Source organism: Chanodichthys erythropterus, unplaced genomic scaffold (assembly GCF_024489055.1).
Source record: "Chanodichthys erythropterus isolate Z2021 unplaced genomic scaffold, ASM2448905v1 ctg000170_np12, whole genome shotgun sequence".
Classification (NCBI taxonomy): Eukaryota; Metazoa; Chordata; class Actinopteri; order Cypriniformes; family Xenocyprididae; genus Chanodichthys; species Chanodichthys erythropterus.
In genome coordinates this window covers 1-72,089 of record NW_027125654.1, presented here as the reverse complement: position 1 = coordinate 72,089, position 72,089 = coordinate 1, and the positions used below count along the sequence as shown (strand labels likewise).

Here is a 72,089-nt window from a genome sequence, read left to right as displayed (position 1 = left end):
TACTGTGTGCTCATACTGTGGTCACTGTGTGCTCATACTGTGTGCTCATACTGTGATCACTGTGTGCTCATACTGTGTGCTCATACTGTGGTCACTGTGTGCTCATACTGTGTGCTCATACTGTGGTCACTGTGTGCTCATACTGTGTGCTCATACTGTGGTCACTGTGTGCTCATACTGTGTGCTCATACTGTGATCACTGTGTGCTCATACTGTGGTCACTGTGTGCTCATACTGTGTGCTCATACTGTGGTCACTGTGTGCTCATACTGTGGTCACTGTGTGCTCATACTGTGGTCACTGTGTGCTCATACTGTGATCACAGTGATGTCACTGCGCACTCACTGTGTGCTCATACTGTGGTAACTGTGATGTCACTGCGCACTCACTGTGTGCTCATACTGTGGTCACTGTGTGCTCATACTGTGGTCACTGTGTGCTCATACTGTGTGCTCATACTGTGTGCTCATACTGTGTGCTCATACTGTGGTCACTGTGTGCTCATACTGTGTGCTCATACTGTGTGCTCATACTGTGGTCACTGTGTGCTCATACTGTGTGCTCATACTGTGATCACTGTGTGCTCATACTGTGTGCTCATACTGTGGTCACTGTGTGCTCATACTGTGGTCACTGTGTGCTCATACTGTGTGCTCATACTGTGGTCACTGTGTGCTCATACTGTGTGCTCATACTGTGGTCACTGTGTGCTCATACTGTGTGCTCATACTGTGGTCACTGTGTGCTCATACTGTGTGCTCATACTGTGGTCACTGTGTGCTCATACTGTGGTCACTGTGTGCTCATACTGTGGTCACTGTGTGCTCATACTGTGATCACTGTGTGCTCATACTGTGGTCACTGTGTGCTCATACTGTGGTCACTGTGTGCTCATACTGTGGTCACTGTGTGCTCATACTGTGATCACTGTGTGCTCATACTGTGGTCACTGTGTGCTCATACTGTGTGCTCATACTGTGATCACTGTGTGCTCATACTGTGATCACTGTGTGCTCATACTGTGGTCACTGTGTGCTCATACTGTGGTCATTGTGTGCTCATACTGTGATCACTGTGTGCTCATACTGTGATCACTGTGTGCTCATACTGTGATTACTGTGTGCTCATACTGTGATCACTGTGATGTCACTGCGCACTCACTGTGTGCTCATACTGTGGTCACTGTGTACTCATACTGTGTGCTCATACTGTGGTCACTGTGTGCTCATACTGTGTGCTCATACTGTGGTCACTGTGTGCTCATACTGTGGTCACTGTGTGCTCATACTGTGATCACTGTGTGCTCATACTGTGATCACTGTGTGCTCATACTGTGGTCACTGTGTGCTCATACTGTGGTCACTGTGTGCTCATACTGTGTGCTCATACTGTGGTCACTGTGTGCTCATACTGTGTGCTCATACTGTGGTCACTGTGTGCTCATACTGTGATCACTGTGTGCTCATACTGTGGTCACTGTGTGCTCATACTGTGGTCACTGTGTATACTGTGATCACTGTGTGCTCATACTGTGATCACTGTGTGCTCATACTGTGGTCACTGTGTGCTCATACTGTGTGCTCATACTGTGATCACTGTGTGCTCACTGTGGTCACTGTTTGCTCATACTGTGATCACTGTGTGCTCATACTGTGGTCACTGTGTGCTCATACTGTGGTAACTGTGTGCTCATACTGTGGTCACTGTTTGCTCATACTGTGATCACTGTGTATACTGTGATCACTGTGTGCTCATACTGTGTGCTCATACTGTGGTCACTGTGTGCTCATACTGTGGTCACTGTGTGCTCATACTGTGTGCTCATACTGTGGTCACTGTGTGCTCATACTGTGTGCTCATACTGTGGTCACTGTGTGCTCATACTGTGGTCACTGTGTGCTCATACTGTGGTCACTGTGTGCTCATACTGTGATCACTGTGTGCTCATACTGTGGTCACTGTGTGCTCATACTGTGGTCACTGTGTGCTCATACTGTGGTCACTGTGTGCTCATACTGTGGTCACTGTGTGCTCATACTGTGTGCTCATACTGTGGTCACTGTGTGCTCATACTGTGTGCTCATACTGTGGTCACTGTGTGCTCATACTGTGGTCACTGTGTGCTCATACTGTGTGCTCATACTGTGGTCACTGTGTGCTCATACTGTGTGCTCATACTGTGGTCACTGTGTGCTCATACTGTGGTCACTGTGTGCTCATACTGTGATCACTGTGTGCTCATACTGTGGTCACTGTGTGCTCATACTGTGGTCACTGTGTGCTCATACTGTGATCACTGTGTGCTCATACTGTGATCACTGTGTGCTCATACTGTGGTCACTGTGTGCTCATACTGTGGTCACTGTGTGCTCATACTGTGATCACTGTGTGCTCATACTGTGGTCACTGTGTGCTCATACTGTGATCACTGTGTGCTCATACTGTGGTCACTGTGTGCTCATACTGTGGTCACTGTGTGCTCATACTGTGGTCACTGTGTGCTCATACTGTGGTCACTGTGTGCTCATACTGTGATCACTGTGTGCTCATACTGTGGTCACTGTGTGCTCATACTGTGGTCACTGTGTGCTCATACTGTGATCACTGTGTGCTCATACTGTGGTCACTGTGTGCTCATACTGTGGTCACTGTGTGCTCATACTGTGGTCACTGTGTGCTCATACTGTGATCACTGTGTGCTCATACTGTGGTCACTGTGTGCTCATACTGTGGTCACTGTGTGCTCATACTGTGATCACTGTGTGCTCATACTGTGGTCACTGTGTGCTCATACTGTGATCACTGTGTGCTCATACTGTGGTCACTGTGTGCTCATACTGTGGTCACTGTGTGCTCATACTGTGATCACTGTGTGCTCATACTGTGGTCACTGTGTGCTCATACTGTGATCACTGTGTGCTCATACTGTGATCACTGTGTGCTCATACTGTGGTCACTGTGTGCTCATACTGTGATCACTGTGTGCTCATACTGTGGTTACTGTGTGCTCATACTGTGATCACTGTGTGCTCATACTGTGATCACTGTGTGCTCATACTGTGGTCACTGTGTGCTCATACTGTGTGCTCATACTGTGGTCACTGTGTGCTCATACTGTGTGCTCATACTGTGATCACTGTGTGCTCATACTGTGTGCTCATAGGCAAGGCAAGGCAATTTTATTTGTATAGCACATTTCATACACAATGGTAATTCAAAGTGCTTTACATAAAAAAGAATAATAAAAATAGAACATAAGGAATAGAAATAACAGTAAAAACAGAGAATTTTGCTATCTGGATGGAAGAGCTAGGAAGTCTCAGGGAGTTTGTTGTTGTTGTCGTCCATCAGAGTTGGATCTAAACTACTCCACACCAAAGGGGTATTTTTATAATTCTTTAATTATAATTATTCAGCCAGTTTTATTAATTTATCAACCGGAATATTCCCATCAACACTTTATTTTCCGTCAGAGCGGATCTAAACGGATATCCGTCAGAGCGGATCTGCACGGATCTTCCTCGCACCGGAGGGATTACCAAAATATTTGCCAGGTAGCTGTGCGTTTAAACAGTACCCTTCCAGACAAATCTTCCTGGACTAACTCTTAGAGCTGCATCCAAGGATAACATGGGATGAGTTCAATCAATCCTACCACCACAGGAAATTATTAAAAAACAACTTACCTGTGATGAAGGATGACCACTTAATTTGATTTTTAATTTGCTTTTGACCCATCCTTCACTTAATTTGATTTTTAATTTGCCACACCACACCAAAGGGGTCTTTTTATAATTCTTTAATTATAATTATTCAGCCAATTTTATTAATTTATCAACCGGAATATTCCCATCAACACTTTATTTTCCGTCAGAGCGGATCTAAACGGATATCCGTCAGAGCGGATCTGCACGGATCTTCCTCGCACCGGAGGGATTACCAAAATATTTGCCAGGTAGCTGTGCGTTTAAACAGTACCCTTCCAGACAAATCTTCCTGGACTAACTCTTTAGAGCTGCATCCAAGGATAACATGGGATGAGTTCAATCAATCCTACCACCACAGGAAATTATTAAAAAACAACTTACCTGTGATGAAGGATGACCTCTCAGTCCCCCAGTCCCGTGTTTCTTGGGAATATCCTGGACGAGCCAGTGATCAGTTAAGAAACAGGCCTAATCAATTTCTTCCTAATTCTCCCAGCTCTTTCAACCAGACAGCAATAATGCATTAAAAGTCAGAATAACAAGATGATACATAAAAGATATAAAATACATTAAAAATGAAATAAAAACAGGAAAAGGAATTAAAAGAATAAAAAGATAATACGTATACAATAAAGTGCAAACAGTTCGGACATAGCACAGTGCTCAATCAGCAAATGCATAGATAAAAAGATGTGTTTTGAGTCTGGATTTGAATGTGGCTACTGTTGGAGCACACCTGATCTTTTCTGGAAGCTGGTTCCAGCTGTGGCTGGCATAACAGCTAAAAGCAGACTCTCCTTGCTTTGAGTGAACCCTGGGTATTTCTAAATGACTTGATCCTGATGATCTGAGTGATCTGTTAGGTTTATATTCTATGAGCATATCTGCAATGTATTGAGGTCCTAGGCCATTGAGTGATTTATAAACAAGTAACAGTACTTTAAAATCAATTCTAAATGCAACTGGAAGCCAGTGCAAGGACCTGAGGACTGGTGTGATGTGTTCATGTTTTCGGGTTCTGCTCAGAATCCTAACAGCAGCGTTCTGTACGAGCTGCAGCTGTCTTATGGTCTTTTTGGGAAGACCAGTGAGGAGCCCATTACAATAATCCACCCGGCTGGTGATGAAAGCATGAACAAGTTTCTCTAAGTCTTGACTGGAGACAAAGCATCTAATTCTTGCAATATTTTTGAGATGATAATACGCTGATTTAGTTATTGTCTTTACATGGCTACTGAAACTCAGGTCTGACTCCAAGATCACACCAAGATTCCTGACTTGATTTTTAGTTGTTTGACCCTTAGAGTGAAGGTACATATTCACTTTGAAAACTTCATCTTTGTTTCCAAACGCAATGACTTCAGTTTTGTCTTTGTTTAACTGAAGGAAGTTTATACACATCCAATTTTTAATTTCATCAATGCACTGGCACAGGGAGTCAATGGGGCTGTAGTCGTTAGGTGATAATGCGAGGTAAATCTGGGTGTCATCTGCATAGCTGTGATATGCAATTTGGTTCTTTCTCATTATTTGGCTCAGTGGCAGCATATATAGGTTGAACAGGATGGGTGCAAGTATTGAACCTTGAGGGACTCCGCATATCATGGATGTCCACTCAGACTTATGGTCACCGATACTCACATAATAACCTCTCCCTTCTAAGTATGACCTGAACCATTTTAGGACCATCCCAGAAAGCCCAACACAGTTTTCCAGCCTGTCAAGAAGAATGTTGTGATTGACAGTGTCAAACGCAGCACTGAGGTCAAGTAGAACCAGCACTGTTAATTTACCTGTATCTGTGTTAAGGCGAATATCATTTATTATCTTTATGAGTGCTGTCTCTGTGCTGTAATGCGGTCGGAAACCAGATTGAAAGTTATCAAAGTATCCATTCAAGCTTAAGAACTTGTTCAGCTGATTGAAAACAACTTTTTCAATGATCTTGCCTATGAAAGGAAGATTTGAGATTGGCCTGTAGTTGCTCAATATGGTGTTATCCAGATTGCTCTTTTTCAGGAGGGGCTTAACAACTGCAGTTTTCAGGGATTTTGGAAAAGTCCCAGAGAGAAGTGAGGCATTTACCACTTCTAGGAGATCTGCTTCTAAACAGTTTAACACTCTTTTGAAAAAAGATGTGGGAAGTGTGTCAAGGGCGCAGGTTGATGTTTTAAGGTGCTGTACTGTTTCTTCCAAAATTTTACCATCAATTGCTTCGAAATCAGACATAATAGCTACTTTCTGAGGTTGTGATCTGATCTGTTTTACCCCAGTGCAGCTCAAGGATGTGCTGATCGCCTTTCTGATATTATTAATTTTCTCAGAGAAGAAGGAAGCAAACTCACAGCATTTGCTGTCTGAGAGCATTTCACTGGGAATCTGACTTGGGGGGGTTTGTTAGTCTCTCTACTGTAGCAAAAAGAGTGCGGGTGTTGTTTAAGTTTCTGTTTATAATATTTGAGAAGAAGGTCTGTCTAGCCTTGCCTAATTCCACATTGAAAGCATGAAGAATATCTTTATAGATGTTATAATGGATTTCAAATTTTGTCTTTCGCCACATGCGCTCAGCTTTTCTGCATTGTCTTTTCATATTTTGCACTGCTGTTGAGTTTCTCCATGGTGCTTTTTGTCTGCTTTTTTTCCTGACTTTCACAGGAGCAATGTTATCAATAACATTCTGTACTTTTGAGTTAAACCCAGTCAACACGTGAGATCATGCGATGATCACAGTGACATCACACAATCCTCATACTGTGATCCTCAGCATGTGTGTAAAGCGTGAGCTCAACGTGAGTTCATCTGATCCTCATACTGTGTAAAGCGTGAGCTCAACGTGAGTTCATCTGATCCTCATACTGTGATCCTCAGCATGTGTGTAAAGCGTGAGCTCAACGTGAGTTCATCTGATCCTCATACTGTGATCCTCAGCATGTGTGTAAAGCGTGAGCTCAACGTGAGTTCATCTGTTCCTCATACTGTGATCCTCAGCATGTGTGTAAAGTGTGAGCTCAACGTGAGTTCATTTGATCCTCATACTGTGATCCTCAGCATGTGTCTAAAGCGTGAGCTCATTGTGAGTTCATCTGATCCTCATACTGTGATCCTCAACATGTGTGTAAAGCGTGAGCTCAATGTGATTTCATCTGATCCTCATACTGTGATCCTCAGCATGTGTGTAAAGCGTGAGCTCAACGTGAGTTCATCTGATCCTCATACTGTGATCCTCAGCATGTGTGTAAAGCGTGAGCTCAACGTGAGTTCATCTGTTCCTCGTACTGTGATCCTCAGCATGTGTGTAAAGCGTGAGCTCAACGTGAGTTCATCTGTTCCTCACACTGTGATCCTCAGCATGTGTGTAAAGCGTGAGCTCAACGTGAGTTCATCTGTTCCTCGTACTGTGATCCTCAGCATGTGTGTAAAGCGTGAGCTCAACGTGAGTTCATCTGTTCCTCACACTGTGATCCTCAGCATGTGTGTAAAACGTGAGCTCAACATGAGTTCATCTGATCCTCATACTGTGATCCTCAACATGTGTGTAAAGCGTGAGCTCATTGTGAATGCTTCACACTCCGGTCCAGTTGGTGGTGGTAAATGCACCATCTAAGCTGGTCTTCCAACCACCATAAAACATGTAAAGAAGAAGAAAAAGTTGTGCATGGTATTGTTACACCGCAGAAATGGTGAGTGGCCTATTTACATACTTTTAGATGTGCAATGTGGTCTGGTCTTTTTTTTTGTTTAGCAGAGTACTGCTCACACATGCTACATGGGCACCAGCCATTTTACCTTCAGTAATCACACCAAATTTGCTAGCTGCAGCTAGTTTGCATATCAGTATTTGTGAATTGTTAGGCCTGTTATGTCAGATCATTACAACATTACTAACTTTATATTTCAATATATTATTTTTTTTTATTTATACTTATATTTCAATAATTAACAAGCGCTGTAAAACAACAGTAAGCAAGAATGCTGCACTGGTGGAATAGCGTAAACTATCATTGCACTTTGGATAAAAAGATGAAGTACGCCTACTCTTAGACACTCATATTAAAGATAAAAAGCCTTATTTCACCACGCTATAAGACTAGTTTTTTAACAACAACTTCTATCTGCGGAACTGTAGCTGTTTTATGTTAAAAGCTTCAACGTCACTTACCAAAACTCAAAGTGACTGACATTCATCCTCTTATTAACATAACAAGCAACTTTACCCAGACATCAGATGCAACACTACATCATTAAGAATGTAAAGTGTAGATCTACAAAAGTGCAGTTTAAAGTACTTTATGATACACACTTTTAGGATACACAACGATTGTCCAAAGAAGACTTCTTAAACAATTATCAAATACAGTAATCAGTGAGAGTGGCAAAGGTTTATGTGTTTCATATAATGTTTTACTAATACAGAAGTTCTTTTTGGCATGTTAGGATTTGGAAACAAAAATTAAGGCATTGAAAAGACATCAACAAAAAGCTCGTAGAAAATCAAAAAATATCATTTTAGCTCTTCAGAAAAAAATGAAAACACTTCTGATAGTGAACACTCCTCCAGAGAACTTGAATCAGACTACTCATCAGACGACTCAGGAAATATGCTGAATGTTGTAATAATACTGTCTATATAAATTTAGCGTTTATTTTTTACAACAAAGCCACAGTTTTATTTTTTTATTTTTTTGCAGCAGATACCATGTAAAAGAAATGTTGAAGCCTGGTATATTTTAATCATGACAATATTATGTATGTTTTTGTCAGGTACACTATCTCATCCATACTCACGGCAGCTCCAATATAGGTGAGATGGTGAGACAGGCTTTAAAAAGCATAGCGTCAGACAATGTTCTCTGTCTGTATAACAGAACGGGGAAAGATGGGAAGAAGGTGTTGCCACCTGTGCTCCTGACATGTTTGAAAAGTAAGTGTTTAAGTTTTGGTTTGTGCATCTGGATGCTGCTATAAAAATTGTAATGTTAACACCTTGCTCTTTGTGTTTTTAGAATGTGTCAGGTCTTTTCACAAACAAAATGAAATAGAGGTGAAGAAGCTAAAAGTAACCACCAGAACAACACCAGACGCGGAATGTATTCGCCAAGTAGAAATTGTTTTGTCCAACGCCAGCACCAGGCTGAAAAGGAAACCAAGGAAAAAGCTGACTTTTTGTTTGATTGTTTTTATTGATGGAAATAAAGAATGTGGGTGTAAAAGTTTGAGTTAACTGTATCATTTTAGATAACAGTGAACTAACACAATTATTGTGGTGTTATATGGTGATCTTACAGTATGAGCACACAGTGACCACAGTATGAGCACACAGTGAGTGCGCAGTGACATCAGTCACCACAGTATGAGCACACAGTGACCACAGTATGAGCACACAGTGAGTGCGCAGTGACATCAGTCACCACAGTATGAGCACACAGTGACCACAGTATGAGCACACAGTGAGTGCGCAGTGACATCACAGTGACCACAGTATGAGCACACAGTGACCACAGTATGAGCACACAGTGACCACAGTATGAGCACACAGTATGAGCACACAGTGACCACAGTATGAGCATACAGTGAGTGCGCAGTGACATCACAGTGACCACAGTATGAGCACACAGTGAGTGTGATGTGACCTCATATTTCCACCACAGTATGAGTGCACTGTGATTGTGCAGTGACCTCATGTTGTGAACAAAGTATGAGCACACAGTGAGAGCTCTGTGTGGTTACACTTTTAGTTCACTGTGACACTCACATTATGACCGCACCATGAGAATATTGTGAGCTCATAGTGACATCATTGTGAGATCAAATTGTTGACTGGGAAAGAATCAAGGAGAAAATCAACAGAGTCTGCAGATATGCTTGGTGTTAAACATATAGCCTTCATAAACAGTGCACTAGTGTTCTCATTTAAGCATCGCTTTTTGACCGAGACAGATCTAGCTTCAACAGTCGGACAGAACAATATTTCAAAGAAAATACAGAAATGATCAGATAGCGCTACATCCTTAATGACAATGGATGAAATGTTTAGACCCTTACTAATAATTAAATCTAGAGTGTGTCCACGATTGTGTGTGGGTCCATGTACATGCTGAGTCAGATCAAAAGTATTCAAAACAGTTATGATTTCTTTTGCCATATTGGATTCTGCATTTTCTATGTGGATGTTAAAGTCCCCAGTAATAGCAAAACAGTCAAACTCTGAGGAAATTGCTGATAACAGTTCTGTAAAGTCCTCCAAAAAGGCTGAAGAGTATTTTGGAGGCCTGTAGATAACTATAAGTAGAATGCGAGGAGCACCTTTTAATACAATACCCAAGTATTCGAAAGACAAGTAATCACCAAATGACACTTGCTTGCATTGATAGACATCTTTAAATACAGCAGCTACACCTCCACCTCTCCTAACAGCTCTGCAGACACTCATAAAAGTAAAGTTAGGAGGGGCTGTTTCATTCAGGATTGTTGCACTGCAGCTGTCTTCAAGCCATGTTTCATTTAGAAGCATAAAATCTAGGTTGTTTGTGGTTAAGTCATTGACTAGAAGTGATTTATTTTTAAGTGAGCGGATGTTTAGAAGTGCTAACTTAACAGTCTTACTTTCTGTCTCTACAGTAATCTTAGTTTGACGTGTAATAGGTAGCAGATTAAATGGGTTTGCCAAACGGTTTGAAAAGGCCTTAGGCTTTCTATAACGTAATAAAACAGAAATAGAGAAAGCTGCAGGCACACTGGGTTCCGTAAAAAATGTTCTGTAAACATTTGATAAAGTCACTGTTATCATAGCGGGGACCCGACACACATCACTGAGAGCTGTTATGGGTTGTTTTTAATTCACCTAGAACAGTTGAAGGAGGGTGAGGGCGCTGGCGTTGTGGCAGGGGCCGAAGAGCTCTCGCAGGAGGAGGGGGAGGGCGAGGTCGAGCTGGGCCCACAGGCTTTGGTGGTTTCGGGGCTTGACGCTTTTTTGTTGATATCTGGGGGCTCACAGCAAAAGAGTGGGAGAGTTTGGTTCCAGCGTACACCAGTTCCTCCATTTTCTCTGAGAAGCACAGAAGAGGGGATGCTGGAGAGAGGGATAACGTGTCCAGTGAGAGGGGCTGTTGCTCTGGTGTTACCGGAGGCTGTAATATGTTGTCCTGGCTTCCCTGGCTGTTTTCCCGAAAGTCGTCCTTGGGCGCTGAATTTTGGAGCAGTTCTAATACGTCACTGTCTCTCGGTGAGCTCTGTGGGCAGGGCTCAGTCAAGATTGTGTCCGTGAGCAGTGGTTGTTGTGGCAGTGTGGTGTTATCATTGACCTTGTGGGATGTGTCAACTGCATGTCCATTCAGGTGCTGAAATGAAGTCCTGTGGTCAGTTGTACTCTGTCCAGGTGTGTTTGTGCCATTCAGGTTAAATGGATTTGCACACACTGCTGAAGGATGATGGAGGCAGAAGTAGATATTGTCCTTTAGCACTCTTGAGCCCAGTTTGTTTGGGTGCAGGCCATCATGAGTGAACAGTTGTCTCTGACTCCAGAACAGATACTGTGTGCTCATACTGTGTGCTCATACTGTGTGCTCATACTGTGGTCACTGTGTGCTCATACTGTGTGCTCATACTGTGATCACTGTGTGCTCATACTGTGGTCACTGTGTGCTCATACTGTGTGCTCATACTGTGTGCTCATACTGTGATCACTGTGTGCTCATACTGTGGTCACTGTGTGCTCATACTGTGATCACTGTGTGCTCATACTGTGGTCACTGTGTGCTCATACTGTGTGCTCATACTGTGATCACTGTGTGCTCATACTGTGGTCACTGTGTGCTCATACTGTGATCACTGTGTGCTCATACTGTGGTCACTGTGTGCTCATACTGTGATCACTGTGTGCTCATACTGTGATCACTGTGTGCTCATACTGTGGTCACTGTGTGCTCATACTGTGATCACTGTGTGCTCATACTGTGATCACTGTGTGCTCATACTGTGGTCAATGTGTGCTCATACTGTGATCACTGTGTGCTCATACTGTGATCACTGTGTGCTCATACTGTGTGCTCATACTGTGGTCACTGTGTGCTCATACTGTGGTCACTGTGTGCTCATACTGTGGTCACTGTGTGCTCATACTGTGATCACTGTGTGCTCATACTGTGATCACTGTGTGCTCATACTGTGTGCTCATACTGTGGTCACTGTGTGCTCATACTGTGGTCACTGTGTGCTCATACTGTGGTCACTGTGTGCTCATACTGTGATCACTGTGTGCTCATACTGTGATCACTGTGTGCTCATACTGTGATCACTGTGTGCTCATACTGTGATCACTGTGTGCTCATACTGTGATCACTGTGTGCTCATACTGTGATCACTGTGTGCTCATACTGTGTGCTCATACTGTGGTCACTGTGTGCTCATACTGTGGTCACTGTGTGCTCATACTGTGGTCACTGTGTGCTCATACTGTGTGCTCATACTGTGGTCACTGTGTGCTCATACTGTGATCACTGTGTGCTCATACTGTGGTCACTGTGTGCTCATACTGTGATCACTGTGATGTCACTGCGCACTCACTGTGTGCTCATACTGTGATCACTGTGTGCTCATACTGTGGTCAGTGTGTGCTCATACTGTGATCACTGTGATGTCACTGCGCACTCACTGTGTGCTCATACAGTAAGATCACCATATAACTCCACAATAATTGTGTTAGTTCAGTTATCTAAAATGATTCAGTTAACTCAAACTTTTACACCCACATTCTTTATTTCCATCAATAAAAACAATCAAACAAAAAGTCAGCTTTTTCCTTGGTTTCCTTTTCAGCCTGGTGCTGGCGTTGGACAAAAAAAATTCTACTTGGCGAATACATTCCGCGTCTGGTGTTGTTCTGGTGGTTACTTTTAGCTTCTTCACCTCTATTTCATTTTGTTTGTGAAAAGACCTGACACATTCTAAAAACACAAAGGGCAAGGTGTTAACATTACAATTTCTATAGCAGCATCCAGATGCACAAACCAAAACTTAAACACTTACTTTTCAAACATGTCAGGAGCACAGGTGGCAACACCTTCTTCCCATCTTTCCCAGTTCTGTTATACAGACAGAGAACATTGTCTGACGCTATAAGAAGTCTTCTTTGGACAATTGTTGTGTATCCTAAAGAAAGTGTGTATCATAAAGTACTTTAAACTACACTTTTGTAGTTCTACACTTTACATTCTTAATGATGTAGTGTTGCATCTAATGTCTGGGTAAAGTTGCTTTTTATGTTAATAAGAGGATGAATGTCAGTCACTTTGAGTTTTGGTAAATGGGAAGTGACGTTGAAGCTTTTAACATAAAACAGCTACAGTTCCACAGATAGAAGTTGTTGTTAAAAAAATAGTCATATAGCGTGGTGAAATAAGGCTTTTTATCTTTAATATGAGTGTCTAAGAGTAGGCGTACTTCATCTTTTTATCCAAAGAGCAATGATAGTTTACGCTATTCCACCAGTGCAGCATTCTTGCTTACTATTGTTTTACAGCACTTGTTAATTATTGAAATATAAGTATAAATAAAAAAAAATTATATATTGAAATATAAAGTTAGTAATGTTGTAATGATCTAACATAACAGGCCTAACAATTCACAAATACTGATATGCAAACTAGCTGCAGCTAGCAATTTTGGTGTGATTACTGAAGGTAAAATGGCTGGTGCACATGTAGCATGTGTGAGCAGTACTCTGCTAAACAAAAAAAAAGACCAGACCACATTGCACATCTAAAAGTGTGTAAATAGGCCACTCACCATTTCTGCGGTGTAACATTACCATGCACAACTTTTTCTTCTTCTTTACATGTTTTATGGTGGTTGGAAGACCAGCTTAGATGGTGCATTTACCACCGCCAACTGGACCGGAGTGTGAAGCATTCACAATGAGCTCACACTTTACACACATGTTGAGGATCACAGTATGAGGATCAGATGAACTCACGTTGAGCTCACGCTTTACACACATGTTGAGGATCACAGTATGAGGATCAGATGAACTCACGTTGAGCTCACGCTTTACACACATGCTGAGGATCACAGTATGAGGATCAGATGAACTCATGTTGAGCTCACGCTTTACACACGTTGAGGATCACAGTATGAGGATCAGATGAACTCACGTTGAGCTTCACGCTTTACACACATGTTGAGGATCACAGTATGAGGATCAGATGAACTCACGTTGAGCTCACGCTTTACACACATGTTGAGGATCACAGTATGAGGATCCGATGAACTCACGTTGAGCTCACGCTTTACACACATGCTGAGGATCACAGTATGAGGATCAGATGAACTCACGTTGAGCTTCACGCTTTACACACGTTGAGGATCACAGTATGAGGATCAGATGAACTCACATTGAGCTCACGCTTTACACACATGTTGAGGATCACAGTATGAGGATCAGATGAACTCACGTTGAGCTTCACGCTTTACACATATGTTGAGGATCACAGTATGAGGATCAGATGAACTCACGTTGAGCTCACGCTTTACACACATGTTGAGGATCACAGTATGAGGATCAGATGAACTCACGTTGAGCTCACGCTTTACACACATGTTGAGGATCACAGTATGAGGATCAGATGAACTCACGTTGAGCTCACGCTTTACACACATGCTGAGGATCACAGTATGAGGATCAGATGAACTCACGTTGAGCTTCACGCTTTACACACGTTGAGGATCACAGTATGAGGATCAGATGAACTCACGTTGAGCTCACGCTTTACACACGTTGAGGATCACAGTATGAGGATCAGATGAACTCACGTTGAGCTCACGCTTTACACACGTTGAGGATCACAGTATGAGGATCAGATGAACTCACGTTGAGCTTCACGCTTTACACATGTTGAGGATCACAGTATGAGGATCAGATGAACTCATGTTGAGCTCACGCTTTACACACATGCTGAGGATCACAGTATGAGGATCAGATGAACTCATGTTGAGCTCACGCTTTACACACATGCTGAGGATCACAGTATGAAGATTGTGTGATGTCACTGTGATCATCGCATGATCTCACGTGTTGCCTGGGAAGGTTAAAGGCCGGTTATTATGATGACGTTGTTTTTTTGATCAGAGAGATCAATGCGAACCTTCCAACAAACGTGAGATTGGGTTTTGATCATGTTAAAAACAAGGTGTTTCTGAAAGGGAGCCCGAAGACGTCGTTGACGTTTTATGGGAAGCTGGCTGTTATTTTAGGATTAAAACCGGGGGTGGCTATAGAAACTAATAACCAAAGTGATGAAGACCGTAGTGTTGTGTTCACACCTGTGACGTATGCGCCCTATCAAGCTGATATACATGCTGGATTCTACACCATCTATATATATACGGATATAATGGAATATCAATCAGTTGGAGACCATCACGTCCCACTATTAAGGTGTGTACATATAGATGGTGAGAATAACAAGATCATTAGTGTTAGATACGACAGACCGCATTACGTGCCGGTTCATAAATCATCCATCACCGATATAAGCATACAAGTGAAAGACGACCGAAATCAAGACGTACGATTTAGTTACGGGAAGGTGTGTGTTAAACTTCACTTCAGACCTGTGAAACATTGTATTTTTTAATACACGGTTAGAAAAAAATGGTTTATCACAGTAATCTTAATGCAGACCCCATGCGGTACGTAGCATACTATCAGAATCAGGCAGGCAGTGGCCTACCCGGCTACGCCGGGGGCGGAGTCATGTATGGTTCTGGGTTGGGCGGACTTTTTCAGGGTTTTTTTAGAATGGCAATACCGCTGCTAAAACGTGGATTTAGTATAGCCAAACCGCATCTTAAATCAGCTGCGAGAAATATATTAAGCGATGTTGTTAGCAATACAATATCAAGATCTTTTAACAACCACGACACTCAAAATGGGTCCGGTCTAATGGTGATGACTCGCAAAAGAGCTTCTAGGCCGCCAGGGGTGCGGAGGAGTGGCCACACACAGAAGAAAACAAAACGCGCTCAGAAGAAAACGCCAGTTGTAAAACGCAAGCGCAAGGAGACAGCAAAACACACTGCATCAAAAAGAGCAAAGAGATCTGTTAATACAATATTTTAGAACATGTCTCTTATTCACAACATGTCAGAAGAATGTTTAAAAACAGAGCTGGATCTGTTTACAATCCCAACAACCCAAACTTCGATCGAAAGAAATACTTATATTGAAGTGCCGCCATTATCAGCAATATCTGACTCAACACCTTTGGAGTTTTTTATTGCGGGGGCTGGTGAGGATTACGTAGACCTAAACAATACACTTCTGTTTTTGCGGCTCAAAATTACCAATCCTGATGGGACTGATATCGCAGATGGGGACCCGGTCGGTCTTATCAATTACCCTGGGGCTACAATATTTACACAAGTGGATGTGTCACTTGGTGATCGCCTTATATCACAGAGTTCTAGCACATATCCTTATCGTTGCATAATAGATTGTCTTACCAATTATGGCAAAGACACCCTTGAAACAAATTTCTCAGCAGGGCTCTTTTACAAAGACACTGCGGGGCATATGGACGTAGCAGACCCTGCTGGGGAAAATCGTGGCCTGACAAAGAGATCAGCATTTACTAATGCTAGTAATGTGGTTGAACTGCCTTCTCCTATCCATAGTGATATATTCTTTCAATCCAAACTTCTAATACATTCTTTGGACATCCGAGTTCGTTTGACCAGAGGTAAAGATGAGTTCTGTTTAATGAGGAACAATGCCACAGCTTATAAATTAAACATTCTGTCTGCATCGCTGTTTGTGAAAAAAGTGTCCGTGTCGCCAGCTGTGAGATTGGGTCACGCACAAGCGCTGCTTACAACAACCGCCAAATATCCGATTGAACGCGTCTGTATGAAGACGTTCTCAGTACCGACAGGATCACGTGTCTGCAATCAAGAAAATCTGTTCTTAGGGATGCTACCAAAATCTATGGTTATAGCGATGGTTGATAATGATGCATTTACAGGATCATATAATAAAAATCCATTTACATTTAAAAACTATGATTTAGAATTTCTAGCTGTTTATGTGGATGGTCAACAGTACCCTGCAAAACCTTTGCAACCTGAATATGAAAACGGTTCTGCAGTGCGCGAGTTCTACCAGTTAGCATTGGCTTCCGGAAGACATCTTAAAAACCAGCCTCTGTCTTTTGATAGGGAGGAATTTTTGCATGGTTATACACTGTACGCATTTAACTTTACACCGGACGAGGAGTGCAGTCAGCATGTATCACTTATCAAGAGTGGAAATATTAGACTAGAAGCCCGTTTTAGACTACCTCTACCCCGTACCGTCACATTATTAATTTATTCTGTCTTTGACAGTCTAATTGAAGTTTCAAATCGGCGACAGGTTCTGGTTGATTATTATTAGCACATAAGTAATGAACACTGTGCAACTCACTTCTATCATGGATAAACTTTCCTGCAATGTTCATTTTCTTGGCGTGATCCCATGTGATTATCTACCAAAAACGGCTCTAAGGAAACTACCAGCATCAGTTATTATAAACACAGATATATCTGGACTTCCGGGCCAGCATTGGCTAGCCATCTACATCAACGAAGATGGCGTTGGATGTTTTTTTGACAGCTTTGGCAACAAGCCGGAGCATCCTCTTTTTCCATCATTTATCAAAAAATTTTTAACTTGGAATTCTAAGGAGGTCCAACACTCGACTGTCCAAGTCCAAGATTACTCATCAGATACATGTGGACAGCATTGTGTATTCTTCCTCTACAACATGGCGAAAGGGTTTGATTATGATTATGTGTTGAAATTGTATACTGGTGATTGTATTAAAAACGACAAAATGGTGTCAGCATTTGTGAAAAAAATAAAGCAAACCCCATGTAATGAAAATGCATTAAAATGTGTTCAGTGTGTAGAAACAGGTGATATGTTTATGTCCCATGCTTGATTTCTTTTAATAAAACAAACAATTTTAAAAATTCATGCATAGACTCTTTTATTATTGTACTTTTTAACACGACATCACACATAATAAATATCATGTTAAAATAACGATAATGATAATAACAATAATAATAATAATAATAATAAAGATAATAATAATAATAAACGATTATACACGTGTTCAGGACTCATATTAAACATATTTAAAAACTTAACCACTTTCCATGTTCAAGTTTGGGTGTTCTGAAAACTTGATCTTCAGAATGATTTGAAGGAGTTGATGGTGTACTCGTATGCACTTTCTGTTTTTTACTCTTCTTAGATGAAACAGTCACAGTCTGTGCCGTTTTGGTTTTGAAAGAGTTAATTGCACGTCTGACCTGTTGATTTGGTACCATAGAGTGTGGTAAATTTAAACCGGCAAAAGCTTCCAAAAACTCATTCCACCCATCCGGTCTCCGCTCATCAGCAATCTTATGTGGTGTTATAATGCTTTTAATTAAATCAAGCATATGGGAACCAGGGATTGTTACTCCTTTAAATACAAACTCACCAGTGTCAGTCCATGAAGAAACACCTTTAGATTTAGAAATTTTTTCAAAAAGTAGCGAATATTTTTCACACGCCTCTGTGGTACATTTTTTAAAATCTCTTCTGAAACATTATCTAAAACACCAAACGGTTCACTAACTGTTGTTGGTGGGTCTTCTTTTTCATCATGTTCGGGCTGTGGAAAACTCAGCGTTAATGCTACAGACTCCCTATCCCCTTGTTTAGCTACTGTTAAAAATCTTTGCAAAACAACTGTGTACATTTTAGCTTTTTCATAGGGATTCAGATCGGACCTTTGCAGAATGTTTTTTATAGTAATGTCCAAATCATTTTCCACAAACTGACGTATAGACTCACGTGTGTTAGAGGGTTTCAACATATCCAGCTGGTGTTGTGGAACTAAAAACATCTTCTCAGCATAATCCATTGTCAGATCTTATTTAGAGGTAACCAAGCTTGTTATGAAGGGGATCGCGATGCTTAAAAGTGATAATAAAAATCCCCCTTTTTGGTTGATTAACCGTCTTTTCCTTTTAACACCAACCTTCTTATCTGCAACAATTTTAATATCAGATCTTCTTCTCTTCAGTCTCTGATATTGTTGTGGTGTGAGCGGAATATTGTCGTGAAGAACATTAAGAGCAACCTCACACAATGCCACTACGAGCTCGTCTGCAGCGGACTCTAAAATAACCCGTCTTTGTTTAGGTGTTGCTTTTAATAACAGCTTTAAAAGCGGAAGGTTCCTTAAAAGTCTTGCAGACATTTTTTTATTTTTTATTTTTATTTTTAACAAACAGCAGGGTCAGTGCTTTTTTTTCTTTTTCTGAATGTATACAACAGGATGTTTTGAGAGTAAACTCGTTCTGAGACGATACTGGTCTGGGGTTGCTGCTTTAAAGTCAACCAAAAGGTATCCGTAAGGAACACTGGTAGCATCGTGATAACAATCCATAAAAAATTGGGTGTTTCTGGGATACATCTGCCGTGCTAACACATTAATTTGGGTATTGTCTCTGGGGTTTTTAAACAACACCAAATAACTTGTGTTTAAATTGATGGTTCTACTGGATTTTCCTTTACAAAAGAGATTCTGAATTAAGTACAAGCAACTCATATTTCTGTGATGCACATAATTTGTGAATAAACGTTCAATCTCGACGTTGTTACATGCATCATTCATAACATCATCAAGGATTAAAAGGGCAGCTTTATTGGGAGGGAACAGCTGATCATCGTTCAAGCTCTGTGGTATTCCTTCAATAAATTTGATATCATACAACCTTGATAATTCATCATACAATGGCTGCCAACAGTCGTATATTATCACAATATTCTCAATCTTTCTAGAAATCACACTGTTAGCATTTTCTAATAACATTTTTACAAAAAACGTTTTGCCAGAGTTGGAAGGTCCACATAATACACAAGCAAATGGAAATTGTAATCTGAAATCAAAACCATCGGTGTCTCGCACACCATGGTGACCAAAAACGTTGTCAGTAGCCATATGGTAGAGTGGTGAAGTCTGGACACGGTACGCGTTTGTTGTAAACTACCTTGAATTTCTTGCCAACGATACTTGTTTTGAAGAGTGAATTTCTTTTTGTTCCTTACAATACCATCAGCTCGTGCAAGAATATAGTTATCACGCCCCACCCCCGAACATACTGTTCGACAAGTCCGATCAAAGAGTCTAGCCTAATGACCTCGGAGTTTACAGCGTTTAGTGTGATGCCTTTGGATTTCATACACACCTTACCCTTAGCTGTGCTATATCCATAACTTTTCGGGCCGCTTGAACAGAATTCCACTATGTGATCGTTATCACCAACCTCGTCAGTAAGATTGCCAAGGTACGGCCCTAGCGGAGGTTCATATTCACCATCTTTAGATGTGAATATCACAGAATCAGTGTCGCAATAAAGCACCCTATCACCCAGCCTATCCATAAGATCATAAAGTTCTAACCGTGCATGGGCTGTTGTAAAAGCCCCAAGAAAGACATTGATGTCACGGGTCTGACATCCTTTCCCATCTGCTTAAGCCCACTGAACAAGTGCAACAGTGTCTGACACAAATGAGAAATGTTTGATGTCATATTCTGTGTTAAACATGTGTCGGGCGAACTGTTCAGGGTCTGTAATTAATTCAGATGTCGGAAGAGATTCTTTCATTGAGAAGCCATCCCAAAGCGAGTTCAGCAGGAGTTTCATTATTGATCTGCGTGCCGCGTTAAACTCGATTTTGTCCGGATTCAATTTAACGTCCTCTTTCTCAAAGTAGTCTCTCATGTAAGACTCCTTGTCTGCATCGGTAACGACGTCTTTTGAATACCCTGAACTCTCCTGTTTGAACTGTAAAAATGTCTTAACATAATCGCAAAATAACGTGTCAGATCGTTGCGGGAAATGCCAGACCTCTTGAATTTGAGATACCACATACCCCTTCTCGACAGCTTTTAAAAGCTCGATACTAACCCAGCAACCGTGAATGGCTCTTTCTTCATCACTGTGAACACATGGCTGAGTCTGGTTCTGCTGTTCAGCACACGTTCTACAGAGAGGAAAAAGGAGCTTTCCGGAGCTTCTGAACGGTAGTACGGGGTGAAGCAATTTTCTCGGCGGGATGACGGTAGCTTTTATTAGCCCATAATAATCTTCAAGGTTTTGAAAATCCTTGTGGATTATTTGTGGATGGCCTACGGGGTAGGTTTTTCGTGCCTGCACATAGGGATATAACGACGTAAAATCAAAATAACGAATAAATTCGCCATCTGCAGCTTTGTGGTATAGCTTTAACGCATTCGTTCGACCACCATACAGAGCATCGCGGGGTTTCAATCTTTCAGGGCGGTTGTATGTGGACATGAATTCTATAACAGCGTCGTCACTCTGTTTAGCGAACTCCCATTCACACTGCCAAATCCGTTCGGTCTGAAGATTGTATGCGCACTCTAAAATTTCAAACTTGTCGTCACACTGCCTTCGGAGTACGGAATAAGGCAATTTTGTCAAACGGTTTATATCGGCGGGGTTATGACAGCGTTCGCATCCATGAAAAAAACAACCGAAAAATTCGAATGCTTTTTTCGTGGTACCATCATCATGAAATCCGTCCACATAGTATTTTCCAATCGAAACTTCACCACCATTTAGTGCGTGTTGGATATCTATGGAACGTGATTTTTGGATGTATTCAAGCCATTCAATTGAGACATTTGAATACGTCTTGTTCTGATTGGTATACGCATCGTTTCGGGTCAGAGCTACCGTGTCTTTTGGGATGTAATGTGTCTTATACACAGCCATACATGTCGACGCAAACATCTCTGTTCCAGTGGTGGCGCTCCTTGATTCAGGGTCAGCCGGAAACTTCATCTCAGGCACCCTCTGTAAACAACTCAACCTCAAGATCTCTCCTTCACCGACGAGCTATCAAATTCACTCCATCACGGGCAAACCCCTAAGCCGCAAACACATCCGTCATTGCGTGGGTCCACTTCAACTCAGCATCGGAATCCTGCACACTGAACACATCCATTTGCTGGTTCTGGAGGAATCCACCGCTGACGTGGTTCTAGGGCACCCGTGGCTGGAACAACATAACCCCAACATCTCCTGGCGCACGGGCGAAGTCCTGAAGTGGGGCGATCACTGCTTCCCAGACTGCTTCCCAGCGCTTCCTGTTCCGAAATCTCCACTCCCCAAGTCTCTACTCGTGAACGCCATGTCCATCGAGAGCCCTGTTGAGAAGCGCTCCGTGGATGTTTCCCCGGACTACGCCCCCTTCAGTGACGTGTTCTGCCCGCAACGCGCCTCCAAGCTTCCTCCCCACCGGCCATGGGACTGCGCCATCGATCTGCTGCCGGGTGAACCAGTGCCCAGGGGACGCATATACCCCCTGTCCATACCGGAGGAGAAGGCCATGGAAGAATACATCAAAGAGGCACTCGAACAAGGTTACATCCGCCCGTCTACTTCCCCTGCTGCTTCAAGCTTCTTCTTCGTGGCAAAGAAGGATGGAGGCTTGAGGCCCTGCATCGATTACCGTGCCCTCAATAAGATCACCGTAAAATTCCGCTATCCACTTCCCCTCGTCCCAGCGGCCCTGGAACATCTCCGCGGTGCCACTGTGTTCACCAAGTTGGACCTCCGCAGCGCGTACAACCTCATCCGGATACGTGAGGGGGACGAGTGGAAGACCGCCTTTGTCACGCCCACAGGACACTACGAATACCTCGTGATGCCGTATGGCCTGGTCAACGCCCTCCGTATTCCAGGATTTCATCCACGAGGTGCTCCGGGAGTTTCTCCATAAGTCCGTTCTGGTTTATATTGATGACATCCTCATCTACTCCCGGAGCTTGGCCGAACATCGCCACCACGTTGCGGAGGTCCTCCAGCGCTTACGGCAGTTCCATCTCTTCCTCAAGGCTGAAAAATGCTCGTTTCATCAACCCTCCGTCCAGTTCCTGGGGTACGTGATTGATCACAGTGGCATCCGGATGGACGAGGGGAAGGTCTCCGCCATACAGTCCTGGCCCACTCCTACTACTATCAAAGAACTCCAAAGATTCCTAGGCTTCTCCAACTTCTACCGCCGGTTTATCAAGAATTACAGCACTATCGTCAGTCCACTCACCAACCTACTCCGTCACCAGCCCAAGTCTCTGTCCTGGTCTCCACTAGCCACCAATGCCTTCGAGACCCTGAAGAAAGCCTTCACCACCGCTCCCCTCCTCGTCCACCCTAACCCGGACCTCCCGTTCATCGTGGAGGTGGACGCATCTACCACCGGAGTGGGAGCGGTCCTTTCACAGCAGCAGGGGACACCAAGTAGACTCCATCCATGCGCCTTCTCCCGCAAGCTCAACCCGGCGGAGGTCAACTACGACATCGGTGACCGCGAACTCCTGGCTGTCAAGCTTGCCCTTGAGGAGTGGAGGCATTGGTTGGAGGGAGCTACTCACCCGTTTCAAGTTCTCACTGATCACAAAAACCTCGAATATCTGAAGGCCGCTAAGAGACTCAACCCTCGCCAAGCTCGCTGGGCTATGTTCTTCTCTAGATTCAACTTCTCCATCTCCTACCGTCCTGGTTCTAAGAATACTAAAGCTGACGCCCTATCTCGCCTCTATGCTCCTGAGGAAAAGCCCGAAGAGCATTCTAATCACCGCCACCTGCATCTCATTCACTCTGCAATCACCAGCACTTCAAAGCCACCACACTCACACACACTCACTGTCCGGTCTCGTTTGCACTACTACACGTATATGCTTACCTTAAGGACTCCCCATCGACATACTTACCTGCTCCAGCGATCTCCTTCATCTCCTTCGTCTCCTGGTCCCTTCGTGTGCTTACCCTTCTGTGTGTGTGAGTGTCTCCAACGTCTCCCTCCATCTCATCTCAGCTCCTGGATCTACAAACCAAACAAGGACAGTATCACTTTATATTCATCTCTCAAGAACCTGATAACAGCCATTTTCACTCTGTGTTCCACGCATTGTTCAATAAAGCTCACCTGGATTGCTTTTATCTCTGCCTCCGTGTCTATATCATAACACAAGTGTGTTGTGTAAAAACACAGTGTAGTCTGCTAAATCTGTAGAAGATATTTCCCTCAGATTTAGTAGTCTATGGATCTCCAAACCATTGAAGCGTCTGCGCGGTAGCACACTGTACCCATCCACATTACCACCCTCTCTTATCAAAGTTTGTATAATGTCATGTGATAGACCCATGTTGGGTGCGTCAAGATTAAGAGTGCGTTGTGACTGGGTACCAGTGTTACCACCTGACTGGTGTGGAAATTGTGCGATTTCAACATCTGGGTCATTTTGATCAAATTGTACAAAATCAGAATTTGGTTCTGGATCAGTTTGTTCAAATCCAATATCTGGGTAATTTTGTTCAAATTGTACAAGATCATAATTTGGTTCTGGTACAAATTGTTGTGGGGGTGTTTCTGCCAACCCACCAATACGCAGGAAGTTTTCAAATTGTTCAAAATTACAGTCTGGTTCTTGTTCTCTATGTGGTGTTGTGTGGTTTAATAACTCCTGCAACCTATCTGTTGTATATACAGGTCTATTAGCCTCCTCCTCAATAGCCCGAAATAAATAATGCAAAGCAACTGTGTCATAGTACAGTTCGACGGGGTCCATACGACCATCGTCTTGTCTAAACCGTCCTACCACACCTCGACCACAATCATCTGGCTCCCGACAACGTTTTGGCATTTTAAACAATTTTTTTCTTTTTTATTTATTTAAAAAAATAAAATAAAAAATAAAAACATCGTTTGTACACTTAAAACACAACGGTCCTAAACAACCACTCTAAATTACACACTGTTTTTGACATTAATCGTTTTAAAAGAAACAAAAACAAAATTACACATCAATGTAAAAAGTAATTACAACTCACCCTTAACGCTTTTTAAGAGTGATGACAACCTGCCTCAACACATCTGTTGTCAGGCCTTGATCACGGGCCACTTGACGGACCACGTCGTTGTTTAAGCGATGCTCTGCTATGGATTGTTTAATCCAAATACCTTGCTCTTGTTGTCGCTGTGAAAGGGCTGTAAAGTGTCTTTCGAAAGAAAGAAGTTCAGTCCTGATTTTGTCCTGTATAATTTTCCTGCGCTGTTCCTCCAAGGCAAGAAGTTCAGTCCTGATTGTGTCCTGTATAATTTTCCTGCGCTGTTCCTCCAAGGCAAGCAATACAGACTTGACTGTATCCTGTATTATTTTCGTACGCTGCTCCTCCAAGGTAAGCAATACAGACTTGACAGTGTCCTGTATAAGGGTGTTTATGAATTGAGTGTCTATATTCAGATGTGACTCCCGTATGAAAGCCTCCTGATTTGAAGGTAGTTCCTCAGGGTCTGATTCCACCACGACTGCCACGTTTCCATCAGATGGAACATGCGGTTGTGTTTCTTTAGGCAACACAGTGAATTCACAGGCATCCCACGATTCTAACAGACCATCACCCCAGTTCTGGACATCATCTACATCTGGGACCACGTTGTCATCAGCATTCACTGTTAAGAAGAAGAAGAAAGTATATTATTTATTATATTGTGTGTGTGTGTGTGTGTGTGTAATACTAACAAGCATCGATAGATAGGGTCGATGTTTAGAAACTATTTGCTCATACTAAACACACATACAGGTTACCATTACAAACAGTTTAAACAGAAAATCAACACAGCATTGTTTTATTCATATACTTGACTATCTAACGATTTCACACACTTACCAACTATTGCTCCAAATGATTGTCCTGGTCTCTTACGATCCGGCGTCTGTGGAATACACTCGTTGTCTCTCTCACAATCAACCGGAGGTTTTGCTTTTGTCCAGTTACCCATGACGTTTTTTACGTTTGAGGCGGTTTTTCAACGTTATCCCACTGCAGCCGGGTTTCTCTGTATCACCCCTACACTGCAGTGTATCGATACTTTTTACAAGGTTCGATAATCCTTCTGGAATACATATAATAAAAAGCTGTTAAAACAAAAACAAAAAACATAACGTATATAGTAGATAACGAAATATTACAACACTTACTGAGTGTCTGGATGCACACACGTTTTGATGACGTACTCGCAGAATTCGTTCCTCCTGATAACAAATTTGAAAAAAAAAAAAAATCACATTATACATTTGCACCATCGCTAAACAACATACAAGTGTCTAGATATAAGAGCAAACACGCATTGTTCAGGCAGAATGTAAATTCACCAAAGACATTTTATATGACTTATGGTTTACAAACACTCACCCAGCTCCGGGTTGTTTGTGCTGCCTCGCGATGGCGGCTGATTTGTCGAGGAGCTAGTTTCAGGTTTAGGATCTCCTGTTAACAACGTTAAAAATATTCACATTATATAAAATACGATACAGCATGTATACGATTCGTGTGAATTTAAGAACAACAAGCGTTCGTTCAGACAGAATGTAAATCCACCAAAGGCATTTTATGTGGCGTATGGTTTACAAACACTCACCCAGCTCCGGATTGTTCGACCTGCCTCGCGAAGGCGGCTGATTTGTTGTAGATCTGAGTCCGTTTTTCGGCCCTCCTGGTAAAATAATTAAATATATAAATAAAAAATAAAAGACGAATGCATGAATAAATAAAACATATTGTATAACGACGATTACACTAGACATGCGGTGTTCTGCATGTAACGTAAAATTATACATACCACTGGCTTGATTGAGAAATTGAATTTGTTCAACAAGATCATCAAGATTTCCACACGCATTGTCCGCATCACCTGAAAGCGTAGAGATCCTGTTTAAGTAACGTAATAGTTCCGTGACTCACGGACACAAATAAACTTTTTTTTTTTTTTTCTTAATAATAATAATAATAATAATAACAACGATAAGCATACTCACTGTTGAATAAAGCAGCCATCTTCACAGTAAAACACTCGAACGTCTCGATAACAGCCGTGGTGTGAATGAAATAGTTTGTTTGAGATCGAAGATTGTCTGACACACACGATGCTTGGATACATACTGACGAAAAACTGGCCGGCTTTATACAGAGACCTCAAAACGTGAATAGCCGGTACAGCCCACAACATCATTAACATATATAAAACTTCACCCAATCACCCCAATAAATGGGTCGTCACCCTCAGGCGTCACGTAGACTACGCATAATCACCCAGTATGATAGACCCCCTACCCCACCCTATCGACCATTAATGTCCCATACAGGCTTCTAAAACACCAGGCCACTTATTTTAATGGTCATACCTTTTGTTTTGTTGGGATGATTGTCTACCTGAATGTCACGATCCAAATATTTTGACTCAATTAACATATACTGTATTGAACCCCATTACTGTTCCTGGTGAGGTGTCAGCATAACACAAACTAGGCTTGAGTATCTTTTAAGGCAACCCGCAATCAAAGAAATGAACGATCGCAGACATCACACCTTTGCCCATCAGACTGGAAGGAGCCAGGAGACAAGGAAGGAATAAACCATAAAATATCATTGCTGGGTGGGAGAAGTCAAAAGTCTCCCCCTGTTTTGATCTGTTTTTAACACGTACAGACAACAGCTTGGGAAGTCATACAGCCACTGGTATAGGAAGTCACATAGCCACGTCACAATGTAACACCATGGGGCATATATTACCTGACACATGTCCTGACATCTGACAACTGTCAGTCTGAGAATTATGAGGATGTAATAAATCATGTGCATAAGTCATAAATCATTCAAAAGTGACACAAGTTATATGTTAACACTACTCACATGCAGGACATGGACAGTCGCTGAAGACTGCATGTTAAACACAGGGGCGGTTTCTTCATTAGGGCAATTGGGCGACGCACCACCAAAAGTGAGAAAGGGACGGATTTTTTCAATCACATTCAACCACAGAGTTACGCTTGTCACTGCTAGGCTGTTTGTTCTGCCTCTGGATGTAGTCCAATCAGCGTCGAGTCACGCTCTGTGGAGTACCGCCTCTTTTTGGGCATTTCAGTCTGGCGGAGATTTGCCCCGAGTGCTCCCATAGACTTCCATTCAAAGAACTTTTTTTTCGAACTGCAGGCACTGCAATGCATTCTCTATGGGTTCCGGGAGGGCTCGCACTAACGTGCTTTCGTCATCATACGTAAACTTCACTTGTGCAGCGATTGGTGGAAACAAATATACCTCTAATAATATTTAGCCATAAGCTGAAGTGACATCCAATAATTTCCACAGTGCATAACTTACATTTCACAGACATATTCTCCATCTGTAAATATTAGAAAGACGAGAAAATATTTCCATTTTGCAGTCAGGCGTGGACGAGCTTCAGCAAGCACAAACTTCCGTGAACGAGCGCCGCCGCGCGCATGCGCCAAACATACGGAGTTCAATCTGAGTAAAATACATTTTGTTAAAAATATTTGTTGTTGAAATTTTTTATTTTTTTTGGCGAACATAATAATTATGACATATGTAGAATTTCAAACCTACAACTAAGTGTATTTGTATGATAGCAGTAACTGTGTAAAGTGACTGTTGTAGAGTAATCAAAATAGCCTAATAATTAGTCTGTTCTTTTGTTTTTATTTAATTTCATTTAGAATATAGCCTAGGCCTAATGTGATTTGACCCATTTTTTGCACATAATATAGCATATAGTACACGGTTTGTTTTTATAGCCTTCAATATGAACATTGTTTCAAGGACAATATTGGGCAGGATGTGAAATAACAGTTTTTTTAATTAAATAAAATTTTTTTTAGATCCCAGCCCTATGGCATGCTTTAAATACTGAATTTTCCCTGTTTTAGATAAGCAGTAATGATACATTATTATATCACTTGTTAAATGGTTATTCAACAATTACCCTATTCATTCCTGCATTTCTAAATTTATTTTATTTTATTTTTTGCGCTCCTCCAATAATTTTTTGCACCAGCCGCCACTGGTTAAACAACAAAAGCACGCGTCCAAAATATGTGTCGTTCTGAAAAACAATCCACTGCACAACTGTGGTGCGAACAAGACTGGTGTTTCAACACAAAGGAGAGAGCGAGCGCTGCTATTGAAGCTACTTTTGAGCCGTTTCTCGATGACGATCAAACACGAGCCTCGTTCTGTGTTTCTGTATGGGGAAATATAATGATTCAGAAATGACTGTAAGGAAGCATCACGTGTTTGATTTCTAGGTGGCGCTGGTGTTTCCTCAGCAAGGGTCGTGGATCGCTGTGTGCACTGGGACTCTTTCTGGGCATGTGCTGGAGAAATCAACACATCATTCATTTACCAAAGCAGAATTTACCTGTTTGACATCAGCTGCTTCTTGTTCCACACATCTGATCAGAAAATTGGGAATGGACACGTTCTGCGGGAGATTGGGAGCTGCCATGTTTTTACACATATTTTGTGCATGTTCATAAACAATTATCATTTTGTTCATGTTTTCAGTTCAGTTTATCATGTTCTTATTGCTCACTGTCATATTGTTGATCTTTTCCTGATTGTTTTTTATGCTTTATTGCCTTTTCTGTGTAATTTAGAAAAGATTCATCTCATTTTAAAGTGGTTTTGTTGAATTTGCTTTGCATTTGGCCAGCAGCGGCCCTGTTAAAGGCCCACTGAAGAGTGTTGGAACGCGCAGCACTATTCAATGTGTTGATGTAATGTAAAATAAATAAATATTCTATTTTATATATATATATATATATATATATATATATATATATATATATATATATATATATATATATATATAATCAAACAGCTCCGCCCCTTTTTTTAAAATAGCCAATAGCGTTTCATTTGTTGCAGCTTGGCCAGAGCCATTATACCTCAGTTTCCTTCTAATCTCCAAGCGTTTCTCCTCGTAATGTCCTTTATATCACTTAAATATGTTATCTTTCTTTCCAGTCATGTGAATGCTTCACTGTGTATGTCAGAATGTTTGAACCCTGATCATTACAGGTATATGAAGCCCATTTACTAACATTTTAAATATACAGTATAAGCCTGTAGACTATATGAAAGTATAAACAGTATAAAAATAATAAAATAACAGCACAATTTACTTGCCTTAAACAACTCAGTAGGTATTATTATTAGTATTATAATTATAGTTGTTGAATTTATTGCCACACTTTCATATGCAAATTATATTAACAGAAAACGAAACACATTTTTAGCGTCATCAGGCTTTTATTTGTGCTTAAAGGTGCAGTTCACCCAAAAATGAAAATTCTGTCAATCATTTAATCACCCTCACCACTTTGGGCCACCATTGATTTCCATAGTATTTTGTTTTACCTGCTATGGGAGTCAATGGTGCCTCAAAGCAGCCTGGTTACAAACTTTCTTCAAAATCTCTTTGTTCAACAGAACAACTTGAGGGTGAATAAATGACAGACTTTTCATTTCTGGGTGAACTATGAAACAACGGCGCTGTAAATTTGCCCTGCCACAAGATGGCATTCTTTTAAACCTTTCTCGAAACATTTAGAGAAAAAGCTTCAAAAATTTAAGAGGCTTCATTTTGTTTTTTTGCAAATGTTTCAGTTAAATTTAGCTGTTTTGGAGAGTGTTTACTTAATTTAAGCCCGTTTTAAAATGTGGACTATCTTTAATGTCGTTGTTCATGTGTGGAAACAAAGTGACTAAACGAAACTAGCCCGTCAGATTTCTTCTCATCGTTTGGGATCGTGTGCGATTAAATCAAATTCTCTCATTACAAGTTACAATAATCTAGTGTTGAGAAACAATGACTATGTGTAAAAAAAAATAAATAAATAATAATAATGAAAGAGAGATGTCAGGTTTTGTTTACAGGTGTGGTGATGCTGATTTTGTTTTATTTCATTTATTTGATTAAAAATACAAAATCGTATCATATTGCTGAATGCTGAAAATTCAGCTTTGGTCACAGGAATAAATTAATCTTTACTATATATTCACATAGAAAACAGCTGATGAAATTTTTTATAGTTTTTTTTTTTTTTTTTATCAAATAAATGCAGCTTTGGTGAGCAGAAGAGACTTCTTTTAAAAACAGTAAAAATCATACCAATACCAAACGTTTTAATGGCAATGTAGGTTTAAACATTACAATTGGTAGAATTATACTGAACTACTACTGCTGCTTGTTACGGTATGCTGGTGTAGAGATGAGGCAGATCACGGATTTCCACAAATAGACAATACTTTAATGAACATAGGCAAGGAGACATCAAACATACGCTTAACACAACAGAGAACGGACAAGGAGTGAAGGGAGTGAGTGCAATATATAGGAGTGCTAACAATAGAGTCCAGGTGCAGGTGATCCGTGATGATGAGGAACTGACGAGGGAAGTGTGTGCAGGTGAGGAGAACAGGAGGATTCTGGGAAATGGAGTCCAGGGAAACAAGGGATCTGTAACAGTACCTCCCCCTCCCGGTAGGCGCGTCCTCGCGCCGTAGATGGCGCCCTGGAGACCTCAAACCGGAGCAGGGGGAGGAGTAGACTGGAGTGGAGGTCTCCAGGGCAGGTCCAAAAACCATGGCGGGTCAGGAGCCGTGGGCAGCCATGGTGGATCAGGAGCCGAAGGCGGCCATGGAGGGTCAGGGGCCGAAGGTGACCCTGGCGGGTCAGGAGCCGTGGGCAGCCATGGCGGGTCAGGTGCAGCGGGCAGCCATGGCGGGTCAGGTGCAGCGGGCAGACATGCAGCGGGCAGACATGGCGGGTCAGGTGCAGCGGGCAGACATGGCGGGTCAGGTGCAGCGGGCCGCCATGGCGGGTCAGGAGCTGACGTCCTCACGCCGTCAAGCCCAGTCGGCGCAGAAGGACCGGCGGGAGATGGCGGAATCCATGGCTCCGCCGACCGAAGCGCAGCCGGGGCTCCAGAAGGCCGCAGTTGAACACAGACGACAGACAACAAAGTGAACACCAGGGGGAGTGAGGAAGCCAACTGGAAACGAGGGATGGAGGGACGGAGCGGAGACGGAGGAGTGCAGTCCAGAGGGGAGGGCAGGCTGACGAGGGACCAAGGTGTGAACGGGGGCAGGATGGAGACTTGTGAGGCTGGAGGACTGATGGGCAACGGTGGAGCAGAGGGAGGTTGGAGCCAGGGTGTAGGTAATCGCCCAGAGGTCCGAGGTGGAGATCTGGGCGAGGGGGCTTGAGGTGGAGGTTCAGTACAAACACAAATGGATGGAGGTGGGAGAGGGAGGCAGGGAGGGTAAACAGTCTTAGGGCTGTATGTTGTTTCAACCACAAAGTTCATAATAGGGGCTGGCTCGGCGGCGGCTGGAGCTGAGGGCTCGGCGGCGGCTGAGACTGGAGCTGAGGTCTCGGCGGCGGCTGAGACTGGAGATGCTGCTTGCTCGGCGGCTGAGACTGGCGCTGCTTGCTCGGAGGCGGAGACTGGCGCTGCTTGCTCGGAGGCGGAGACTGGCGCTGCTTGCTCGGAGGCGGAGACTGGCGCTGCTTGCTCGGAGGCGGAGACTGGCGCTGCTTGCTCGGAGGCGGAGACTGGCGCTGCTTGCTCGGAGGCGGAGACTGGCGCTGCTTGCTCGGAGGCGGAGACTGGCGCTGCTTGCTCGGAGGCGGAGACTGGCGCTGCTTGCTCGGAGGCGGAGACTGGCGCTGCTTGCTCGGAGGCGGAGACTGGCGCTGCTTGCTCGGAGGCGGAGACTGGCGCTGCTTGCTCGGAGGCGGAGACTGGCGCTGCTTGCTCGGAGGCGGAGACTGGCGCTGCTTGCTCGGAGGCGGAGACTGGCGCTGCTTGCTCGGAGGAGGAGACTGGAGAACTTGGCGAGGAGGAGACTGGAGAACTTGGCGAGGAGGAGACTGGAGAACTTGGCGAGGAGGAGACTGGAGAACTTTGCTCGGCGGAGACTGGGGAACTTGACTCGGCGGAGACTGGAGAACTTGGCTCGGAGGAGACTGGGGTTGAGGGCCATTTCATCCCCTCAAATACAATTAAAATCCCCACAGGCACTGGAGCTGGCTCTGTGGGGACTGGAGCTGGCTCTGGAGATACTGGAGCGGGCTCTGGAGACACTGGAGCGGGCTCTGGAGACACTGGAGCGGGCTCTGGAGACACTGGAGCGGGCTCTGGAGACACTGGAGCGGGCTCTGGAGACACTGGAGCGGGCTCTGGAGACACTGGAGCGGGCTCTGGAGACACTGGAGCGGGCTCTGGAGACACTGGAGCGGGCTCTGGAGACATTGGGGCCGCTTTCTTCCTCCTCCTCCGCTTACTGGGCCCAGTAGAGGAATATGGGTCCAGCCTGGGGCAGGCAGGGAGTTCGCTGGAAAGGTGTGCGGAGGAAGCCGGAGGTTGACTGACTGGCCCGGCCAACCGTGTTTCTGGATGGACCGGACGACAACACTGATCCTGAACCTCTTCCACAAAGAATTTGGAGCCATTTAACCACAAAATTAAATTGATAGTTTCGCTTAAGGAGAAACAAAAAACAGGTTCATCAAAACGGATAGTGTCGTCATCCAATCCATCCAAAAACAGGGAGATCAAAACTGCTTCAGGCCAGTCAGACAAATAAGCAAGCTCAACGAACTCCTCCACATACCTCTCCAGCGAACGTCCTACCTGCAGGAGCCCGATAAGGCGATCGCTGGCTGTCAGGGTGAGAGGCGTTGGAGGAGCTGGATCCAGGGAGCTGGGGAAAGTCTCCATTTTTTTTTTCCTGTGAAAATCCAACGTTTCTGGTCCGTTCTTCTGTTACGGTATGCTGGTGTAGAGATGAGGCAGATCACGGATTTCCACAAATAGACAATACTTTAATGAACATAGGCAAGGAGACATCAAACATACGCTTAACACAACAGAGAACGGACAAGGAGTGAAGGGAGTGAGTGCAATATATAGGAGTGCTAACAATAGAGTCCAGGTGCAGGTGATCCGTGATGATGAGGAACTGACGAGGGAAGTGTGTGCAGGTGAGGAGAACAGGAGGATTCTGGGAAATGGAGTCCAGGGAAACAAGGGATCTGTAACACTGCTACTACCACCATTTTTAGAAAACACAGATGGACAAGAAGTCCATCGCCAGGATGAATCTGATGATGAGCATAACTCTGAAATGAACACAAACGGTTTGGATTTGAAGTCAGAAAGGTCCAAAACATTTCAGTATTGCAATAAAATTGGAGAGTTGGGAAATAACAAATCCTCTTCACCTGAATGCCACCGGTAGTGTCAGACCAAGAGAGTCTCTTCTATGCTCTTATGTTGACAGGAATGGGAAAAACAAGCCATCACTTCCTGTGAGTGTGAGCTCATAACAAATCAGCACTCAATTCATACCTTGACATATTGGCTATCGGAAACATTAAGGGCCCTTCATCAAATAACATCAAGTGGAGACTGACTTCAGCTGGACTAATGCAAGTGTTCTTCTGGCATTTAATCATCTCTGTCTCTACAGAGAGCACAGCAAACACAGCAAACAGTGCTGATCGTCCATTCACAGTCCTGCTTCTTTGCTCTTCACACATTATACAGACCGTGTGCCAGGCATTTTCCAGAAAGACGGACAACAAGGCTTTAAGAGTACACCACCTGCTGCTGCACCTTGCTGTTGAACAGCACACATCTAGAGGAGGCAACGGCTGTATGGGAAGATATGTGTGTGCTGTTAACATCGTCAGAGGAAACTGATGTGCTGAATGCAGCCAAAGCTTCCCTGGACCTCAAATTAATGAAGACCTCCATAAACATCAGTGAGTCAGAAACAATGACACACCACAAACTGCAACCTGTGTGTGGAAAATCACCATTCACAGCAGTGTTTAGTGCGGTTTAGGAAAGGGCCAAGAGCCTAAACCTCAGTAGCAGCACAGGGGGATAAAATATCTTATTTTATATATCTTAATGATCCATATCCTAACCAACAGCAACATGAGTATTTTCCCCTTACTTCTAGGGATCTTAGCTGGTTTTCCGAAATCAGCACAGCTGCATCCAGCCAACAATCCAAAACCAGGGAAACAAACACAGCATCACAAACGAAGGACAGCATACTTTGACCCAGCTCATGTACTGCTACAGCCATCACGTCCAGAGGGCTTTTACAGAAAAGACACAGGAAAAGTGAGGATTAAACTCCAAAACCTGACTTGAGTTAATCTAACAAATGAGTTGGGGCTAAAGCGCTTTCATAAAAGGTAATTTAAGTTCATACAGTCCCACTTAATTGATCCAGTTTTACCTAGTCAAGATAATTGTGTGTGCACTTTGGATCATGGATCAAATAGATCAAACATGGCAAAAATCAAAGAGAGAGTAGTGATGTTCAGCGCTACAGAGCACACTATAAAAATCACATTTGTTTTTTCTGTAGTATTTACTTCACCATAAAATCATTTTTACAGTGCAGCGTCTGTTATTAGAAACCTACAAAGAGGTGAAACGTGTAATAAATGAAAAAGGCAATATTGCAGCAATAAATAAAACAAGAGAGAAAGGCTATAAGTATATAGGCTATATAACTGCTTAAACATATCTGGTTTGATGCCATAAATGTCTGATTTCATGATGTTTATTAGATGCAGCTCCAGAAAGAAGAGTGATGTTGCTGGATCTGGGGAAGGGCCACCACCAGCACCCTTCACTCCTGCAGAGGAGCTGGACCTGATCAAGAGGAGACCATGCCGTCATCGAGGGAACAGAAGGGGGACATCTTCCAAATCCATGCCACCTATTAGAAGGTTGATATACAGTATGTTTTAGCATATTCTTGATCAAATCAAACATGTTTTGTCATAGTGATGCCAAATTCTGTGTGCTTGTTGGAGTCTTGTTGAACCCTGTGAGTATGAGAGACGTTAAAGCACTGATTGACTGTCTAATACCCCTTTTCCTCCAAGGCCGTTTGAGTGCTGGTTCGGAGCCAGAGCCTAGTTTCAAATCAATTCTTTGTCTTTCGACACACAAAGCACCAGCTCCAGGAAAAGTGGTTCGTAAGTAGCACCAACACATTGCTGGGCTAGAAGAACCGCTTGCGTCTTACTTCTAAATGCGCTGTACAAATAAAACTGAAAATGAAATTGAAAATTGAAATTAAAATTTGTCTACATAAATTTAATTCAATATTTAAATATAGATTTTTTTCTAATTTTAACTTTTTAATTAAAATGTACCTTAAATATGAAACTAAATTGCCAGTAGGTGGCAGCAAGTCACTGTCTTAATGAGTGAGTGAGTGAGTCATTCATTCAACCGATTTGTTCAAATGATTCATTCGTTCAGGAGTGTTTATTGAATGGACATTTAATCATTGATTAAACCGATTTGTTCTAAACGCGGATTCAGTCAGTATAACAAAAACATTTCTGTCTGTTGCACAGCACTCTTGATCATGTGATATTGTACATCATATCATATAATATAAGTTAATGACAAAAACACATTGGGGAAAAAAATGCCTGTGTATCTTGAATTTTGAGGGCATATAACTGCATGCATAGCTACATCACACTGAGTAAGACGAGTAAAGAAAATGTGCTACTTATTAAAAGAATCACCCTTTATTTAAATAGATGAACACAGAAAATCCCTGTTAACAGGTTAACATTTCCCATTCCATGACTAGTAATATAACTTACTCTCTGCAAAATGTCGTAATCTGCAGGGTGATGGACACGGAGGTGGGTAAAAAGGGTCGGTGGTGTTGCCACTCTTCGTGCTGATGTAGCCAGGCAAATTAACACGATATCGATATTTCATGCTTCATATTGCGACTCTATTCGAGATGCATTGGAGCAGTGCGGACCAATTTAGCGGGTGACATTGGAGTGTCACAGGAGCGTTTGTAGAGCATGCGACTCCTTGTGCTTTTGTTCTTGCGGTGCTTTGATATCATGCGCCGATCGAAACCAATGCATCTCGAACAAGCTCTGTGTGTTTGTGTTTAGTGCTGCTGCGCTAGCTTTGCTGTGAAAAATGAGACGTATACAGTGATGTAAGACCTGGCTCTGTGCTGCTCTCTAGCCCGTGGAAAGGCAAACCGGTTCTCAGAAGACTCGTCAGTTGAACCAACTCTGGCACTAGCACTAGCTCTGAACTAGCACCTGATTTGTGCTGGTGGAAAGGGGGTAAAAGAGGTCTAAGTGGTGATTATTAACCACAGTTTGATTGTTGGTTTCAGGATGAAACTCTTGAGGAGGATGAGGAGACTGTGTCTGTATGTTCAGGGAGGCCTGAGGTAAGCACTGATTGCACATTATATAGCTACTTAAAGACGACTTGTGTGGTGAGGGGCTAATAGTGTGTATACAGCCTGTCAGCATCATACGCCTCATCTGGCGCCTTCTTCCGGTTCAACGCTGCTCAACGCTGCTGCCTGTCTGCTGTCTGACCTACGCTCGGAGCTTCGTGGAGTTTATCCTAAATCCTTCTCTTTATTCCTATTCACATAATATAACTTTCTTATTTTCACTAGATTACTTAACCTATTGCATAGTATTACTAAACGGAACGATTTATTACTAGCAATCCACCAGCGTAATCACCTAGTGTTAGCCATAGCCCGCTAGCCTGTTAGCTACCGTCTACTTTCTTTTTTCCTTTAAACCAAACCTTCCTTGTCGATTGAATGGCGGATTTATCCGATGTATGTTATTCTGATCTGTCCTCGCCAGATCGGGAAGCTGTGGAGACGTTGCTGCCCGGCATTCATCGATCCACCGTGAGGCACAGCGTCCCGCACATCACCCTCGCCCCAGGCACCGGCAAGCGACCGAGACATCCAGCCAGCGAGTCCCGTGTGCGTTGCAGTTTTTCGGACGGTGTTCAAACACACGGTCAGTCATGTCCGACGATTATCATGTGTAGTAAATGCAACATGTACAGCTTAGCTCTTTCTGTCAGCAGGGAGACTTACACACGTGATAAATGCAGGGATATTGTCAGGCTGACAGAGAGAATCTCAGAATTAGAGACACGCATCCAAACTTTAATTAAGGATAGTGAGACTGAAAGGGCCTTAGATACTGCTTTGGATGCGACTAGCCTAGTAAACACTGCACATTCGGTTCCGGTTGTAGAAGCCACGCAGCAGGCTAACTGGGTGACTGTGAGGCGGCATAATGGCAAGAACAAACACCACTCTTCCGTTCCGATTAGAACATCAAACAGGTTCTCCCCACTCAGTGACGCACCCACTGAGAATCCTGTTGAAAGTGCCCTAGTAATTGCCGATTCTATTACACGGAACGTGAAAATAGAGACACCAGCCACCATAGTCACATGTTTGCCGGGAGCCAGAGCACCTGACATCAAAGCAAATTTAAAAGTGCTGGCTAATGCTAAACGTAAATATTCTAAAATCATTATCCACGTCGGCACAAATGATGTTCGACTTCGCCAGTCGGAGATCACTAAAATTAACATTAAAGAGGTGTGTGAACTCGCAAATTCAATGTCAGCAAAAGTAATTTGTTCTGGCCCTCTTCCTGTTCGTCGGAGTGATGAGATAGTTAGCAGGTTATCATCACTCAATGGCTGGCTGTCTAAGTGGTGTGCGCAGAATAATATAGGTTTCATAGACAATTGGAAAAGCTTTTGGGGCAGACCTGATCTGTTGAAAAGAGATGGTATTCATCCCTCCCAGGATGGTGCTGCTCTTCTCTCTAGAAATTTGGCAAATAGTCTTAGAGCTGAAACATGACAAACCAGCGCCCAGATCAGGACGCAGACAAACTGGCTAAACCGACCGTCTGCTAGCCGCCTCACGTCACAGAACTCAGATAATTCACAGCACATAGAAACTCTTTCACCTAGATATTATCACATAGAGACTGTGTCTGTACCTCGAACTAGTAAATACAAAAAAACTTCCGAAACCTTTTAAGAGTAAAAATTTAATTGATCAAAAAAATCACAGATAAATCAGATAAACAAATGATAAAGCTTGGGTTACTGAATATTAGATCTATTTCTTCAAAAGCACTTATTGTAAATGAAATTATCACAGACAATAAACTAGACTTGCTGTGTTTGACAGAAACCTGGCTAAAACCAGACGATTACATTACTTTAAATGAGTCTAGTCCTCAAGGTTATGATTATCGACACAATCCTCGACAGAAAGGCAAAGGGGGAGGTGTTGCTGTAATTTATAGTAATATATTCAGAATCACTCAAAAGAATTTCAAATATAATTCCTTTGAAGTGATGGTGCTTTATGTAACATTATGTAAGTTGACATTTGTGCTGGCTACTGGCCACCAGGGCACCATACTGACTTTATCAAAGAATTTGCTGATTTCCTATCAGAGTTAGTACTGGCTGCGGATAAAGTCCTTGTTGTTGGTGATTTTAATATCCATGTAGATAATAATAAAGACGCATTTGGATTGGCATTTGCAGACATTTTAAACTCTATTGGAGTTAGACAACACGTGTCAGGACCCACTCATTGTCGTAATCATACCCTAGATCTAATACTGTCGCATGGAATTGATATTGATGCTGTTGAAATTCTACAGCAGAGCGATGATATATCAGATCATTATCTAGTCTCGTGTATAATACAATTAGCCAAGGCTGCAAAACCACCACCCAGCCATAAATATTGTAGAACCATCACGTCTACCACTAAAGATTGCTTTATAAATAATCTCCCCGAGCAGTTTCATCGCCTTAGTATACCTGACCACTTAGAAGAACTCGATGCTGCTCGATGAAAACTATTGGCTCTCTCTTTTCCAGCACATTAGATGCAGTCGCTCCTTTACGTCTAAAGAAGATTAAGGAAACTAATCCAATGCCGTGGTATGATGAGCACACTCGGGCTCTAAAACGAGCTGTTAGAAAAGCTGAACGTAGTTGGAAGAAAACAAAACTAGAAGTTTTTCGCCTTGCGTGGAAAGAAAAAATGATTGAGTACAGAACGGCTATAAGAAATGCTAGATCTACTTATTTTTCAAATCTCTTAATAGAAAACAAACATAATCCTAGGTATTTATTTGACACAGTGGCTAAATTAACTAGAAACAGAGATTCAACTGCTGACGTTTCCATAGAGCACAGCAGTAATGACTTTATGAACTTCTTTACTTGCAAGATTGATAATATTAGAGAGAAAATTAAAAACATGCAACCGTCTACAGTTTCGCTTCAGACAGTGCACTGTAGTGTCCCTGAGGTAAAACTAGAATCATTCGCCGCTATAGGAGAGGAAGAATTATCTAAACTTATCAAATCATCAAAATCAACATCATGTATGTTAGACCCAATGCCGACTAAACTACTGAAAGAAATGCTTCCAGAGGTCGTAGGTCCACTTCTTGATATAATTAATTCATCCTTAACACTAGGATACGTGCCAAAAACCTTTAAGCAGGCTATTATTAAACCTCTTATTAAAAAACCTCAACTAGATCCGAGAGATTTAGTAAACTACAGGCCAATCTCGAATCTACCTTTTCTGTCAAAGATACTAGAAAAGGCAGTTTCAACACAACTGTGTTCCTTTTTAGAAAGAAATGGAATCTGTGAGGATTTCCAGTCAGGATTTAGACCAAACCATAGTACTGAGACTGCTCTCGTTAGAGTTACAAACGATCTACTCTTATCATCCGATCGTGGCTGTATTTCTCTATTAGTGTTATTAGATCTCAGTGCTGCTTTTGACACTATCGATCACAACATTCTTCTAAAAAGACTTGAAAATATTGGCATTAGTGGAATTGCTTTGGCATGGTTCAAATCGTACTTATCTGACCGTTATCAGTCTGTGGTAGTTAATGAAGAGATGTCGTATCGATCACAGGTTAAATATGGGGTACCACAAGGCTCAGTATTAGGACCGTTGCTTTTCACTCTGTACATGCTGCCCTTAGGAGAGATAATTAGGAAGCATGGTGTTAGTTTTCACTGCTACGCTGACGATACTCAGCTCTATATTTCCTCGCGCCCTGACGAAACCTACAAATTCACAAAACTAACAGAATGCATAGCTGACATTAAAAACTGGATGACAAGAAATTTCTTATTATTAAATTCAGAAAAAACTGATATCCTAATCTTTGGACCAAAAACTTCCTCACGAAAAAACCTTGAATACTCTCTAACACTTGACGGGTGCTCCATTAAACCTTCGTCCTCAGTTAGGAACCTGGGTGTGCTCTTTGATACCAATCTTTCATTTGAAAGTCATGTTTCTAGTATCTGTAAAACCGCCTTCTTCCATCTAAAAAATATATCTAAATTACGGCATATGCTCTCAATGACAAATGCGGAACAGTTGGTTCATGCATTCATGACCTCAAGACTAGATTATTGTAACGCTCTGGTGGTTGTTCTGCTCGGCTTTTAAACAAACTACAGTTGGTCCAAAATGCGGCAGCTAGAGTTCTTACTAGAACCAGAAAGTATGACCATATTAGCCCAGTTCTGTCAACATTACATTGGCTCCCTATTAAACATTGTATAGATTTAAAAATCTTGCTACTTACTTATAAAGCTCTAAATGGTTTAGCTCCCCAGTACCTAAGTGAGCTCTTAATGCATTATAGTCCTTCACGTTTATTGCGATCTCAGAATTCAGGCCAGTTGATAATACCCAGAATATCAAAATCAATTGAAGGCGGCAGATCCTTTTCCTATTTAGCACCTAAACTCTGGAACAATCTTCCTAGCATTGTTCGGGAAGCAGACACAGACAGTTTAAATCTAGACTAAAAACATCTCTTTGCTCTTGCATACACATAACACATTATCAATACATTAACATTTTTCAAATCCGTTAAAGGATTGTTACGCTGCAATAATTAGGTCGGCCGGAACCGAGAACATTTCCTATAACACTAGATATACCTGTACATCAGAATAAGAATGGCATCTCCGCTAATATCTGTCTCTCTGCTTATCCTGAGGTTTGCCGGGTGCTGGATTCAGGCCGTATCCAGATCAGATGGAGAACCTGTGTCTGGACCTGACTACAACGTAGCCCAGGAGACAATGGGCCTACAGACCCAATTCTGGCTGCATCTATAATTCAGATTTTTAATCCCCGTATCCGCTTACATATATTTATATATAATCTATTTTTAATCTCTATAATAAAAATGTATAATTCAGATTTTGATCTCCATATCCATTTACATATATTATATATATCTTCCAAGGGGTTTTTTCCCTCCTAGGACTTTTTTCCCAGTGCTGGCACGCTGGGTTTTTCTCCTAGGGTTTTTTTTCCACCCCTGGGAGTCAGCCGACATTGGCTTAATGTAGCTCCATCTTGTATATGTTACATAGTACCACGCTTGGTTGTACAGCTTATTTTTAACCACTTCCCTTTTTCTGTGCTTCTAATATGTAAAGCTGCTTTGAACAATTACCAATTGTAAAAAGCGCTATATAAATAAATTTGACTTGACTTGACTTGACTATTTTCCAAAAATGATTGGCTGCAGGACACCGAGATCCTTCCAGAACCCACTCAGACTGGGACTGCAGGAGACAAAGTAAGGATTAAGTAATTACAACAAACTGTCAAAAGCATTTCAGGAAATAATCAAATTTGTTTTCTACAGAATGAAGAGAATGTAAAGAGCGTGTATAAGCGCTACCTCCTCAAACAAATAGATGTTTTGGATATAGACATCCAATATAAGAAGTTGAAAATGAGAAAGCTGGAGCTGGAAATCCAAAACTGGAGAAAGATGGAAGTAGAACGGTCCTAAACTGACAGGTACACCATTCGCACAGAGCGACAAACTGATGATTTGCTGATGTTTTCTGCAACCTCTGTGAAGTTGGCACCCCATAAAATGGAATAATCCCCAAATCTATGCCATGCGTTTGTGCTGATTTGTGCCACATAAACGAACATTTGTGCTAGTTTGGTGTTTTAGATATTGAGCATTATTTTTTTGGTCGTGTGACGTCATTCTCCACCCTATATCGTTCAAATCGCTTCAAACCGCAGCCATTTGTTTGTGCTCGATTTGTGTCGTTAAAAGGCAAAGCAAGGCAATTTTATTTGTATAGCAGCACATTTCATGCACAATGGTAATTCAAAGTGCTTTACATAAAGAAGAACCAAATACATAATAAAAATGGAACACATAAGAAGTAGAAATAACAGTAAAAACTGAGAATATCTGGATGGAAGAGCTATGAAGTTTCAGGGAGTTTTTTGTTGTCTGTCAGAGTGGATCTAAAAGGATCTTCCTCACATTTACTTCTCCCAGAGTCTAGCTCTACCTGTTAAGGCTCTTCAAACTGATACACACAGTTTCAATCTCCCCTTTTGCCAAGACACCTCAAACTGCGCCACACAGCCCCAATCCCCCTTCCGGAGATATCTTCTCAATGCAACGCAGTTCAAATTTCCCCTTTAGAAAGTGCCCCAACCAACGTGTTTTGATTTCCAGAATGTGTTAATCATGTTGCCTTTGCAAGTGATTTCAATTCCCCTTAGAAAGCCCTTCCACGTCCCACAGAGTCAGATAGCCCAAACATCATGCTTTGTCCCCTTTTCCAAATTTACCAAATTTTAACCTAATCTCAAATGCTTCCTTCATCTCATTCTCCCAGCTCTTTCAACCAGACAGCAAGACTTAAAATGCATTAAAAGTCAGAAATAACAAAATGATAATACATTAAAAATGGAATAAAAACAGAAAAACACACACTTTAACTGTTTTCCTTGCACAGATATAACAAATATAATTTCACGAGTTCACATTTCCATATAATTAGAGTAAAGTTATGTGTATTTGGTGTGCTCTCCAGGGAGAGGGCTCCGAGCTCAGAATATTGTCCCGAACCCAGAGTACTCCCCCCGGTGTGGTGAAAGTAGATAGAACTAGAAGTGAGGAGATGGGGTGGAGGAGGGATGCTGATAAACTCTCCGATGAAGTCTGCTGAATTTATACCTCGTGACGTTGGTCAAGTTGATTAACTGAATGCTCTCCACCTGTGCTAATTAGGTTAATTATCTGAACTTGCTCCTCCCGAACTTTGTTAATAAATCATCATTTGGGAGCTGTGATGTCACTCTCCACCCCACTTCGTCTAAATCGCACAAAACCCGCATCGTTGGTCTGTGCTCGATTTGTGCCGTTAAAAATTATAACTAAGATCTCTTCTTAAATATAACGCAAAAATGTTTTATGAACAGTTATTTAACTCTGCACCTCATGTCATTCAAATTGCTCCAAACCGGTGTCGCTCGTTTGTGCTGGTTAGGGCCGTTAAAAGAATCCATGTAAGTGATTACCTTTTTTAAAAATAATAATGAAAAACAATCTCCACTATGTCATCTAAATCACTCCAAAACTGGCATCGTTCGTTTGTACTCGATTTGTGCCGTAAAAAGAACCATTGTAAATTATAAATTGGTCAGTCTTTTTTTGATAAATGGTTTAATAAGAACATAATTTTTGTTGCTGATCTATTCAACTCAAATGGTGATATGTTATCTTATGAATGTTTTATGAATATCTATTCTTTAGATATTGCAAAATCTTTGTCGTTCCAGTGACGTCACGCAAGCAAGCCGCGCTCTCCGTCCATCTCTCCATCTACATTACCGTCTGGTTCGATTGTGCTCGTACAGGGCCGCTGCTGTCATTGCTCTTACGAAACACAACGAAATCGCCACAACACAACGGAAACGAGCCACAACACAACGAAATCACCACAACACAACGAAATCGCCACAACACAACGGAAACGAACCACAACACAACGGAAATGCTCCCGACCACTAGGGGGCAGTTAGTTTCCGGAAACGGGCAATTGCTCGTATGCGTTTTCATGGGTCTGGATGCTTTTAACGAGGATACGAAGAGACTGTGAATATGTAGTGATGGATCCGAAAAGGTCAATATTCATATTCATGCATTTTTATTAATATTCATTTTGAATCATTTATGACTTATGATTTATCAGTTTTAATTTTGCTTTCATATATTTATGTACTAATACTTTATATATTAATTCTTATCATATTTTCAAGTATTTACTTGTTATTGTACCCTTATGGTTATTTTATATTTAAGAGTATGATTGTTCAATTGTTCTTCAAGTGCTCCAGTGTGATAGGTCACGCTGACACGTTTGTGGTTAGACATTGGACGCCAGCAGAATTAACCATTTGAATTTGAATCTGCTCAAAATATGTCTGTTATTTTTCCTGATGACATTTAAAAGGGTAAGATTTGCAAAATTCCCCAAAGGGGATAAAACAACTATTTTTGACACTGGACCAGTAGATGACGTAATGGGTGAAATTAACCTTTTCTTTTAGAACAAAAACATCAATTTGTGTGGGATGTAAATTTCCCTATATGCTCATGGTATAAAGCTGACTAAGTCATTGATAATTCAGCTTTTTTTCCATCCTTTGCTCTCCTTGGCTTCTACTTCTTGTCTCTTATCTGCAAATGTCTTAATTATTGCTCTTTTCGATCTTCATCTATTAGATACAATACTCTAAATTTTATTATTAACTATTGACTAATACTTTATGATGGTTATTTTACCTTTTGGTTTTATTAAGTATTTTCATTATCGATTAAAGTTTGCGTGTGAGGCTAAATTTAATTGTAATGAATAAATAATTTTTCATCAACTTTAGCTACTGCCTGGATCTCATTTTCACAAGTTTTTGCATCATGTAGAAAAAATATAAAATTGTATGTTTAATTTTAGCGCTGTTAATCACTTTAACACAACTATATTTGTCCTGTGCATTACCATATGATATAATACTGTCTACATGCCAAGAAGTAAGTCACTGCAATTTTGTGTTGTTAAATTTTATTTCAGAAGAATATTGTTAGTCTGAATGCAGTTTCTGGTTCTTCCCTGAAGTTAGTGATTTTTTACAGATCCCAATGTATTGTCCATTTTGTGGCGCTACACTGGAAAGCTGTCCTGCTTTTTGCAGTGCATGTGGTAAAAACGTAAAATTTCTAATTTCATATGTTTCCTATGGGATTCAGTGCAGTTGCTAGGTATCAACTAGTTTCAAAACATGATTATTCATTTAATCTTTCAGTATTATTTTCATAAAATAAAGTTTTTAATAAATATTTGTTAAATAGCCACATGACCCCTGTTAAAGCCTATTTTAATTTTCAGTTTGTGACATTTTTTTTGTAATCTTTTCATGTCTAGATTTATGTTGGAGTTATGTGGAGACATAATGGTGTTCAAAAGCCTATGAGAGGGAAGACCCTGCCTCTTGAAGTTCAGCCTAATTGGTCATCTGAGCCACTGTTAACAGCTGCTGAAAAGAAAGTCAAAGATTTTAATCAGGACATGGAAGAGGGTCCCTGTGTTTTGCTGTACCCAGACGGTTCAGAGGTGAAAAACATTCCAGGAACAAACACCCCATTCAAACTACAGCTGTACAAAGAGGCACTTGGAAAGGCTTACCAAAGAATAACACTGTTCGTCTGCACAGGTCAAGATTAATCAGCCTTTAATTTAAAGTAAATCTTACAAAGACATATGTATAAAATACGTTCATATTGGTTTGAAGACTGTAGTGGAGATTCTTCCAGCGAAGACAGTGAAGTGCAAGTAAAATCTACCTCACACAGTCCACATTATGAGAGTGACACTTTGGTGGGTGCATTAATTGCATGTCTCCTAACATAAATATAACATTTAATTGTAACTCATTTTAACATGTGGCTTGTGTTTTTTTATGCAGATGTGCGATGATCCAGATGAAGCAAGCACACCAAAGGCAAGAAGCACATCAGACAGGTATTATTTTAGCATAGTTAACAGGGCATTCTTTGGAGGTTAGGAGTAGTTTAAATTAATTTATTGTTGTTATTTTTCAGACCTTCTAATCTCTCTCTGCCTTTTTTTGGACAAAGTAAGTTTATAATTTATGTTCATACCATGCAGTTACTTTGTTAGAACAAATGAAAAATTAGAATTTAATTTGTCCCTTTTAAACGTTTTTATGTATCCTATTTACCAGATATCCAGTGCAGCTTCATTGAATGAATTACACATGCTCATTGACAAGTATGCCAGCTTGCTGCAGACTGCTGGCTGTTTTGATTACCCACGAAGTGTAGAAGGCAAAGACAACATTGTGAAGGATTTCATACAATACATATTATACAGGAACCAGTACTCCATACAAAGGTAAGTTGATGTCTAATTTGCATATTAATTGTTGCATTTAATTATGTTCCATATAATTATCATTACTTTCTGATCTTGTTTGGCTTCCAGATTTAGGAATGGGCTTTCCACCTTGGATGTCATCCATGCCCTGGAACAATTGCGCCTTGAGTGTTAGAAAGGCACAATACAAATAAAATTTATTATTATTATTATTATTATTAATTGTGTTGAGAAACTAAAACCTGAATCATTGGAGGCTGTCTTCAAGGCTCAGCTCAGTGAAGATGGTAGCACCAGGCGACAAGAAGAAACAAGGATTCTAGGATACTGGAGAGACTATCTGCTTGACACTGGAGGTAAAGGATTGAACATCACTTTTTATTGTTGTTGTGTACATATTTCATAATATTCCATTTTTCTTTTCTTTTTTCAGAGCAAGAAACTGGAGTCTTCCTCCAGGACATCCTGATGTTTGCTACAGGACTGGATTCAACAATTCTGCCTCAGCCCCGACTGAGTTTCTAAATTTCCCATTGCCAGCACCTGTGCCAACACAATCAAACTGCCAAAGTCCAAAAACTATGAAGAGTTCAAAAATGCAATGGACTTTGGTATCCAAAACTCACCTGGTTTTGGATTGCACTGAGCAGAGAAATGTAAATGTTAAGGGATATCGATCCCTTTAACAGTTTGTTCCAAATAACAAACGTTTCTGAACTAACCAGAGTTTGAATGCGGGCCATGTTCTTTAAAGTTATATAGTTCTCCACACCAGTTTCGCAAGTATGAGGTGCAGTCAGATTTCTTTGAGCATGTAGTTCTTCAAAGTTTGCCTGAAGCTGTTCATCTCCACAAGTACTAATAGTCGCTTCATTGAAAAAGTGGTCTGTGACGAGCAGGGCGGGCGAGAGCCGTGAGGGAACGGCGCGAGGCCGGTGACGCGAGTGATAATGAGCGTCACCTGCGAGGCGTGCCGGCCTCGAGTCTCTCACGGAGGAGCTCCGGAGGCATAAAAGGAGGAGCGACTACAATGAAGGACGAGAGAGGACCAGGCCTGGACTTTATTTTATGTTTTATTATGTTTGTGTGGCCGGCAGACGTCCGCAAGGTTGTGTTCTTTGTTTATTTTACATTAAAGTTTGTTTGAACGTTCGCCCGTTCTCGCCTCCTTCTTCCCATATCTACTAACCTCCTTACTTGGTCCAAGTCTTCCTGTGAGGCACGAAATCCGCATTCTCTCCCATTAAACCTTTGAGAAAAAGAGGAAAATGTGTGCCAATGTGAAAATGTCTACCATTATATTGTTTGGTGTGAAAATTCAAGGCACAGTATTGAGAGCAATAAAAGGTTAAATTGTATTAAATTCTGAATTTTATTTTTGGCTCAAAATAACACTGTACTAAACCTCATGTCAATCCAAAGTTGAATGACTTTCTTCTGTGGAATAGAACATTAGCCCCAATCTCTTTTCACTTTAACTTTACGAAAGAGCATTGAATGAAAGTAAATAGTGAGTGAGACTAACAATATGTATATTATTTCTATTTTGTGTTACATGGAAGAAAGCAAGCCTCATGGCTTTTGAACAACATTAGGGTGAGTACATGATGGCAGATTTTGAGGTTTTGTGTCAACTATCATTTTAACAATTCCATTGTAAAATGCAAGTAAGTTTAACATTTAATATAGTCATATACCAACCTGTGTGGAAGAGCATACATTGCATCTGGTTCACCAGAAGGACAGCGAGACTGTTTAACTGCCCTAATGGTGTGAGTGTTCCACATTTCTATGCATTCATCAAGGTCCATCTGCAGCACACTTAAAAACACAAAACGCACCAAGCATATATGCTCATGACTGCCGTTAAAGAGTTGTTTCTCTTTCAAGTCATTTAGAAGATCCATCCAGAACTGAGACCTGTGTAAATAATCCAACAATATTAACATCCCTTTTAGACATTCAGGCCTGGTTTCACAGACAGGTGTAACCCGGGGGCTAGCACTTATTTCCAGGGATTTCAGAACAACGTAAGAATTATTGCGTCATCGGACAGGCGTGGCCAATTTGATAATCTGCATAGGTCAACGAACATGCGCAGATTGGGAGGAAAGCCGTTTGCTTAAATTGCTTCAAATAACGTTACTTGTCCGAGATCGTCGGCGTTTTCCAAATTATATTCATACTGTTACAATTTAAGGTAACCTCTCCGCGATCGCGGGTGTTTCGTGTCAAATTACATTCATACTGTTAAAATGACATTAATACAGTTATGACTTCATATACCTGTCCTGATCTCAGGTGTTTCATGTCAGATTACATTAATACAGTTATGACTTCATATACCTGTCCTGATCTCAGGTGTTTCATGTCAGATTACATTAATACAGTTATGACTTCATATACCTGTCCTGATCTCAGGTGTTTCATGTCAGATTACATTAATACAGTTATGACTTCATATACCTGTCCTGATCTCTGGTGTTTCATGTCAGATTACATTAATACAGTTATGACTTCATATACCTGTCCTGATCTCTGGTGTTTCATGTCAGATTACATTAATACAGTTATGACTTCATATACCTGTCCTGATCTCTGGTGTTTCATGTCAGATTACATTAATACAGTTATGACTTCATATACCTGTCCTGATCTCAGGTGTTTCATGTCAGATTACATTAATACAGTTATGACTTCATATACCTGTCCTGATCTCTGGTGTTTCATGTCAGATTACATTTGTAAGGGTGGAACTCCTACAGGGGTTCAGGCTGTAAGGTTTGCCGAGCGACTAAAGAAACTTCATCAGTAAGATGTTAGAATACTGTACATTTCTTGTCTATTACCACCCACTGCAACTTATACCAACGACGGAAATAAGCGCAGTTATAATAGCAAAATATGTGGGAGAGCGTTGCTATAGTGTGACAAAATTGTATTGCAATAGGGAACACATTAATGTTACTAAATCAAAACTAGTTAGCACATCATTTGTAATAGAAAGGGTTTAATGACAATATCTGATTATGGCTACACTTAAAATAATTACAAAATAGATGTATGAGATGATAAAACCATATACCATTAATTGTACACAGCATGTATGTAAAAAGTTACCTGAGAGAGAGAAAGAGAAATAAAGAGAGAGAGAGAGAGAGAGAGAGAGAGAGAGAGAGAGGGCAAGGGAGTGCCCGAGATCCAAGGAAGAAGAGCATAGAAAAGAGACCAGAGCAACAGTTAAAATCCTCTTTTATCCCTTCCTTGACCATGTGACTGAAACTCAAATGTGAGACATTCAAACTGACCAATGAGAAGATTAAAACTTTCCCCCACTGTACTAAAGGTGTGACCATTTGTAGACCCCCGATGTACAAACATCTTGGCCTACAGACCTTGATCACTATCACCTTTGTGCCTCCCAAATGGCCCGTGGCAAGAGAGAGGGGTGTGAAACAGTAAAGCAAATGTCTTTGTTCATTTTAAAATATCTTTGGATATTTTCAATTCTTACAGTCCCTCCTTGGCACCGTTGGCCACACTCATGTGTCAAAAGGTGGCACAATCCATGAAGACATGCTTTCTGTTGTGTGTAGATGTCAACTTCAGACTTCTTGTCCAGACTTGTTGCAATAGCAGTCGGTCAGTCTTCAGTCTTTGTTTTTCTTTCAGTCCTGCATGAGAAGGTCCATCAAATGGTGTTGCACCATTCATAGATATGCAAATCATCCATCGAACACTTCACACCTCCACAAGAATCAGGCACTGATAATGGTAGAACTCAGTTGTCCCTCCTTTGAGACAAGACACAGGATTTGAACTTTGGCAGCAGGGATCCTGTGATTTAAAACAACATATAGCACAACAAACAGCAAAAGCATACATATGGCAGTTTTCATTGGTCAGAGGTTTGATGTGGTCAGATTAAATTTGTCTCTGGCAACATGCCCTTAAATTGATGTACTTGATAAAGTGGTCAAGGCGAGAATAAAAGAAGATCCTACAAGCTCTTACAAGCTGTTTCTGGAAACATTGAAATAAATTGCATAATACCAAAACAACAAATGTTGGTTTAAAACACCCCATTTCATGAAGAGCATTAACAAATTATTCAGTGTAACCAAATTCAGAGATTCAACTGAATAAATGTCCAAAAACATTGTTACAAGTCAAATGGACAAAATACAAAGAAACAAATGAAATAAGCTTCAGAATTGTTTCAGATGCATTAATAATAATACAAATTGTGTACTTAGGTAGAATGAGAAATACTAACATTTTAATATTTAATTTGGTGAGACAAATAACTAAGTGATTTATTAAATCCAAAGTAAAAAAACAACAACAACAACTGGATGAAATTCACAGTTATAGTGCAGTCTAGACTTAAAGATTTAAAAACAAAAACATTATATGCAAACATTTTGTGAGACATATGTAGATGTAGATTTGACTTTGTGTGAAGATCAAATCTATGTGGCTGCATTTAGCTGTGGCTATGTGTAAATTCAATCATGCTCCAAACAAAGGTGAGGGAGTTTTACAATTGTGATGCAAATTTGGTCCTGTTATAACAGGGAGCCAGCATGAGAATGTGAGCATGAGGTTTGATCCGGCTCAAAAACCTTCAACACCAATGTTTTTGTTAGAGAGCATGATAAAGTGCAAAGTTCAGAGTTACTGAATCCTGTTGTGAGGAAAGCATTTTCATGGTTAATGCAACTGTGAATCACATTGTAGCCACATGGCAATTCTATGCTCCTGTACATGGTTTTACTCTAGCTATATGGAAAATAGCTGAGTTTTCCATTTAGGAGGCAAATAAATTCAACATAGTGCACGTGCAACTTGAAATTGCTACACAATTTCAGTACTACACTTATTATTCCAATTAACACAAGATACATGGCCTAGAATGAATAACATCTACAACCTTAACCTAAGTGTTTAATCCAACACTTACAGTAAAGCAATCATGTGTTTTAAAGAATAAACTCAGCTAGTCTATGTGTACATATAGTATCACAAACAACTTTAATGTGTTCTATGCGCACAATCTGTTTAGCACAATTACAGATTTGAAAATACAAAAGGGATGATCGCTATTGGGCTGCTAATCCACTAGCAAGTGAAGTTAAAAGTTGGAGGCCTTGCATGAACAATGCAGTTAACTCACTTAGAGTTTTTCCTGCAAATGAGCACTGATATTTGCTCTTAGAATGTGGTTTCCTATTTTTCTGAAAATAAGGTGGAGGTCTACCCCTACCCAGTGACCAGCATTTGTCCTCTGTATGGCCTATTTTCTGACAGGAACTGCAAAACCTGTTCTCTTTGCCACAGGGTTGTTTGCTGTGTTCTCCTGGAGTTTGAGGATTTCCATGACTCTCAAATGCTTGAACACCATGCGTTCTGGTACATGACTCTGCGCTATTACAGTGCTGCATCACCTTAAGAACTGAAATAGGCAAACTTTCTTGAGCAGTGGCCTCTGAACAAAACATTCCAGATTCATCAGAACAATTCACCTCATCTAAGAAGTGAACATGCTTTTTAGCCCCATCGTTGTTAAGAGTTTTGGGAGACTTTTGAGCATTTAGCTTAGCCTTGAGATCTGCAATGGTCTCTTTGTGTTTTTTACACTTTTCAGTCAGAACTAACTGTTCAGCTAATAAATTATCCAACTGTGACTGAAGATCCTGAATCTTTGCCTCACACTTTTGTACCTCTGCATTTTTAGAATGCACTTCTTTACATTTAGCGTCTATACTTGAAAATAGAAATGTTGTTAACTCATGTAGCCGTTTATAACACATGTAGTTTAAAGCCTCAATTATTTCACCATGTTTTGATTTCTTATGATGTTTACCAATTATGTCCCAATATGCAAGAATGTCATCATCTGAATTGAGATTTTTTGGTATGTATTTCCCATTAAAGATAGGCTCAACTTTTTTGCTCCATAAAGCAAATAATACGTCACTCTTTTCAGTAATTTTCCCTTCCATCCCTGAGGAGATCTGAATATCATACCATTAAACAATTAAAACAGACTTACCCATTCCTTGGTGAGATGGTCAGCTTTAATCCATTCACAAATTCAACTGTGAAAAAATGTCCTCATTCTGATGAGCGATCAAAGTAGATTTCAGAAAACTCACTGCAAGGGATCCCGGGTTTTCGGCACCATCTGTAAGGGTGGAACTCCTACAGGGGTTCAGGCTGTAAGGTTTGCCGAGCGACTAAAGAAACTTCATCAGTAAGATGTTAGAATACTGTACATTTCTTGTCTATTACCACCCACTGCAACTTATACCAACGACGGAAATAAGCGCAGTTATAATAGCAAAATATGTGGGAGAGCGTTGCTATAGTGTGACAAAATTGTATTGCAATAGGGAACACATTAATGTTACTAAATCAAAACTAGTTAGCACATCATTTGTAATAGAAAGGGTTTAATGACAATATCTGATTATGGCTACACTTAAAATAATTACAAAATAGATGTATGAGATGATAAAACCATATACCATTAATTGTACAAAGCATGTATGTAAAAAGTTACCTGAGAGAGAGAAAGAGAAATAAAGAGAGAGAGAGAGAGAGAGAGAGAGAGAGGGCAAGGGAGTGCCCGAGATCCAAGGAAGAAGAGCATAGAAAAGAGACCAGAGCAACAGTTAAAATCCTCTTTTATCCCTTCCTTGACCATGTGACTGAAACTCAAATGTGAGACATTCAAACTGACCAATGAGAAGATTAAAACTTTCCCCCACTGTACTAAAGGTGTGACCATTTGTAGACCCCCGATGTACAAACATCTTGGCCTACAGACCTTGATCACTATCACCTTTGTGCCTCCCAAATGGCCCGTGGCAAGAGAGAGGGGTGTGAAACAGTAAAGCAAATGTCTTTGTTCATTTTAAAATATCTTTGGATATTTTCAATTCTTACACATTAATACAGTTATGACTTCATATACCTGTCCTGATCTCTGGTGTTTCATGTCAGATTACATTAATACAGTTATGACTTCATATACCTGTCCTGATCTCTGGTGTTTCATGTCAGATTACATTAATACAGTTATGACTTCATATACCTGTCCTGATCTCAGGTGTTTCATGTCAGATTACATTAATACAGTTATGACTTCATATACCTGTCCTGATCTCAGGTGTTTCATGTCAGATTACATTAATACAGTTATGACTTCATATACCTGTCCTGATCTCAGGTGTTTCATGTCAGATTACATTAATACAGTTATGACTTCATATACCTGTCCTGATCTCAGGTGTTTCATGTCAGATTACATTAATACAGTTATGACTTCATATACCTGTCCTGATCTCTGGTGTTTCATGTCAGATTACATTAATACAGTTATGACTTCATATACCTGTCCTGATCTCAGGTGTTTCATGTCAGATTACATTAATACAGTTATGACTTCATATACCTGTCCTGATCTCTGGTGTTTCATGTCAGATTACATTAATACAGTTATGACTTCATATACCTGTCCTGATCTCTGGTGTTTCATGTCAGATTACATTAATACAGTTATGACTTCATATACCTGTCCTGATCTCTGGTGTTTCATGTCAGATTACATTAATACAGTTATGACTTCATATACCTGTCCTGATCTCAGGTGTTTCATGTCAGATTACATTAATACAGTTATGACTTCATATACCTGTCCTGATCTCTGGTGTTTCATGTCAGATTACATTAATACAGTTATGACTTCATATACCTGTCCTGATCTCAGGTGTTTCATGTCAGATTACATTAATACAGTTATGACTTCATATACCTGTCCTGATCTCAGGTGTTTCATGTCAGATTACATTAATACAGTTATGACTTCATATACCTGTCCTGATCTCAGGTGTTTCATGTCAGATTACATTAATACAGTTATGACTTCATATACCTGTCCTGATCTCAGGTGTTTCATGTCAGATTACATTAATACAGTTATGACTTCATATACCTGTCCTGATCTCAGGTGTTTCATGTCAGATTACATTAATACAGTTATGACTTCATATACCTGTCCTGATCTCAGGTGTTTCATGTCAGATTACATTAATACAGTTATGACTTCATATACCTGTCCTGATCTCAGGTGTTTCATGTCAGATTACATTAATACAGTTATGACTTCATATACCTGTCCTGATCTCAGGTGTTTCATGTCAGATTACATTAATACAGTTATGACTTCATATACCTGTCCTGATCTCTGGTGTTTCATGTCAGATTACATTAATACAGTTATGACTTCATATACCTGTCCTGATCTCTGGTGTTTCATGTCAGATTACATTAATACAGTTATGACTTCATATACCTGTCCTGATCTCTGGTGTTTCATGTCAGATTACATTAATACAGTTATGACTTCATATACCTGTCCTGATCTCTGGTGTTTCATGTCAGATTACATTAATACAGTTATGACTTCATATACCTGTCCTGATCTCAGGTGTTTCATGTCAGATTACATTAATACAGTTATGACTTCATATACCTGTCCTGATCTCAGGTGTTTCATGTCAGATTACATTAATACAGTTATGACTTCATATACCTGTCCTGATCTCAGGTGTTTCATGTCAGATTACATTAATACAGTTATGACTTCATATACCTGTCCTGATCTCAGGTGTTTCATGTCAGATTACATTAATACAGTTATGACTTCATATACCTGTCCTGATCTCAGGTGTTTCATGTCAAATTACATTAATACAGTTATGACTTCATATACCTGTCCTGATCTCAGGTGTTTCATGTCAGATTACATTAATACAGTTATGACTTCATATACCTGTCCTGATCTCTGGTGTTTCATGTCAAATTACATTAATACAGTTATGACTTCATATACCTGTCCTGATCTCTGGTGTTTCATGTCAGATTACATTAATACAGTTATGACTTCATATACCTGTCCTGATCTCAGGTGTTTCATGTCAGATTACATTAATACAGTTATGACTTCATATACCTGTCCTGATCTCAGGTGTTTCATGTCAGATTACATTAATACAGTTATGACTTCATATACCTGTCCTGATCTCAGGTGTTTCATGTCAGATTACATTAATACAGTTATGACTTCATATACCTGTCCTGATCTCTGGTGTTTCATGTCAGATTACATTAATACAGTTATGACTTCATATACCTGTCCTGATCTCAGGTGTTTCATGTCAGATTACATTAATACAGTTATGACTTCATATACCTGTCCTGATCTCAGGTGTTTCATGTCAGATTACATTAATACAGTTATGACTTCATATACCTGTCCTGATCTCAGGTGTTTCATGTCAGATTACATTAATACAGTTATGACTTCATATACCTGTCCTGATCTCAGGTGTTTCATGTCAGATTACATTAATACAGTTATGACTTCATATACCTGTCCTGATCTCAGGTGTTTCATGTCAGATTACATTAATACAGTTATGACTTCATATACCTGTCCTGATCTCAGGTGTTTCATGTCAGATTACATTAATACAGTTATGACTTCATATACCTGTCCTGATCTCAGGTGTTTCATGTCAGATTACATTAATACAGTTATGACTTCATATACCTGTCCTGATCTCAGGTGTTTCATGTCAGATTACATTAATACAGTTATGACTTCATATACCTGTCCTGATCTCAGGTGTTTCATGTCAGATTACATTAATACAGTTATGACTTCATATACCTGTCCTGATCTCAGGTGTTTCATGTCAGATTACATTAATACAGTTATGACTTCATATACCTGTCCTGATCTCAGGTGTTTCATGTCAGATTACATTAATACAGTTATGACTTCATATACCTGTCCTGATCTCAGGTGTTTCATGTCAGATTACATTAATACAGTTATGACTTCATATACCTGTCCTGATCTCTGGTGTTTCATGTCAGATTACATTAATACAGTTATGACTTCATATACCTGTCCTGATCTCTGGTGTTTCATGTCAGATTACATTAATACAGTTATGACTTCATATACCTGTCCTGATCTCAGGTGTTTCATGTCAGATTACATTAATACAGTTATGACTTCATATACCTGTCCTGATCTCAGGTGTTTCATGTCAGATTACATTAATACAGTTATGACTTCATATACCTGTCCTGATCTCAGGTGTTTCATGTCAGATTACATTAATACAGTTATGACTTCATATACCTGTCCTGATCTCAGGTGTTTCATGTCAGATTACATTAATACAGTTATGACTTCATATACCTGTCCTGATCTCAGGTGTTTCATGTCAGATTACATTAATACAGTTATGACTTCATATACCTGTCCTGATCTCTGGTGTTTCATGTCAGATTACATTAATACAGTTATGACTTCATATACCTGTCCTGATCTCAGGTGTTTCATGTCAGATTACATTAATACAGTTATGACTTCATATACCTGTCCTGATCTCAGGTGTTTCATGTCAGATTACATTAATACAGTTATGACTTCATATACCTGTCCTGATCTCAGGTGTTTCATGTCAGATTACATTAATACAGTTATGACTTCATATACCTGTCCTGATCTCAGGTGTTTCATGTCAGATTACATTAATACAGTTATGACTTCATATACCTGTCCTGATCTCAGGTGTTTCATGTCAGATTACATTAATACAGTTATGACTTCATATACCTGTCCTGATCTCAGGTGTTTCATGTCAGATTACATTAATACAGTTATGACTTCATATACCTGTCCTGATCTCAGGTGTTTCATGTCAGATTACATTAATACAGTTATGACTTCATATACCTGTCCTGATCTCTGGTGTTTCATGTCAGATTACATTAATACAGTTATGACTTCATATACCTGTCCTGATCTCTGGTGTTTCATGTCAGATTACATTAATACAGTTATGACTTCATATACCTGTCCTGATCTCAGGTGTTTCATGTCAGATTACATTAATACAGTTATGACTTCATATACCTGTCCTGATCTCAGGTGTTTCATGTCAGATTACATTAATACAGTTATGACTTCATATACCTGTCCTGATCTCAGGTGTTTCATGTCAGATTACATTAATACAGTTATGACTTCATATACCTGTCCTGATCTCAGGTGTTTCATGTCAGATTACATTAATACAGTTATGACTTCATATACCTGTCCTGATCTCTGGTGTTTCATGTCAGATTACATTAATACAGTTATGACTTCATATACCTGTCCTGATCTCTGGTGTTTCATGTCAGATTACATTAATACAGTTATGACTTCATATACCTGTCCTGATCTCTGGTGTTTCATGTCAGATTACATTAATACAGTTATGACTTCATATACCTGTCCTGAACTCAGGTGTTTCATGTCAGATTACATTAATACAGTTATGACTTCATATACCTGTCCTGATCTCTGGTGTTTCATGTCAGATTACATTAATACAGTTATGACTTCATATACCTGTCCTGATCTCAGGTGTTTCATGTCAAATTACATTAATACAGTTATGACTTCATATACCTGTCCTGATCTCAGGTGTTTCATGTCAAATTACATTAATACAGTTATGACTTCATATACCTGTCCTGATCTCAGGTGTTTCATGTCAAATTACATTAATACAGTTATGACTTCATATACCTGTCCTGATCTCAGGTGTTTCATGTCAAATTACATTAATACAGTTATGACTTCATATACCTGTCCTGATCTCAGGTGTTTCATGTCAAATTACATTAATACAGTTATGACTTCATATACCTGTCCTGAACTCAGGTGTTTCATGTCAAATTACATTAATACAGTTATGACTTCTGTTGGAAATCTCAGAAGCATAGACCAGGAGACTTTGGGATCTCTTGAAGCAGAAGTTACTCTTTATTGAGAAACACGCTGTGCGTCGCTGTGGTCATCCAAAATCTAACTAAACCAGTGACTTGGTAGTTCATATACATTCAAGGGGGAGGGATACATAGAGTAGAGGTGTGGACAATCTAAACAAAGGATGCAAATGCAGTACAGGAATCAGATCATTGCTTACATTTCCCAGCCATGGTCTAATCAGCATAACTGTGTCATTCAAATGCATAGGTGCTAATCCAATCAGTCTGGCAGTATCACCTATACCTTTACATTATCATAGAGACAAAAGCACTGCTGTATCTTGAGCTTGTCCTGCCAAATGGTCAGGATGTAGGATCTGCAGATTTTAAACAGATTCTTAAATTTGTAATTCCACAGTTCCCCCTTTGAGAGTTCTAATAACTCTCACATAATACAAATTTAAACCTTCTTAAATCCCTTCTATAACATATGTTTGTTAACATAAGTTCCATCTTCCAGTCATGCAACTTGTAACAGTTACAGGCACATACATCTTATTCTGTGTCGTGTCCAACATTTACATAAGTGTTGTTCTTTAACTTGAGTATACTGTTGACACACATATACAACGCAGGGTGGTAACATGTTGTATTAACTACATGATGACACAGAAAAACCATGTAGCATAAGCGTGGAAGTCCTAAAAGTCCATGGTGCCTGAATAGCTGTGGAGTCTGTTCCCTGTAGAGTCCATTTCCATGTTTGTCCCAAGATGATTCTTTGTCGTTGTGCAACTCCGAGTTGCTTAGATGACTCCGTCATCATGAAGGTTGTTCATGGTTATCTGAGGTGATGCTTTACACCAGGTGCTGCTTGAGACGTCATGGCATATACACATACCTGCACACAAGAAAACAAAGAAAAAGCAGACCAGCAGTATTCATGCATAGACTTTAGTACGTTAGACCTCTGATGATCCTATAGTTTTTCTGTCTAACTGTGATCATCATAAACTTCTAGTGATCGTATAGTGGTTTTGTTCTTCTTTTTCTTAACCTAGTCTTAATCAATTTGACACCTATAGACCAGTAAGGTGGGGATAAACTGAGAGAGGGGGAAACCTATGAGGAAGTCTTCACCACAGGGTTTAGCCCCCGAGGCCTTATGCACTTCGGTTCTTCCCTGGGCTCCTCACTGGTCTGTGTGTCCTATTCTCTCCCTGTAGTTAGTTTCCAAATTTAAGGTGCTACATCTCCATCTTCCATTGAAACATCAGTCATAGCAGACATCATACCCCATTGAGGATGGACAAGTGAATGGAGTGTGCTGTAGCATAACATTTAAGGCTGTGAGTATACTTAACCTGTTTCCCCAAATGGTGGAAGTGATAGTCAACTTTCTTTTGTTCAGAATGAGTCTTTAAGCTTTCTTGTAAATGACTGGGGAAATTAAGCACTCACAGCCCAAATGGTTAGCATGTCAGCAAGCTGCTGCTCCAAGAGTTTGGAGAAGAGGGGAGGGGCAGTTTCAGTGTAGCAAGTAGACTGAGTAGGAGCTGAGTAAAGCTGTTCATTTCTTTTAATGTCTTTTTGTTTTTCCTACACTCTTTCATCCAATGTCCAGGTTTACCACAGTAATGACATCTGCCTTCTCTCTTAGGACATTTACGTTTCTGTCGATTCTCTGTGTTGACCTTAAAGGATGCTGCTGCAATCTTTACTCTTGTCTTGACATCTGAGTCTCTTTCCCAAATAGCTAACCTATCCAAGTTGTTTTGCAGGGTTCCATTGGACCATGTGAGGTCTAAGAAAGGCAATGCATTTCTGTATTCTGATGAAAGCCCATCAAACCACATGCGGACCAGTGGTCCATTATCCTCTAACACCTTCTCTGGAGTGTCAACTATTCCACTGTATGCTGCCGCTGACTGACAAAATCTTTCAGTGTACTCACTTACAGTTTCATCCTTCTGTACACAACTAGTGATCTTTGACCAGTCTACCTTTGGTCCAACAAGGTTCTGTAACACTCTCAGAACTCCTTCTCTCAATTCGCCTTTGCTGGAATGCTGAAACTCAGAATTATTTACAGCACTTTCAAAATCATTGAATTCTGACTCTTTCAGGATTTGTGACATTAGCTGTGTGACTTCAGCTAGGGACATATCATAGAGCTTCATTTTTCTGGACAACTCTGTCCTAAACTCAGTGCAAAGAAACTTTCTATGCACTGATGGCAAATTCTCAGCAATTCTTTCTATGTCTTCAGGACCTATTGCGGTACTGACTGCTTGTAACTGCAGTATGGGGGTTACAGATGGAACTGTGTCAACCCCTTTTGCCCTACTCTGAGCCTTTTGTCTCACTCCACACACTTCAACTGCTTTTACATCTCTATCCATGAATCCAGTATTGCTATTGCCCTCTAGTCTACAGAAAGACTGTAAGTCAGGATAGCTTTCATCTGACTGTTGGTCTTTTGAGTCACATTTGGTTGAGGCTTTGTTAAGGCCCAACTTCTGAGTGAGACGAGACACTCTAGTGTGCAACTGTTTGTTCTGCTCTTCTAACTTAGCAATATGTTGGATTTGTTCTTGTGCAATGGATAGAGTAAATTCTCTGTGGCAGCAGATAATGCCCTTCATATTTTTCTTCCGAATACAAGCACCAAGTACCTTTTTGCATTCTTCAATGGACCAAACTTTTTCTGGATGAATCCCAAATTTCTTTGTCAAATCCAATCTGACTGACTCAGTCACTATTGAGTCCATGTGCTTTCCTAACACTGATTTGAACTCACTATCTGTCCATAAAGGAGTAGCTAGTCCACCTTTCTCAGTTGTTGGAATAAGTCTAGCGTTCTTTCTCAACATTGTGTAATGTCTTTCTGGTACAACAATACACTTCAACACTTCCCTGACAGAGCAGAGGTTAACCTAGTTAATACACATCGTAATGTATTCAACCTTCTCTGGTGAGCAGAGTAGAACCAACTTGCTAACACACTGTAACAACTGTAACCTTCCCTGAATTAACAGAGGATGAACCTTCTTCTCTAGCAAAGTAGAGGATGGCTATTCTGTTAACACACCACCTTCCATGATAAAACCGAGGACAACACAAATTATTAGCACTTTACACTAATTCTTCCCTGCCTGAACAGAGGATACCTAATTATTAGCATGTGATGCTAAACTTCCCTGCCTAAACAGAGGATAAACTTCATCTCTAAAAGAACATTTTTAGAGGATAACTTAGTTAACCAAACCCTACAGCTGTCTGTTAACTCTTCTCTGACGGCGCAGAGGATAACAACTGGTCTTAATGGTTCTTTTGGATAGAGTATCACTCACCAACCCTTGGGTGAACAGGAAAATTCAGCCTGGATCTTCCTTTGGATCAGATCTTTGTTGTGCTTGAAGTTTCAATCTGGATTGAGATGAGAAGCTCTATCCGGGTCACGGCACCAAAACTGTTGGAAATCTCAGAAGCATAGACCAGGAGACTTTGGGATCTCTTGAAGCAGAAGTTACTCTTTATTGAGAAACACGCTGTGCGTCGCTGTGGTCATCCAAAATCTAACTAAACCAGTGACTTGGTAGTTCATATACATTCAAGGGGAGGGATACATAGAGTAGAGGTGTGGACAATCTAAACAAAGGATGCAAATGCAGTACAGGAATCAGATCATTGCTTACATTTCCCAGCCATGGTCTAATCAGCATAACTGTGTCATTCAAATGCATAGGTGCTAATCCAATCAGTCTGGCAGTATCACCTATACCTTTACATTATCATAGAGACAAAAGCACTGCTGTATCTTGAGCTTGTCCTGCCAAATGGTCAGGATGTAGGATCTGCAGATTTTAAACAGATTCTTAAATTTGTAATTCCACACTTCATATACCTGTCCTGATCTCAGGTGTTTCATGTCAAATTACATTAATACAGTTATGACTTCATATACCTGTCCTGATCTCTGGTGTTTCATGTCAAATTACATTAATACAGTTAAAATTACATTAATAATGTTATAAGTTCAGATACTGGTCCTGATTGTTCCATGTTCACAATATACTATTCAGTTATGGAATACCCATTTCACTTCAGTAAGCTTACTGACTTTACAATTCTATCATGGAGTTATCACACAATACAAATCTGTAGTTAAACCTCAGATTTTATTAATCTCCATTTTGCCATTTTATAGATTTTTATTAATCTCTATTTTCAGCCAATTGCTTGTAAAGAAATTATTCAGAATTATTATTCAGTTAATTCCATTCTGAATTTAATTTACACAGATAGAACATAATATGTTTGATGATGTTTGAAGAACTAGTTGATTCACTGCTTACAGGATCTTCTCATGTATTATCTCCCAAACCATCACTTTTCGGAAGAGTGGAATGTCACACTACAGAGAAAGAGACAAATGAATCAAGAGTATAGTAAAATGCTTAAAGGATTAAAGGTGTGAACAGAACAGTACCTGTCTGAAAGTGAGTGGCTTTCCTTGAGAAAGGAAGTCTGCATATTTACAGACAAAAACACCACAGTCATTGCCATTCACCTGTTTAGGAATTGCCTAGACACAATTTTAAGCAGAATATTTAGTCTTAAAATGACACTTAATTGAAAGAAGATCCATATAATTCATTATATGGTGTCATACATAAGTTCTCATTCGGCCGATGGTCCACCTGGAAGCCTCCATGATGCAGCCTTTCTTGACCTTGTGCTCCTCTGTGAGGTACTTTCTGTTAAATTAAACAGAAGATGCATATGTAGATATTCAAAGATGAATGATCAAACCACAGAATAACAGAAAAAATAAGAAGACACTCACAACAACATGTGACAGATATCATCATGTCTCTGACCAATTGAGTCATAGCACTGTATGGTCTGGGATTTGAAATCAATTACCTGGTGGTTCAAAGCAATATAGGCAACAAGACAAACTGAAAATCATAAATAGTGTTTTACACTTTTCAAAAACATGTAAATATAAAACAGTGCATCCTAACTTATAAATGACTTACAGCCAAAGCCCAATGCATGCCTAGGTGCAAAGGAACAAAAACAAGATCAAAGAGGAAGAGGTCCTGAGTTTTTGTCCAGTTCTTCACTGCTGCATGGCCTTCACCGCTCTGAAGCTTTGAGTAGAAGAAAGTGCTGAAAGAGAAGACTTTAAGGCTTCCCAGCTGATCACTGTTTCTTTTCATTAGCAAGGACAAATAGAAGTTGATAACCTTGAAAAGAGAAGATAGAAAAAATATTTAAAAAATTATTAGGAATGCATGACATTGGTCACATTCAGCCAAGGCATTTATCTTAAGTAAATAGTCAATTTATTTTTCTAACTTTTACCTTGTCATTAAGCCAGCAACCCTCCTTCAGTGTGGCCAAGTCACCCTGTGTAATACACAGTTTGAAGGCTCTGCTGATCACCTGGTTTGGGTCTTGTAGTGCCAGAGTATCATTCACCTCAGATGACATGTCCTACACATAAACAGAACAGAAAAACTTAAAAAACAAGCTAAAATAATTTGATCTGTGGACAAACTTTATTTACAAAACGCTCTAATCATCGTTAGAATTTTACTATCACATAAATATAAAATTTCACCTCTGACAGCCTGGGTAAGTGCTCACTATGGTACAAATGAGAAAATCTGTCACCATGTGTCATTGTGGTCGCTTGTGTCAATTCATCTTCAGAAAGATCCACACCACATGGCTTTTTTATGTCAAGGCAAATGCACAAAACAACTTGCTAAATTTCAAGTGAGATTTTCTGTAAAAACAACAGAGTAAGATAAAGAAGTGTATATTACCTGAACAGAGTTTTTGTCCATCTCTGTGTCTTCTGTCCTCTGGGATTCTGGGATATTTGTTTTTGACTTTTTATGGATATTTGTATCCTCTGATAATGAAATTAATTAAAATCAAAACATTACATTTACATGAGAAACACACAAAGGCATTTTAAAAATAAGCATATAAAAATACCAGCATCAGGTACTGTTTGAGGTAAGATGAATTGCTCACAAAATTTTTACTTTTCTGTCATCCTTTACTCACCCTCAAGATAATCTTTGGAATACAAATTCAAATTGGAACAACATGAGTGTAAGTAAAGGATGACAAATGTCATTTTTAGTTTCTGTATTCTATATAACACTTTTAACAAACATTGTAAATGAAAGTCAAATACACACCTTTATTTGCACCTATTTCCACTGTTTTACGTTTCCTGGATGTTTTTTGTTTGACTTTCTTCAAGCGACTTGGTAAAGCTCTAAGATTTTTCTTGGCAGGTTCTTGCTGCTGGAGAACCAGGCCATCTTCCTTGGGTAAACAGGATTTCAGGGTCTCACAAAGGTCATGAACAACTCTGGATGCATTCTTGATAGCTTCTTTATCAGTGCAAATATATGAAATGTCGTGCAAAGTCTTCAGCTCTTCACGTAGATGCCACTGATCGACTGCTACACCTGATGACTGTGACTTACTACTTACTTTCGGCTTCCCCGTGCATGGTACAGGACTATCAAAAACATCAAAGCAGAGGTCTTCTTGATTGCTGATTTCATTGCACTGGGGATCTTGTGTTAAAGCAACATTGAAATCCAGAGTTACATATGGGTTTTGACGGTACTCTGGGCTAAGATCAACCCACGTTTTGTCAGTGTGCCTAAAAATGGCAAAGAAATGCTTGCATGGTAAGAACGTTGTTTTGAAGAGGACACATTCACATGATGGGTATTTTTCAGAGTCACCAAGTTCTACTTTGTACCATGCAGAAGTTGTCTCACTCTTGACCTTAAAAGATTCCTTTCCAAGCACTTTTACGTGTTCTTTGGAATAGCTGGAAGCTGCCTTGATACTGTTCAAGCAATGTTTGACAAAACTTCTTGGTCTGTCTTTCAGAAATGCTGGAACAGCTGGATTGTAAGTCTTGCATTCACTACTGTAGATGAAGTTGAGTCTACTGTATGACAGCAACTGCTCTGGGACAAACTCACATACTAGTGTTTCAAGCAGAGATGACAGACTTCCTGTGCCAGAAAATTTGAGGTAGAAGCTCTTCAATGATTTATTGAGTGCCTCAACTCCATTGTTGGTGGTAACTGCCACAGAGAACCCATGCGGTGCATAGGCCCTACACCACCTCTAGAAAACAACAAAAACAATGAAATTAGCTTGATACAAGTAAGTTCTGTAGGAAGAACGGAACAAAGAAACATCAAGTGCAAAGTGAGTGGAAGTGCTCTAAATGCCTGCCTGTCCTTTTACCTTCTACCTGTTTTAATGTACAACTATTGAACATGAAATGTGGAACACAGAACATGTCCAGTGCAGTACCTCACCTCCTGAACACACAACCACCTTTTATCAACATAATTTTTGACTTCAAGGGATTTGTAAACTTTGCTCTCCTTCAGTCTTTCAACCTCACTATCACAAGCTGCTTCACTTGGGGCACTAGCTATGTCACGAAGGTGGTCAAGTAGTTCATTTTGCTCAGAGAGAGACAACTTGTTCTTGGCTGTCAGGGAGAGTACATGGGAGATTAAAAGTCATTGGAAAAGTGATACAACTTAACTTTTAATAAACAGGCTTGGCTATTGCAAGAAAAAAGATGTAATATAACAGGTCTATTGTCCTGTTGGAATCCAAAAGTATCTGTTATTAATAAATAAATAAAATGATAATAATCAAATAGGTCCAAGGGTAGTAGGCTGTGAAAGGCTATGGCAATTTGGGAATTGCCAAACTTAGCAATTTCTAAAACCTGAATAAACTGAGATTTACTGAATTTACTGAAAGTAAATTCTGTACTGGTGTACTGCTAATAATGAGGGAAAAATAGCAACAATGTATTTTTTTTTTTTTTTTTTTTGTAATCATGTATCAAGACTTTGGCCCATATTTTCAGGAGTAAATTTTAAATGCAGCGCAATATTTTATACATCACAAATGAAAGTTTATTTCATCCATACCTTGCTTTGTCCATGGCATCCAAGCTTGCTCACGATGGAATGAGCATAGATAGTTCTGAGAATTTGGAAATACATGTTTCAAAGCTTGATATTCTTGTTGTGAGTAATCAAGCATGAAGTATTTTGGCTCCCAATGCTGATTCCACTGTTTCAAGATGTTAAGGGCTTCGGTTATTGCAGCAGTTGTCTCATTTTCACATATAAACTCAGCGATAGGCTTGTATCCAACATTTGTCCGAACAACAAGAAGAAACAAGGGCAATGCATATTTGGTTGTTCTGTAAGTAGCATCAAGAAGGACCATATCTCCATAACGCTTAAGTAATTCCTGTTGTTGTGCATTCTGATGAATAAACAAGAAAGTTTCTTGTGAAGATGTTATCTCCTGTGTGATGTTACTCTCCAAATCAGAGTCTTCAGAGACTGGAAATCCTTGTTCTTCTGTTTTCACTTCAAACTTCAGAACTGTCTGCTCGATGTTGTTTTCTGTACATTTCCGAAAGAAAAACTTGGCATTTGGATCTGTTAATTTCCATTCATCAATTTTTTTTTCTACCTGCAGTTGATCAAAGCCAGAATATTTTCCACAAACTAAGGCTTGATGCACATGGTTTTGGATAACATGGCTTGAAGGGTAGTACGATGGGTCTTGTGGATGTGGTAGAACGCTTCCCATTTCTGAAAGCTCTTTCTGGACAAACGTTTTCAGTACCTTCTTCAGGAAAGGAACTGAGGTTATTCCAAGTGACACATATTCCTGTATTTTGTCACGCACCATGTAATGGATGTTATTTGAGAAATGACAGTTTTGTGAAGTGTTGTGGTTTTTGTGTGCCCCTTCCAAAGGTATTTTGACATGGATAATTTCTGAAGTGACGGTGGTTTTTTCTTTTAATGACTCCAGAACACCCTTAATTGCCACTTGTCTTTCAGTTCTAGAACTTGTTTTAGTCACAGCAAACTGATCATATCTGTGAACAACAACTTTGTTTAATAATATCCATTCAATAATTATCCAATATGTTGAACCACCCTTTTATTAGACGACACAAGAAATATGCAATTCATCACTAATTTAATTGATTTTACAGAATATGTAAATATATAAACTTTAAAGTCGTGTTTCTCAATTGTGAGTCTGTTTATACAGAGTCATGAAAAACATGGAAGAAATACTGTAGTTACAAAACTGTAGTCAGGTTGATTCATCAGCACTTGATGTCAAACTAGGGGCACTAAGCAAAAACAGTTGAGAACCACTGGGTCTCTTTCACTAAGCAATGCACAAATTTGTGCATGAAATCTGTGTATGAACATTTTCATCAATAACTTTAATTCTAAAATGCATTCTAAATCTACTGAAAAACATAGGAACTAATAAAAAGAAATCAAATACTCGTAATGGCCTTATAAACATTTTAAGATGAGAATTAGTGAATGAGACCCACTATTCCCACTGTTTTAAAGCTACATTAAAAAAAGATGAAAAAACGTTTACTTAATATTTACTAAAGAAGAGAAATTGCTTTTTATTTCAAACTTTTTTTGTATATCTGAATCATTTTTAAAGATGTATTCCTGTCTACATATTATGTAAACTGTATATAAAGCCATGCTAATGTAAAACTTACCTTACTACATAGCGGACATAAAGTTTTGCTGGGCAATCCACTTTCTTGCTGTTTTGAATATGGAACCTTTTTCTTCTTGTGTATTCATGTTCAGTATACTGCAGAACAAAAGAACATAAAGCTTAAATTAAATATTTTTTGGGCCAGACACTAACATTCATTTGTCAGTGAACAAACATTTTCATTTGGCATACAGTGCCCTCCATAAGTATTGGAACAGTAATGACAAAATTGTTCTGTTAGCTGTGGTGTCAAGACATCTATAAATATTATTCATATGAAGCAGAAGTACAGAATGTCACATTTTATTATTGACTGTTTCAACACAAAATGTTTTACCAACTAAGTACAGCACTTTTAAAGTGTCAAACCTCTACCTAATGTGAGCAGAAGTATTGGGATGGTTTAACTTAAAGTAAATCTAAAAGTGTAAAGCTAATATTTAATTGTGAATCCCTTGCAATCAATCACAAGAGCAAGAGCAAGTCTGTGACCCATAGACATCACCAGACTCTTGGTTTCACACTTTGAAATGGTTTTCCAGGCCTTTAATGCAGCCATTTTCAATGATTGCTTGTTTTGGGGAGTTTCTGTCTTTAGTGTCCTCTTCAGCTGCTGAAATGCTTCTTCAATAGGTTTAAATCTGGAGATTGACTTGGAATGTCTTGAAAAAGATAGATACCACTGGCAAGCTTCAGCAACCAACAACGACCAGGTCATGACAGACAATTGACAAGGACTATGAAAAAACCTCTAAAATAGCTGTCAGTAAAATCACCAGCAACCTCCAGAAAGCTGGGGGAATGGTCTCACAATCTTCACCAACAGAATTACAGAGGCTACACAGCAAAATCAAACATCTGAGCAGTACCAAAAATAGGAAAGCCCATTAGAATTTGCAAAAACACAGAGATGAGCCAGTAGAGTTTTAGAACAGAGTTTTATGGACAGATGAGACAAAGATTAACCTTTATCAAAGTGGGATCAAAGCAGAAAGTGTGGAGAATTCTGCAAATGATCCAAGGCATACAAGCTCATCTTGAAAGCATGGTGGAGGTGGTGTCATTTCATGGGCATGCATGTCTGCCTCTGGAACAGGCTCAATCATCTTTATTGAGGAGTTATTCAATGATGGCAGCAGAAGAATGAATTCAGAAGTGTACAAAAGTGTCTTGCCTACCAGCATTCAAGAAGATACCACAGACTCACTGGGGAGTGCTTCATATGGCAACAGGACAATGACTCAAAACACTAGTACTGCCAACTCAGTCAAGATTGTCATGGTAAAGAAATTTTGGGTTCTTAAATTGACTAAGTCAGTCTCCAGATCCTATTGAACACGCATTTCAGCAGCTGAAGAGGAGACTAAAGGCAGAAAGAAGCAACTGTTGAAAATGGCTGCATTAAAGGCCTGAAAATGTGTGAAACCAAGAGTCTGGTGATGTCTATGGGTCACAGACTCACTCCTGTGATTGCTTGCAAGGGATTCACAATTAAATATTAGCTTTTACACAAAAGCATTTACTTTAAGTTAAATTGTCCCAATGCTTCTGCTCACATTAGGTAGAGGGTTGATACTTTAAAAGTGTTGTACTTGGTTGGTAAAACATTTTGTGTTGAAACGTTCAATAATAAAATGTGACATTCTGTACCTCTGCCTCATATGAATCATATTTATAGATGTCTTGACACCACAGCTAACAGAACAATTTTGTCTTTACTGTTCCGATACTTATGGGGGGCACTGTATATGAATTCGTAAAGTACACATGCTTCTTATTCTGCAGAATGATGGCAGAAATCCAGTTCCCCTGCATGTAATAAAACAACAAAAAAAAGATCAAATGTTTTATGCTCAAATGGTAAAAATTAGTTATGTTGACAAATATAAACTGTGCAAATATATGGCCTTATACATTTTAAAGGCACACTATATATCTTTTTTACAACATTTATATAATGGTTGAATACACCATACATCTTCTAAACCATGTTTTTGGCTTATCCTGAATCAGTACAGTATACCTGTAATAAATGTTTACTTATTCAAACTATTTGAGACCAAGTGAGACACCAACTGCTGTGGAGTAGCTCCAGCTGCAATGTTCTTCTGCAAGATGCATACAATTTTATTTATTAATCACTAGAGTGGCAAAAATTACATAGTGTACCTTTAAACATTTTTGGCACTAAAGGGCTAGCTCATCCAAAAATTAAAATTCAGTCATTATTTACTCACCCTCATGTCGTTTCAAACCTGTATGACTTTCGTTCATCTTAAGATAATAAACACAAAACATATTTTTTATGAAATCAGAGATTTCAGTCCCTCCATTCACAGTCCATGCAACTACCACTTTCAAGGACCAGAAAGGTAGTAAAGACATCATCAACTTTAACCTCAATTTCATAGTTTAAACTTAAGTTTATGAAACAATGTAAGTGCTTTGTTCGCATTAAAAAAAGAACACTTTTTGCCACTTTATTTACAGAAAATGCATTTCCAACACGTTTACAAGAGCACCAGATGCATGCATGTTCTGTTAATGTGAAATAATTTTTTTTGTGTGAGCAAACAAAGCCAAAAAAAAAAAAAAAAAAAATGTTGTTGAGGTTGAACAACTAGAGTCACATGGATTACTCTAACGAAGTCTTTACTTTCTTTCTGGAGCTTGAAATGGGAAATTACTTACTGTAGCTATCAGTGGAGAGACATAAATCTCTGATTAATTAAAAAGAGACTCTTTTGTGTTCTCAAAAAAAAAAAAAAAAAAAAAAAAAAGAAGTAATTGACAGGCATTTCATTGTTTCTTAAACAATTCTCACACTTTGATTTGGCTCAGATTTGTAATTTCATACTGTACTTATTCTAAACATGAAAGGTAAAAAGACAAACACTGTTGTTGTGCTCAAACTTTTGTCAGGTAGTTTAAAACTATATTTTACAACTTTTAGCATTACATAAACTAAACCAGTGGTTTCCAATCTTGCACTTGGAAGGCCACCTTCCAGAAATGTTTATTTACAGCCCTAAGCAATCACACCTGAATCAGCTAATAAAGGTTTTCAAAACCACTCAAATCTGTGGGAAAGTGACCCTGCAGGAACAGAATTGGATACCTCTGCACTGAATTCATAACCAGTGTGGTGAACAAAATGTGTAGCGATACATACCAAATCATCTGTTGTGGGTGTCTTCTTGTAGTTCTTTCCGTGCTGACAAGCATATATCACCCTTCTTTTCACAGAGAGTGGGACATGTTCTGAATAGTCTTCCACTTTCCACAGACATCGTGGTGTCACTTTCTGTTTTTTGTGACTGTCATCAGCAGACCCTGTTATGAGGAAAAAGGACAATTAAAATCATGAATAAATACTGCAGTAAATATATTACTCTACTGTTAGTTAATGCTTTAACTGTTCTTAAATGAGACCTTATTGTAAAGAGTTACCCTCTGCTACCTATTTTATCCTCTTACATATTTCTTTATACAGAGAATTATACTATATAGTTTTAATGTGTTTTCAGTAGTGAATATATCTGAAACATGATCAATTTTCTTATATCATGGCAAATAAAAGTTCACAAAGATATTTCCATAATACAGAAACAAGTACAAAAATATTTCTCATAAGGGGAAAAACATGCAGTAAATATATGGACTGTTAAATTACCAAACTGTATAAGATGTGCCTGATGCACGCTTGTAGAGCTTTCCAGTAGATGTTTCAGTTCTTCTTCTGAAAGGAAACAATTCCTGT

General features: G+C 40.1%; 1 protein-coding gene across 2 annotated transcripts; it reads right to left on the bottom strand.

Annotated features, from left to right (window-relative positions):
* Positions 1-62,311: 62,311 nt before the first annotated feature.
* LOC137015702 (uncharacterized) lies at positions 62,312-71,618 on the bottom strand. 2 transcript variants are annotated; one of them, XM_067380716.1, is made up of 12 exons: positions 71,502-71,618; positions 68,328-68,425; positions 66,697-67,667; positions 64,912-65,864; positions 64,528-64,616; positions 64,320-64,430; positions 64,061-64,192; positions 63,733-63,942; positions 63,537-63,616; positions 63,363-63,447; positions 63,180-63,275; positions 62,312-63,104 (listed from the first exon to the last, which is right to left on the bottom strand). In XM_067380716.1, exons 3-12 carry the CDS (start codon positions 66,708-66,710, stop codon positions 63,042-63,044), a joined length of 1,833 nt encoding a protein of 610 aa, XP_067236817.1. In that variant the 5' UTR covers positions 66,711-67,667; positions 68,328-68,425; positions 71,502-71,618; the 3' UTR covers positions 62,312-63,041. The 2 variants fall into 2 exon arrangements, with proteins under 2 accessions (XP_067236817.1, XP_067236818.1); XM_067380717.1 differs by lacking the exon at positions 64,320-64,430 and having other exon boundaries at positions 64,912-65,866.
* Between the last annotated feature and the right edge of the window lie 471 nt (positions 71,619-72,089).

Coding starts and splice junctions, on each gene's coding strand:
- LOC137015702 (XM_067380716.1), bottom strand. Junction 64,617..64,911: donor GGAAATAGGTGCAAATAAAG/GTGTGTATTTGA, acceptor TTTCATTATCAG/AGGATACAAATATCCATAAA. Junction 64,193..64,319: donor ACTTACCCAGGCTGTCAGAG/GTGAAATTTTAT, acceptor GTTTATGTGTAG/GACATGTCATCTGAGGTGAA.